This window comes from Ovis canadensis, chromosome 16 (genome assembly GCF_042477335.2).
Source record: "Ovis canadensis isolate MfBH-ARS-UI-01 breed Bighorn chromosome 16, ARS-UI_OviCan_v2, whole genome shotgun sequence".
NCBI lineage: Eukaryota > Metazoa > Chordata > Mammalia > Artiodactyla > Bovidae > Ovis > Ovis canadensis.
Window position 1 is genome coordinate 466,150 of NC_091260.1, and position 66,317 is coordinate 532,466.

Genomic DNA, 66,317 nt, shown 5'->3' on the forward strand with positions numbered 1-66,317 from the left:
AGGCGAGCCTCCTCGAGGGAAGAAGAGGAAGCCCAGCCTCGTTTGGCTCAAGCGCTATTTGGCTGGATTCGAGTGCGCCTCCAGGACGGCAGAGCTACTGCTCTGCACAGAGGCCCGAACTGGCAGAGTTGTTGGCGTGAGGCTGCTCTGCCCTGGGCGAGCCTTGCCCAGACTTGCCTTGCTGCTAGGCTTCCTGCCCAGGAAGGAGCAGGCTGCGCGAGGCTGGGAGACGCCACTGGCGCCTTCCTGGCCTCAGCTCCTCTCCTGCCTTGCCTTTGCACCAAGGCCCCAGGTGTCCTTGGGGAGGACTTAGGGGCCGGTGGCTTGCACACTGCCAAGGGCTCCAGCAGCCAGAGCTCTGTGCGAGGGAAGGGAAGGACTAGTGCAGGGCTCCTCCAGCGGTTGCTTGGCCGCCCAGACTCAGCGCCGCACGGAGTGCACCAGCCTCCCAGGGCCCCTGGCTGGCGTCTGCAGCCCCGCACACCCGGAGGCTGACTCCCTGGGCGCCCAGCAGCTGCCTCACACACGTAGCTTCCCTAGCGCTCTCCTCCCCGGCAGAGACGTGTGCAGCTGGTTGGGGCCTGCCCCTGCGTGCCTGGGCTCCCGCCCACAGCCCCAGCTCAGGGCAAGCAGCCCCTGAGCCAAGAACTGCAGGAGGCGCAGAGCGCCCCCACCTGGAAGCCGAGTGAACAGCTGGCGGGGAGGCGAGCCTCCTCGAGGGAAGAAGAGGCAGGCCAGCCTCGTTTGGCTCAAGCCCTACTTGGCTGGAGCCCAGTGCACCTCCAGGACGGCAGAGCTCCAGCTCTGCTCAGAGGCCCGATCTGGCAGAGTTGCTGGCGCGAGGCTGCTCTGCCCTGGGCGAGCCTTGCCCAGACTTGCCTCGCTGCTAGGCTTCCTGCCAAGGAAGGAGTTGGCTGCGCGAGGCTGGGAGACGCCACTGGCGCCTTCCTGGCCTCAGCTCGGCTCCTGCCTTGCCTTTGCACCTAGGCCCCAGGCGTCCTTGGGGAGGGCTTAGGGGCCGGTGGCTTGCACACTGCCCAAGGCTCCAGCAGGAAGAGCTCTGTGCGAGGGAAGGGAAGGGCTAGTGCAGGGCTCCTCCAGCGGTTGCTTGGCCGCCCAGACTCAGCGCCGCACGGAGTGCACCAGGCTCCCAGGGCCCCTGGATGGGGTATGCAGCCCCGCACACCGGGAGGCTGACTCCCTGAGCGCCAAGCAGCTGCCTCACACACGTACCTTCCCTAGCGCTCTCCTCCCCAGCAGAGACGTGTGCAGCTGGTTGGGGCCTGCCCCTGCGTTCCTGGGCTCCCGCGCACAGCCCCAGCTCAGGGCAAGCAGCCCCTGAGCCAAGACCTGCAGGAGGCGCAGAGCGCCCCCACCTGGAAGCCGAGTGAAAAGCTGGCGGGGAGGCGAGCCTCATCGAAGGAAGAAGAGGAAGCCCAGCCTCGTTTGGCTCAAGCCCTACTTGGCTGGAGCCGAGTGCGCCTCCAGGACGGCAGAGCTCCAGCTCTGCTCAGAGGCCCGATCTGGCAGAGTTGCTGGCGCGAGGCTGCTCTGCCCTGGGCGAGCCTTGCCCAGAATTGCCTCGCTGCTAGGCTTCCTGCCCAGAAAGGAGCAGGCTGCGCGAGGCTGGGAGACGCCACTGGCGCCGTCCTGGCCTCAGCTCCGCTCCTGCCTTGCCATTGCCCTTAGGCCCCAGGCGTCCTTGGGGAGGGCTTAGGGGCCGGTGGCTTGCACACTGCCAAGGGCTCCAGCAGGAAGAGCTCTGTGAGAGGGAAGGGAAGGGCTAGTGCAGGGCTCCTCCAGCGGTTGCTTGGCCGCCCAGACTCAGCTCGGCACGGAGTGCACCAGGCTCCCAGGGCCCCTGGCTGGGGTCTGCAGCCCCGCACACCCGGAGGCTGACTCCCTGGGCGCCCAGCAGCTGCCTCACACACGTAGCTTCCCTAGCGCTCTCCTCCCCAGCAGAGACGTGTGCAGCTGGTTGGGGCCTGCCCCTGCGTGCCTGGGCTCCCGCGCACAGCCCCAGCTCAGGGCAAGCAGCCCCTGAGCCAAGACCTGCAGGAGGCGAAGAGCGCCCCCACCTGGAAGCCGAGTGAACAGCTGGCGGGGAGGCGAGCCTCCTCGAGGGAAGAAGAGGCAGCTCAGCCTCGTTTGGCTCAAGCCCTACTTGGCTGGAGCCGAGTGCGCCTCCAGGACGGCAGAGCTCCAGCTCTGCTCAGAGGCCCGATCTGGCAGAGTTGCTGGCGCGAGGCTGCTCTGCCCTGGGCGAGACTTGCCCAGACTTGCCCCCCTGCTAGGCTTCCTGCCCAGGAAAGAGCAGGCTGCGCGAGGCTGGGAGACGCCACTGGCGCCTTCCTGGCCTCAGCTCCGCTCCTGCCTTGCCTTTGCACCTAGGCCCCAGGCGTCCTTGGGGAGGGCTTAGGGGCCAGTGGCTTGAACACTGCCAAGGGCTCCAGCAGGAAGAGCTCTGTGCGAGGGAAGGGAAGGGCTAGTTCAGGGCTCCTCCAGCGGTTGCTTGGCCGCCCAGACTCAGCGCTGCACGGAGTGCACCAGGCTCCCAGGGCCCCTGGCTGTGGTCTGCAGCCCCGCACACCCGGAGGCTGACTCCCTGGGCGCCCAGCAGCTGCCTCACACCCGTAGCTTCCCTAGCGCTCTCCTCCCCAGCAGAGAAGTGTGCAGCTGGTTGGGGCCTGCCCCTGCGTGCCTGGGCTCCCGCGCACAGCCCCAGTTCAGGGCAAGCAGCCCCTGAGCCAAGACCTGCAGGAGGCGCAGAGCGCCCCCACCTGGAAGCCGAGTGAACAGCTGGCGGGGAGGCGAGCCTCCTCGAGGGAAGAAGAGGAAGCCCAGCCTCGTTTGGCTCAAGCCCTATTTGGCTGGAGCCGAGTGCGCCTCCAGGACGGCAGAGCTCCAGCTCTGCTCAGAGGCCCGATCTGGCAGAGTTGCTGGCGCGAGGCTGCTCTGCCCTGGGCGAACCTTGCCCAGACTTGCCTCGCAGCTAGGCTTCCTGCCCAGGAAGGAGCAGGCTGCGCGAGGCTGGTAGAGGCCACTGGCGCCTTCCTGGCCTCAGCTCCGCTCCTGCCTTGCCTTTGCACCTAGGCCCCAGGCGTCCTTGGGGAGGGCTTAGGGGCCGGTGGCTTGCACACTGCCAAGGGCTCCAGCAGGAAGAGCTCTGTGCGAGGGAAGGGAAGGGCTAGTGCAGGGCTCCTCCAGCGGTTGCTTGGCCGCCCAGACTCAGCTCGGCACGGAGTGCACCAGGCTCCCAGGGCCCCTGGCTGGGGTCTGCAGCCCCGCACACCCGGAGGCTGACTCCCTGGGCGCCCAGCAGCTGCCTCACACACGTAGCTTCCCTAGTGCTCTCCTCCCCAGCAGAGACGTGTGCAGCTGGTTGGGGCCTGCCCCTGCGTGCCTGGGCTCCCGCGCACAGCCCCAGCTCAGGGCAAGCAGCCCCTGAGCCAAGACCTGCAGGAGGCGAACAGCGCCCCCACCTGGAAGCCGAGTGAACAGCTGGCGGGGAGGCGAGCCTCCTCGAGGGAAGAAGAGGCAGCCCAGCCTCGTTTGGCTCAAGCCCTACTTGGCTGGAGCCGAGTGCGCCTCCAGGACGGCAGAGCTAAAGCTCTGCTCAGAGGCCCGATCTGGCAGAGTTGCTGGAGCGAGGCTGCTCTGCCCTGGGCGAGCCTTGCCCAGAATTGCCTCGCTGCTAGGCTTCCTGCCCAGAAAGGAGCAGGCTGCGCGAGGCTGGGAGACGCCACTGGCGCCGTCCTGGCCTCAGCTCCGCTCCTGCCTTGCCATTGCCCTTAGGCCCCAGGCTTCCTTGGGGAGGGCTTAGGGGCCGGTGGATTGCACACTGCCAAGTGCTCCAGCAGGAAGAGCTCTGTGCGAGGGAAGGGAAGGGCTAGTGCAGGGCTCCTCCAGCGGTTGCTTGGCCGCCCAGACTCAGCTCGGCACGGAGTGCACCAGCCTCCCAGGGCCCCTGGCTGGGGTCTGCAGCCCCGCACACCCGGAGGCTGACTCCCTGGGCGCCCAGCAGCTGCCTCACACACGTAGCTTCCCTAGCGCTCTCCTCCCCAGCAGAGACGTGTGCAGCTGGTTGGGGCCTGCCCCTGCGTGCCTGGGCTCCCGCGCACAGCCCCAGCTCAGGGCAAGCAGCCCCTGAGCCAAGACCTGCAGGAGGCGAAGAGCGCCCCCACCTGGAAGCCGAGTGAACAGCTGGCGGGGAGGCGAGCCTCCTCGAGGGAAGAAGAGGCAGCCCAGCCTCGTTTGGCTCAAGCCCTACTTGGCTGGAGCCGAGTGCGCCTCCAGGACTGCAGAGCTCTAGCTCTGCTCAGAGGCCCCATCTGGCAGAGTTGCTGGCGCGAGGCTGCTCTGCCCTGGGCGAGCCTTGCCCAGACTTGCCTCGCTGCTGGGCTTCCTGCCCAGGAAGGACCAGGCTGCGCGAGGCTTGGAGACGCCACTGGTGCCTTCCTGGCCTCAGCTCCGCTCCTGCCTTATCTTTACATCTAGGACCCAGGCGTCCTTGTGGAGGGCTTAGGGGCCGGTGGCTTGCACACTGCCAAGGGCTCCAGCAGGAAGAGCTCTGTGCGAGGGAAGGGAAGGGCTAGTGCATGGCTCCTCCAGCGGTTGCTTGGCCGCCCAGACTCAGCTCGGAACGGAGTGCACCAGGCTCCCAGGGCGCCTGGCTGGGGTCTGCAGCCCCGCACACCCGGAGGCTCACTCACTGGGCGCCCAGCAGCTGCCTCACACACGTAGCTTCTCTAGCGCTCTCCTCCCCGGCAGAGACGTGTGCAGCTGGTTGGGGCCTGCCTCTGCGTGCCTGGGCTCCCGCCCACAGCCCCAGCTCAGGGCAAGCAGCCCCTGAGCCAAGACCTGCAGGAGGCGCAGAGCGCCCCCACATGGAAGCCGAGTGAACAGCTGGCGGGGAGGCGAGCCTCCTGGAGGGAAGAAGAGGCAGCCCAGCCTCGTTTGGCTCAAGCCCTACTTGGCTGGAGCCCAGTGCACCTCCAGGACGGCAGAGCTCCAGCTCTGCTCAGAGGCCCGATCTGGCAGAGTTGCTGGCGCGAGGCTGCTCTGCCCTGGGCGAGCCTTGCCCAGACTTGCCTCGCTGATAGGCTTCCTGCCAAGGAAGGAGCTGGCTGCGCGAGGCTGGGAGACGCCACTGGCGCCTTCCTGGCCTCAGCTCGGCTCCTGCATTGCCTTTGCAACTAGGCCCCAGGCGTCCTTGGGGAGGGCTTAGGGGCCGGTGGCTTGCACACTGCGCAAGGCTCCAGCAGGAAGAGCTCTGTGCGAGGGAGGGAAGGGCTAGTGCAGGGCTCCTCCAGCGGTTGCTTGGACGCCCAGACTCAGCGCTGCACGGAGTGCACCAGGCTCCCAGGGCCCCTGGATGGGGTCTGCAGCCCCGCACACCCGGAGGCTGACTCCCTGAGCGCCAAGCAGCTGCCTCACACACGTAGCTTCCCTAGCGCTCTCCTCCCCAGCAGAGACGTGTGCAGCTGGTTGGGGCCTGCCCCTGCGTGCCTGGGCTCCCGCGCACAGCCCCAGCTCAGGGCAAGCAGCCCCTGAGCCAAGACCTGCAGGAGGCGCAGAGCGCCCCCACCTGGAAGCCGAGTGAACAGCTGGCGGGGAGGCGAGCCTCCTCGAGGGAAGAAGAGGCAGCCCAGCCTCGTTTGGCTCAAGCCCTACTTGGCTGGATCCGAGTGCGCCTCCAGGACGGCAGAGCTCCTGCTCTGCTCAGAGGCCCGATCTGGCAGAGTTGCTGGCGCGAGGCTGCTCTGCCCTGGGCGAGCCTTGCCCAGAATTGCCTCGCTGCTAGGCTTCCTGCCCAGAAAGGAGCAGGCTGCGCGAGGCTGGGAGACGCCACTGGCGCCGTCCTGGCCTCAGCTCCGCTCCTGCCTTGCCATTGCCCTTAGGCCCCAGGCGTCCTTGTGGAGGGCTTAGGGGCCGGTGGCTTGCACACTGCCAAGGGCTCCAGCAGGAAGAGCTCTGTGCGAGGGAAAGGAAGGGCTAGTGCAGGGCTCCTCCAGCGGTTGCTTGGCCGCCCAGACTCAGTTCGGCACGGAGTGCACCAGGCTCCCAGGGCCCCTGGCTGGGGTCTGCAGCCCCGCACACCCGGAGGCTGACTCCCTGGGCGCCCAGCAGCTGCCTCACACACGTAGCTTCCCTAGCGCTCTCCTCCCCAGCAGAGACGTGTGCAGCTGGTTGGGGCCTGCCCCTGCGTGCCTGGGCTCCCGCGCACAGCCGCAGCTCAGGGCAAGCACACCCTGAGCCAAGACCTGCAGGAGGCGAAGAGCGCCCCCACCTGGAAGCCGAGTGAACAGCTGGCGGGGAGGCGAGCCTCCTCGAGGGAAGAAGAGGCAGCCCAGCCTCGTTTGGCTCAAGCCCTACTTGGCTGGAGCCGAGTGCGCCTCCAGGACGGCAGAGCTCCAGCTCTGCTCGGAGGCCCGATCTGGCATAGTTGCTGGCGCGAGGCTGCTCTGCCCTGGGCGAGCCTTGCCCAGACTTGCCCCCCTGCTAGGCTTCCTGCCCAGGAAAGAGCAGGCTGCGCGAGGCTGGGAGACGCCACTGGCGCCTTCCTGGCCTCAGCTCCGCTCCTGCCTTGCCTTTGCACCTAGGCCCACAGGCGTCCTTGGGGAGGGCTTAGGGGCCAGTGGCTTGCACACTGCCAAGGGCTCCAGCAGGAAGAGCTCTGTGCGAGGGAAGGGAAGGGCTAGTGCAGGGCTCCTCCAGCGGTTGCTTGGCCGCCCAGACTCAGCGCTGCACGGAGTGCACCAGGCTCCCAGGCCCCCTGGCTTTGGTCTGCAGCCCCGCACACCCGGAGGCTGACTCCCTGGGCGCCCAGCAGCTGCCTCACACACGTAGCTTCCCTAGCGCTCTCCTCCCCAGCAGAGACGTGTGCAGCTGGTTGGGGCCTGCCCCTGCGTGCTTGGGCTCCCGCGCACAGCCCCAGCTCAGGGCAAGCAGCCCCTGAGCCAAGACCTGCAGGAGGCGCAGAGCGCCCCCACCTGGAAGCCGAGTGAACAGCTGTCGGGGAGGCGAGCCTCCTCGAGGGAAGAAGAGGAAGCCCAGCCTCGTTTGGCTCAAGCCCTATTTGGCTGGAGCCGTGTGCGCCTCCAGGACGGCAGAGCTCCAGCTCTGCTCAGAGGCCCGATCTGGCAGAGTTGCTGGCGCGAGGCTGCTCTGCCCTGGGCGAGCCTTGCCCAGACTTGCCTCGCTGCTAGGCTTCCTGCCCAGGAAGGACCAGGCTGCGCGAGGCTTGGAGACGCCACTGGTGCCTTCCTGGCCTCAGCTCCGCTCCTGCCTTATCTTTACACCTAGGACCCAGGCGTCCTTGTGGAGGGCTTAGGGGCCGGTGGCTTGCACACTGCCAAGGGCTCCAGCAGGAAGAGCTCTGTGCGAGGGAAGGGAAGGGCTAGTGCAGGGCTCCTCCAGCGGTTGCTTGGCCGCCCAGACTCAGCTCGGAACGGAGTGCACCAGGCTCCCAGGGCGCCTGGCTGGGGTCTGCAGCCCCGCACACCCGGAGGCTCACTCACTGGGCGCCCAGCAGCTGCCTCACACACGTAGCTTCTCTAGCGCTCTCCTCCCCGGCAGAGACGTGTGCAGCTGGTTGGGGCCTGCCCCTGCGTGCCTGGGCTCCCGCCCACAGCCCCAGCTCAGGGCAAGCAGCCCCTGAGCCAAGACCTGCAGGAGGCGCAGAGCGCCCCCACATGGAAGCCGAGTGAACAGCTGGCGGGGAGGCGAGCCTCCTGGAGGGAAGAAGAGGCAGCCCAGCCTCGTTTGGCTCAAGCCCTACTTGGCTGGAGCCCAGTGCACCTCCAGGACGGCAGAGCTCCAGCTCTGCTCAGAGGCCCGATCTGGCAGAGTTGCTGGCGCGAGGCTGCTCTGCCCTGGGCGAGCCTTGCCCAGACTTGCCTCGCTGATAGGCTTCCTGCCAAGGAAGGAGCTGGCTGCGCGAGGCTGGGAGACGCCACTGGCGCCGTCCTGGCCTCAGCTCCGCTCCTGCCTTGCCATTGCCCTTAGGCCCCAGGCGTCCTTGGGGAGGGCTTAGGGGCCGGTGGCTTGCACACTGCCTAGGGCTCCAGCAGGAAGAGCTCTGTGCGAGGGAAGGGAAGGGCTAGTGCAGGGCTCCTCCAGCGGTTGCTTGGCCGCCCAGACTCAGCGCCGCACGGAGTGCACCAGGCTCCCAGGGCCCCTGGCTGGGGTCTGCAGCCCCGCACACCCGGAGGCTGACTCCCTGGGCGCCCAGCAGCTGCCTCACACACGTAGCTTCCCTAGCGGTCTCCTCCCCAGCAGAGACGTGTGCAGCTGGTTGGGGCCTGCCCCTGCGTGCCTGGGCTCCCGCGCACAGCCCCAGCTCAGGGCAAGCAGCCCCTGAGCCAAGACCTGCAGGAGGCGAAGAGCGCCCCCACCTGGAAGCCGAGTGAACAGCTGGCGGGGAGGCGAGCCTCCTCGAGGGAAGAAGAGGCAGCCCAGCCTCGTTTGGCTCAAGCCCTACTTGGCTGGAGCCGAGTGCGCCTCCAGGACGGCAGAGCTCCAGCTCTGCTCAGAGGCCCGATCTGGCAGAGTTGCTGGCGCGAGGCTGCTCTGCCCTGGGCGAACCTTGCCCAGACTTGCCCGCCGGCTAGGCTTCCTGCCCAGGAAAGATCAGGCTGCGCGAGGCTGGGAGACCCCACTGGCGCCTTCCTGGCCTCAGCTCCTCTCCTGCCTTGCCTTTGCACCTAGGCCCCAGGCGTCCTTGGGGAGGGCTTAGGGGCCAGTGGCTTGCACACTGCCAAGGGCTCCAGCAGGAAGAGCTCTGTGCGAGGGAAGGGAAGGGCTAGTGCAGGGCTCCTCCAGCGGTTGCTTGGCCGCCCAGACTCAGCGCTGCACGGAGTGCACCAGGCTCCCAGGGCCCCTGGCTGTGGTCTGCAGCCCCGCACACCCGGAGGCTGACTCCCTGGGCGCCCAGCAGCTGCCTCACACACGTAGCTTCCCTAGCGCTCTCCTCCCCAGCAGAGACGTGTGCAGCTGGTTGGGGCCTGCCCCTGCGTGCCTGGGCTCCCGCGCAGAGCCCCAGCTCAGGGCAAGCAGCCCCTGAGCCAAGACCTGCAGGAGGCGCAGAGCGCCCCCACCTGGAAGCCGAGTGAACAGCTGGCGGGGAGGCGAGCCTCCTCGAGGGAAGAAGAGGCAGCCCAGCCTCGTTTGGCTCAAGCCCTACTTGGCTGGAGCCGAGTGCGCCTCCAGGACGGCAGAGCTCCAGCTCTGCTCAGAGGCCCGTTCTGGCAGAGTTGCTGGCGCGAGGCTGGTCTGCCCTGGGCGAGCCTTGCCCAGACTTGCCTCGCTGCTAGGCTTCCTGCCCAGGAAGGAGCCGGCTGCGCGAGGCTGGGAGACGCCACTGGCGCCTTCCTGGCCTCAGCTCCGCTCCTGCCTTGCCTTTGCACCTAGGCCCCAGGCGTCCTTGGGGAGGGCTTAGTGGCCGGTGGCTTGCACAGTGCCAAGGGCTCCAGCAGGAAGAGCTCTGTGCGAGGGAAGGGAAGGGCCAGTGCAGGGCTCCTCCAGCGGTTGCTTGGCCGCCCAGGCTCAGCGCCGCTCGGAGTGCCCCAGGCTCCCAGGGCCCCTGGCTGGGGTCTGCAGCCCCGCACACCCGGAGGCTGACTCCCTGGGCGCCCAGAAGCTGCCTCACACACGTAGCTTCCCTAGCGCTCTCCTCCCCAGCAGAGACGTGTGCAGCTGGTTGGGGCCTGCCCCTGCGTGCCTGGGCTCCCGCGCACAGCCCCAGCTCAGGGCAAGCAGCCCCTGAGCCAAGACCTGCAGGGGGGGCAGAGCGCCCCCACCTGGAAGCCGAGTGAACAGCTGGCGGGGAGGCGAGCCTCCTCGAGGGAAGAAGAGGCAGCCCAGCCTCGTTTGGCTCAAGCCCTACTTGGCTGGAGCCGAGTGCGCCTCCAGGACGGCAGAGCTCCAGCTCTGCTCAGAGGCCCGTTCTGGCAGAGTTGCTGGCGCGAGGCTGCTCTGCCCTGGGCGAGCCTTGCCCAGACTTGCCTCGCTGCTAGGCTTCCTGCCCAGGAAGGAGCAGGCTGCGCGAGGCTGGGAGACGCCACTGGCGCCTTCCTGGCCTCAGCTCCGCTCCTGCCTTGCCTTTGCACTTGGCCCCAGGCGTCTTGGGGAGGGCTTAGGGGCCGGTGGCTTGCACAGTGCCAAGGGCTCCAGCAGGAAGAGCTCTGTGCGAGGGAAGGGAAGGGCCAGTGCAGGGCTTCTCCAGCGGTTGCTTGTCCGCCCAGGCTCAGCGCCGCACGGAGTGCACCAGGCTCCCAGGGCCCCTGGCTGGGGTCTGCAGCCCCGCACACCCGGAGGCTGACTCCCTGGGCGCCCAGCAGCTGCCTCACACACGTAGCTTCCCTAGCGCTCTCCTCCCCAGCAGAGACGTGTGCAGCTGGTTGGGGCCTGCCCCTGCGTGCCTGGGCTCCCGCGCACAGCCCCAGCTCAGGGCAAGCAGCCCCTGAGCCAAGACCTGCAGGAGGCGCAGAGCGCCCCCACCTGGAAGCCGAGTGAACAGCTGGCGCGGAGGCGAGCCTCCTCGAGGGAAGAAGAGGCAGCCCAGCCTCGTTTGGCTCAAGCCCTACTTGGCTGGAGCCGAGTGCGCCTCCAGGACGGCAGAGCTCCAGCTCTGCTCAGAGGCCCGATCTGGCAGAGTTGCTGGCGCGAGGCTGCTCTGCCCTGGGCGAGCCTTGCCCAGAGTTGCCTCGCTGCTAGGCTTCCTGCCCAGGAAGGAGCAGGCTGCGCGAGGCTGGGAGACGCCACTGGCGCCTTCCTGGCCTCAGCTCCGCTCCTGCCTTGCCTTTGCCCCTAGGCCCCAGGTGTCCTTGGGGAGGGCTTAGGGGCCGGTGGCTTGCACACTGCCAAGGGCTCCAGCAGGAAGAGCTCTGTGCGAGGGAAGGGAATGGCCAGTGCAGGGCTCCTCCAGCGGTTGCTTGGCCGCCCAGGCTCAGCGCCGCACGGAGTGCACCAGGCTCCCAGGGCCCCTGGCTGGGGTCTGCAGCCCCGCACACCCGGAGGCTGACTCCCTGGGCGCCCAGCAGCTGCCTCACACACGTGGCTTCCCTAGCGCTCTCCTCCACAGCAGAGACGTGTGCAGCTGGTTGGGGCCTGCCCCTGCGTGCCTGGGCTCCCGCGCACAGCCCCAGCTCAGGGCAAGCAGCCCCTGAGCCAAGACCTGCAGGAGGCGCAGAGCGCCCCCACCTGGAAGCCGAGTGAACAGCTGGCGGGGAGGCGAGCCTCCTCGAGGGAAGAAGAGGCAGCCCAGCCTCGTTTGGCTCAAGCCCTACTTGGCTGGAGCCGAGTGCGCCTCCAGGACGGCAGAGCTCCAGCTCTGCTCAGAGGCCCGATCTGGCAGAGTTGCTGGCGCGAGGCTGCTCTGCCCTGGGCGAGCCTTGCCCAGACTTGCCTCGCTGCTAGGCTTCCTGCCCAGGAAGGAGCAGGCTGCGCGAGGCTGGGAGACGCCACTGGCGCCGTCCTGGCCTCAGCTCCGCTCCTGCCTTGCCATTGCCCTTAGGCCCCAGGCGTCCTTGGGGAGGGCTTAGGGGCCGGTGGCTTGCACACTGCCAAGGGCTCCAGCAGGAAGAGCTCTGTGCGAGGGAAGAGAAGGGCTAGTGCAGGGCTCCTCCAGCGGTTGCTTGGCCGCCCAGACTCAGCTCGGCACGGAGTGCACCCGGCTCCCAGGGCCCCTGGATGGGGTCTGCAGCTCCGCACACCCGGAGGCTGACTCCCTGGGCGCCCAGCAGCTGCCTCACACACGTAGCTTCCCTAGCGCTCTCCTCCCCAGCAGAGACGTGTGCAGCTGGTTGGGGCCTGCCCCTGCGTGCCTGGGCTCCCGCGCACAGCCCCAGCTCAGGGCAAGCAGCTCCTGAGCCAAGACCTGCAGGAGGCGCAGAGCGCCCCCACCTGGAAGCCGAGTGAACAGCTGGCGGGGAGGCGAGCCTCCTCGAGGGAAGAAGAGGCAGCCCAGCCTTGTTTGGCTCAAGCCCTACTTGGCTGGAACCGAGTGCGCCTCCAGGACGGCAGAGCTCCAGCTCTGCTCAGAGGCCCGATCTGGCAGAGTTGCTGGCGCGAGGCTGCTCTGCCCTGGGCGAGCCTTGCCCAGACTTGCCCCCCTGCTAGGCTTCCTGCCCAGGAAAGAGCAGGCTGCGCGAGGCTGGGAGACGCCACTGGCGCCTTCCTGGCCTCAGCTCCGCTCCTGCCTTGCCTTTGCACCTAGGCCCCAGGCGTCCTTGGGGAGGGCTTAGGGGCCAGTGGCTTGCACACTGCCAAGGGCTCCAGCAGGAAGAGCTCTGTGCTAGGGAAGGGAAGGGCTAGTGCAGGGCTCCTCCAGCGGTTGCTTGGCCGCCCAGACTCAGCGCTGCACGGAGTGCACCAGGCTCCCAGGGCCCCAGGCTGTGGCTGCAGCCCCGCACACCCGGAGGCTGACTCCCTGGGCGCCCAGCAGCTGCCTCACACACGTAGCTTCCCTAGCGCTCTCCTCCCCAGCAGAGACGTGTGCAGCTGGTTGGGGCCTGCCCCTGCGTGACTGGGCTCCCGCGCACAGCCCCAGCTCAGGGCAAGCAGCCCCTGAGCCAAGACCTGCAGGAGGCGCAGAGCGCCCCCACCTGGAAGCCGAGTGAACAGCTGGCGGGGAGGCGAGCCTCCTCGAGGGAAGAAGAGGAAGCCCAGCCTCGTTTGGCTCAAGCCCTATTTGGCTGGAGCCGAGTGCGCCTCCAGGACGGCAGAGCTCCAGCTCTGCTCACAGGCCCGATCTGGCAGAGTTGCTGGCGCGAGGCTGCTCTGCCCTGGGCGAGCCTTGCCCAGACTTGCCTCGCTGCTAGGCTTCCTGCCCAGGAAGGACCAGGCTGCGCGAGGCTTGGAAACGCCACTGGCGCCTTCCTGGCCTCAGCTCCTCTCCTGCCTTATCTTTACATCTAGGACCCAGGCGTCCTTGTGGATGGCTTAGGAGCCGGTGGCTTGCACACTGCCAAGGGCTCCAGCAGGAAGAGCTCTGTGCGAGGGAAGGGAAGGGCTAGTGCAGGGCTCCTCCAGCGGTTGCTTGGCCGCCCAGACTCAGCTCGGAACGGAGTGCACCAGGCTCCCAGGGCCCCTGGCTGCGGTCTGCAGCACGGCACACCCGGAGGCTGACTCCCTGGGCGCCCAGCAGCTGCCTCACACACGTAGCTTCCCTAGCGCTCTCCTCCCCAGCAGAGACGTGTGCAGCTGGTTGGGGCCTGCCCCTGCGTGCCTGGGCTCCCACCCACAGCCCCAGCTCAGGGCAAGCAGCCCCTGAGCCAAGACCTGCAGGAGGCGCAGAGCGCCCCCACCTGGAAGCCGAGTGAACACCTGGCGGGAAGGCGAGCCTCCTCGAGGGAAGAAGAGGCAGCCCAGCCTCGTTTGGTTCAAGCCCTACTTGGCTGGAGCCGAGTGCGCCTCCAGGACGGCAGAGCTCCAGCTCTGCTCAGACGCCCGATCTGGCAGAGTTGCTGGCGCGAGGCTGCTCTGCCCTGGGCGAGCCTTGCCCAGAATTGCCTCACTGCTAGGCTTCCTGCCCAGAAAGGAGCAGGCTGCGCGAGGCTGGGAGACGCCACTGGCGCCGTCCTGGCCTCAGCTCCGCTCCTGCCTTGCCATTGCCCTTAGGCCCCAGGCGTCCTTGGGGAGGGCTTAGGGGCCGGTGGCTTGCACACTGCCAAGGGGTCCAGCAGGAAGAGCTCTGTGCGAGGGAAGGGAAGGGCTAGTGCAGGGCTCCTCCAGCGGTTGCTTGGCCGCCCAGACTCAGCTCGGCACGGAGTGCACCAGGCTCCCAGGGCCCCTGGCTGGGGTCTGCAGCCCCGCCTACCCGGAGGCTGACTCCCTGGGCGCCCAGCAGCTGCCTCACACACGTAGCTTCCCTAGCGCTCTCCTCCCCAGCAGAGACGTGTGCAGCTGGTTGGGGACTGCCCCTGAGTGCCTGGGCTCCTGCGCACAGCCCCAGCTCAGGGCAAGCAGGCCCTGAGCCAAGACCTGCAGGAGGCGAAGAGCGCCCCCACCTGGAAGCCGAGTGAACAGCTGGCGGGGAGGCGAGCCTCCTCGAGGGAAGAAGAGGCTGCCCAGCCTCGTTTGGCTCAAGCCCTACTTGGCTGGAGCCGAGTGCGCCTCCAGGACTGCAGAGCTCTAGCTCTGCTCAGAGGCCCCATATGGCTGAGTTGCTGGCGCGAGGCTGCTCTGCCCTGGGCGAGCCTTGCCCAGACTTGCCTCGCTGCTAGGCTTCCTGCCCAGGAAGGAGCTGGCTGCGCGAGGCTGGGAAACGCCACTGATGCCTTCCTAGCCTCAGCTCCGCTCCTGCCTTGCCTTTGCACCTAGGCCCCAGGCGTCCTTGGGGAGGGCTTAGGGGCCAGTGGCTTGCACACTGCCAAGGGCTCCAGCAGGAAGAGCTCTGTGCGAGGGAAGGGAAGGGCTAGTGCAGGGCTCCTCCAGCGGTGGCTTGGCCGCCCAGACTCAGCGCTGCACGGAGTGCACCAGGCTCCCACGGCCCCTGGCTGTGATCTGCAGCCCCGCACACCCGGAGGCTGACTCCCTGGGCGCCCAGCAGCTGCCTCACACACGTAGCTTCCCTAGCGCTCACCTCCCCAGCAGAGACGTGTGCAGCTGGTTGGGGCCTGCCCCTGCGGGCCTGGGCTCACGCGCACAGCCCCAGCTCAGGGCAAGCAGCCCCTGAGCCAAGACCTGCAGGAGGCGCAGAGCGCCCCCACCTGGAAGCCGGGTGAACAGCTGGCGGGGAGGCGAGCCTCCTCGAGGGAAGAAGAGGAAGCCCAGCCTCGTTTGGCTCAAGCGCTATTTGGCTGGATTCGAGTGCGCCTCCAGGACGGCAGAGCTACTGCTCTGCACAGAGGCCCGAACTGGCAGAGTTGTTGGCGTGAGGCTGCTCTGCCCTGGGCGAGCCTTGCCCAGACTTGCCTTGCTGCTAGGCTTCCTGCCCAGGAAGGAGCAGGCTGCGCGAGGCTGGGAGACGCCACTGGCGCCTTCCTGGCCTCAGCTCCTCTCCTGCCTTGCCTTTGCACCAAGGCCCCAGGTGTCCTTGGGGAGGACTTAGGGGCCGGTGGCTTGCACACTGCCAAGGGCTCCAGCAGCCAGAGCTCTGTGCGAGGGAAGGGAAGGACTAGTGCAGGGCTCCTCCAGCGGTTGCTTGGCCGCCCAGACTCAGCGCCGCACGGAGTGCACCAGCCTCCCAGGGCCCCTGGCTGGCGTCTGCAGCCCCGCACACCCGGAGGCTGACTCCCTGGGCGCCCAGCAGCTGCCTCACACACGTAGCTTCCCTAGCGCTCTCCTCCCCGGCAGAGACGTGTGCAGCTGGTTGGGGCCTGCCCCTGCGTGCCTGGGCTCCCGCCCACAGCCCCAGCTCAGGGCAAGCAGCCCCTGAGCCAAGAACTGCAGGAGGCGCAGAGCGCCCCCACCTGGAAGCCGAGTGAACAGCTGGCGGGGAGGCGAGCCTCCTCGAGGGAAGAAGAGGCAGGCCAGCCTCGTTTGGCTCAAGCCCTACTTGGCTGGAGCCCAGTGCACCTCCAGGACGGCAGAGCTCCAGCTCTGCTCAGAGGCCCGATCTGGCAGAGTTGCTGGCGCGAGGCTGCTCTGCCCTGGGCGAGCCTTGCCCAGACTTGCCTCGCTGCTAGGCTTCCTGCCAAGGAAGGAGTTGGCTGCGCGAGGCTGGGAGACGCCACTGGCGCCTTCCTGGCCTCAGCTCGGCTCCTGCCTTGCCTTTGCACCTAGGCCCCAGGCGTCCTTGGGGAGGGCTTAGGGGCCGGTGGCTTGCACACTGCCCAAGGCTCCAGCAGGAAGAGCTCTGTGCGAGGGAAGGGAAGGGCTAGTGCAGGGCTCCTCCAGCGGTTGCTTGGCCGCCCAGACTCAGCGCCGCACGGAGTGCACCAGGCTCCCAGGGCCCCTGGATGGGGTATGCAGCCCCGCACACCGGGAGGCTGACTCCCTGAGCGCCAAGCAGCTGCCTCACACACGTACCTTCCCTAGCGCTCTCCTCCCCAGCAGAGACGTGTGCAGCTGGTTGGGGCCTGCCCCTGCGTTCCTGGGCTCCCGCGCACAGCCCCAGCTCAGGGCAAGCAGCCCCTGAGCCAAGACCTGCAGGAGGCGCAGAGCGCCCCCACCTGGAAGCCGAGTGAAAAGCTGGCGGGGAGGCGAGCCTCATCGAAGGAAGAAGAGGCAGCCCAGCCTCGTTTGGCTCAAGCCCTACTTGGCTGGAGCCGAGTGCGCCTCCAGGACGGCAGAGCTCCAGCTCTGCTCAGAGGCCCGATCTGGCAGAGTTGCTGGCGCGAGGCTGCTCTGCCCTGGGCGAGCCTTGCCCAGAATTGCCTCGCTGCTAGGCTTCCTGCCCAGAAAGGAGCAGGCTGCGCGAGGCTGGGAGACGCCACTGGCGCCGTCCTGGCCTCAGCTCCGCTCCTGCCTTGCCATTGCCCTTAGGCCCCAGGCGTCCTTGGGGAGGGCTTAGGGGCCGGTGGCTTGCACACTGCCAAGGGCTCCAGCAGGAAGAGCTCTGTGAGAGGGAAGGGAAGGGCTAGTGCAGGGCTCCTCCAGCGGTTGCTTGGCCGCCCAGACTCAGCTCGGCACGGAGTGCACCAGGCTCCCAGGGCCCCTGGCTGGGGTCTGCAGCCCCGCACACCCGGAGGCTGACTCCCTGGGCGCCCAGCAGCTGCCTCACACACGTAGCTTCCCTAGCGCTCTCCTCCCCAGCAGAGACGTGTGCAGCTGGTTGGGGCCTGCCCCTGCGTGCCTGGGCTCCCGCGCACAGCCCCAGCTCAGGGCAAGCAGCCCCTGAGCCAAGACCTGCAGGAGGCGAAGAGCGCCCCCACCTGGAAGCCGAGTGAACAGCTGGCGGGGAGGCGAGCCTCCTCGAGGGAAGAAGAGGCAGCTCAGCCTCGTTTGGCTCAAGCCCTACTTGGCTGGAGCCGAGTGCGCCTCCAGGACGGCAGAGCTCCAGCTCTGCTCAGAGGCCCGATCTGGCAGAGTTGCTGGCGCGAGGCTGCTCTGCCCTGGGCGAGACTTGCCCAGACTTGCCCCCCTGCTAGGCTTCCTGCCCAGGAAAGAGCAGGCTGCGCGAGGCTGGGAGACGCCACTGGCGCCTTCCTGGCCTCAGCTCCGCTCCTGCCTTGCCTTTGCACCTAGGCCCCAGGCGTCCTTGGGGAGGGCTTAGGGGCCAGTGGCTTGAACACTGCCAAGGGCTCCAGCAGGAAGAGCTCTGTGCGAGGGAAGGGAAGGGCTAGTTCAGGGCTCCTCCAGCGGTTGCTTGGCCGCCCAGACTCAGCGCTGCACGGAGTGCACCAGGCTCCCAGGGCCCCTGGCTGTGGTCTGCAGCCCCGCACACCCGGAGGCTGACTCCCTGGGCGCCCAGCAGCTGCCTCACACCCGTAGCTTCCCTAGCGCTCTCCTCCCCAGCAGAGAAGTGTGCAGCTGGTTGGGGCCTGCCCCTGCGTGCCTGGGCTCCCGCGCACAGCCCCAGTTCAGGGCAAGCAGCCCCTGAGCCAAGACCTGCAGGAGGCGCAGAGCGCCCCCACCTGGAAGCCGAGTGAACAGCTGGCGGGGAGGCGAGCCTCCTCGAGGGAAGAAGAGGAAGCCCAGCCTCGTTTGGCTCAAGCCCTATTTGGCTGGAGCCGAGTGCGCCTCCAGGACGGCAGAGCTCCAGCTCTGCTCAGAGGCCCGATCTGGCAGAGTTGCTGGCGCGAGGCTGCTCTGCCCTGGGCGAACCTTGCCCAGACTTGCCTCGCAGCTAGGCTTCCTGCCCAGGAAGGAGCAGGCTGCGCGAGGCTGGTAGAGGCCACTGGCGCCTTCCTGGCCTCAGCTCCGCTCCTGCCTTGCCTTTGCACCTAGGCCCCAGGCGTCCTTGGGGAGGGCTTAGGGGCCGGTGGCTTGCACACTGCCAAGGGCTCCAGCAGGAAGAGCTCTGTGCGAGGGAAGGGAAGGGCTAGTGCAGGGCTCCTCCAGCGGTTGCTTGGCCGCCCAGACTCAGCTCGGCACGGAGTGCACCAGGCTCCCAGGGCCCCTGGCTGGGGTCTGCAGCCCCGCACACCCGGAGGCTGACTCCCTGGGCGCCCAGCAGCTGCCTCACACACGTAGCTTCCCTAGTGCTCTCCTCCCCAGCAGAGACGTGTGCAGCTGGTTGGGGCCTGCCCCTGCGTGCCTGGGCTCCCGCGCACAGCCCCAGCTCAGGGCAAGCAGCCCCTGAGCCAAGACCTGCAGGAGGCGAACAGCGCCCCCACCTGGAAGCCGAGTGAACAGCTGGCGGGGAGGCGAGCCTCCTCGAGGGAAGAAGAGGCAGCCCAGCCTCGTTTGGCTCAAGCCCTACTTGGCTGGAGCCGAGTGCGCCTCCAGGACGGCAGAGCTAAAGCTCTGCTCAGAGGCCCGATCTGGCAGAGTTGCTGGAGCGAGGCTGCTCTGCCCTGGGCGAGCCTTGCCCAGAATTGCCTCGCTGCTAGGCTTCCTGCCCAGAAAGGAGCAGGCTGCGCGAGGCTGGGAGACGCCACTGGCGCCGTCCTGGCCTCAGCTCCGCTCCTGCCTTGCCATTGCCCTTAGGCCCCAGGCTTCCTTGGGGAGGGCTTAGGGGCCGGTGGATTGCACACTGCCAAGTGCTCCAGCAGGAAGAGCTCTGTGCGAGGGAAGGGAAGGGCTAGTGCAGGGCTCCTCCAGCGGTTGCTTGGCCGCCCAGACTCAGCTCGGCACGGAGTGCACCAGCCTCCCAGGGCCCCTGGCTGGGGTCTGCAGCCCCGCACACCCGGAGGCTGACTCCCTGGGCGCCCAGCAGCTGCCTCACACACGTAGCTTCCCTAGCGCTCTCCTCCCCAGCAGAGACGTGTGCAGCTGGTTGGGGCCTGCCCCTGCGTGCCTGGGCTCCCGCGCACAGCCCCAGCTCAGGGCAAGCAGCCCCTGAGCCAAGACCTGCAGGAGGCGAAGAGCGCCCCCACCTGGAAGCCGAGTGAACAGCTGGCGGGGAGGCGAGCCTCCTCGAGGGAAGAAGAGGCAGCCCAGCCTCGTTTGGCTCAAGCCCTACTTGGCTGGAGCCGAGTGCGCCTCCAGGACTGCAGAGCTCTAGCTCTGCTCAGAGGCCCCATCTGGCAGAGTTGCTGGCGCGAGGCTGCTCTGCCCTGGGCGAGCCTTGCCCAGACTTGCCTCGCTGCTGGGCTTCCTGCCCAGGAAGGACCAGGCTGCGCGAGGCTTGGAGACGCCACTGGTGCCTTCCTGGCCTCAGCTCCGCTCCTGCCTTATCTTTACATCTAGGACCCAGGCGTCCTTGTGGAGGGCTTAGGGGCCGGTGGCTTGCACACTGCCAAGGGCTCCAGCAGGAAGAGCTCTGTGCGAGGGAAGGGAAGGGCTAGTGCATGGCTCCTCCAGCGGTTGCTTGGCCGCCCAGACTCAGCTCGGAACGGAGTGCACCAGGCTCCCAGGGCGCCTGGCTGGGGTCTGCAGCCCCGCACACCCGGAGGCTCACTCACTGGGCGCCCAGCAGCTGCCTCACACACGTAGCTTCTCTAGCGCTCTCCTCCCCGGCAGAGACGTGTGCAGCTGGTTGGGGCCTGCCTCTGCGTGCCTGGGCTCCCGCCCACAGCCCCAGCTCAGGGCAAGCAGCCCCTGAGCCAAGACCTGCAGGAGGCGCAGAGCGCCCCCACATGGAAGCCGAGTGAACAGCTGGCGGGGAGGCGAGCCTCCTGGAGGGAAGAAGAGGCAGCCCAGCCTCGTTTGGCTCAAGCCCTACTTGGCTGGAGCCCAGTGCACCTCCAGGACGGCAGAGCTCCAGCTCTGCTCAGAGGCCCGATCTGGCAGAGTTGCTGGCGCGAGGCTGCTCTGCCCTGGGCGAGCCTTGCCCAGACTTGCCTCGCTGATAGGCTTCCTGCCAAGGAAGGAGCTGGCTGCGCGAGGCTGGGAGACGCCACTGGCGCCTTCCTGGCCTCAGCTCGGCTCCTGCATTGCCTTTGCAACTAGGCCCCAGGCGTCCTTGGGGAGGGCTTAGGGGCCGGTGGCTTGCACACTGCGCAAGGCTCCAGCAGGAAGAGCTCTGTGCGAGGGAGGGAAGGGCTAGTGCAGGGCTCCTCCAGCGGTTGCTTGGACGCCCAGACTCAGCGCTGCACGGAGTGCACCAGGCTCCCAGGGCCCCTGGATGGGGTCTGCAGCCCCGCACACCCGGAGGCTGACTCCCTGAGCGCCAAGCAGCTGCCTCACACACGTAGCTTCCCTAGCGCTCTCCTCCCCAGCAGAGACGTGTGCAGCTGGTTGGGGCCTGCCCCTGCGTGCCTGGGCTCCCGCGCACAGCCCCAGCTCAGGGCAAGCAGCCCCTGAGCCAAGACCTGCAGGAGGCGCAGAGCGCCCCCACCTGGAAGCCGAGTGAACAGCTGGCGGGGAGGCGAGCCTCCTCGAGGGAAGAAGAGGCAGCCCAGCCTCGTTTGGCTCAAGCCCTACTTGGCTGGATCCGAGTGCGCCTCCAGGACGGCAGAGCTCCTGCTCTGCTCAGAGGCCCGATCTGGCAGAGTTGCTGGCGCGAGGCTGCTCTGCCCTGGGCGAGCCTTGCCCAGAATTGCCTCGCTGCTAGGCTTCCTGCCCAGAAAGGAGCAGGCTGCGCGAGGCTGGGAGACGCCACTGGCGCCGTCCTGGCCTCAGCTCCGCTCCTGCCTTGCCATTGCCCTTAGGCCCCAGGCGTCCTTGTGGAGGGCTTAGGGGCCGGTGGCTTGCACACTGCCAAGGGCTCCAGCAGGAAGAGCTCTGTGCGAGGGAAAGGAAGGGCTAGTGCAGGGCTCCTCCAGCGGTTGCTTGGCCGCCCAGACTCAGTTCGGCACGGAGTGCACCAGGCTCCCAGGGCCCCTGGCTGGGGTCTGCAGCCCCGCACACCCGGAGGCTGACTCCCTGGGCGCCCAGCAGCTGCCTCACACACGTAGCTTCCCTAGCGCTCTCCTCCCCAGCAGAGACGTGTGCAGCTGGTTGGGGCCTGCCCCTGCGTGCCTGGGCTCCCGCGCACAGCCGCAGCTCAGGGCAAGCACACCCTGAGCCAAGACCTGCAGGAGGCGAAGAGCGCCCCCACCTGGAAGCCGAGTGAACAGCTGGCGGGGAGGCGAGCCTCCTCGAGGGAAGAAGAGGCAGCCCAGCCTCGTTTGGCTCAAGCCCTACTTGGCTGGAGCCGAGTGCGCCTCCAGGACGGCAGAGCTCCAGCTCTGCTCAGAGGCCCGATCTGGCATAGTTGCTGGCGCGAGGCTGCTCTGCCCTGGGCGAGCCTTGCCCAGACTTGCCCCCCTGCTAGGCTTCCTGCCCAGGAAAGAGCAGGCTGCGCGAGGCTGGGAGACGCCACTGGCGCCTTCCTGGCCTCAGCTCCGCTCCTGCCTTGCCTTTGCACCTAGGCCCACAGGCGTCCTTGGGGAGGGCTTAGGGGCCAGTGGCTTGCACACTGCCAAGGGCTCCAGCAGGAAGAGCTCTGTGCGAGGGAAGGGAAGGGCTAGTGCAGGGCTCCTCCAGCGGTTGCTTGGCCGCCCAGACTCAGCGCTGCACGGAGTGCACCAGGCTCCCAGGCCCCCTGGCTTTGGTCTGCAGCCCCGCACACCCGGAGGCTGACTCCCTGGGCGCCCAGCAGCTGCCTCACACACGTAGCTTCCCTAGCGCTCTCCTCCCCAGCAGAGACGTGTGCAGCTGGTTGGGGCCTGCCCCTGCGTGCTTGGGCTCCCGCGCACAGCCCCAGCTCAGGGCAAGCAGCCCCTGAGCCAAGACCTGCAGGAGGCGCAGAGCGACCCCACCTGGAAGCCGAGTGAACAGCTGTCGGGGAGGCGAGCCTCCTCGAGGGAAGAAGAGGAAGCCCAGCCTCGTTTGGCTCAAGCCCTATTTGGCTGGAGCCGTGTGCGCCTCCAGGACGGCAGAGCTCCAGCTCTGCTCAGAGGCCCGATCTGGCAGAGTTGCTGGCGCGAGGCTGCTCTGCCCTGGGCGAGCCTTGCCCAGACTTGCCTCGCTGCTAGGCTTCCTGCCCAGGAAGGACCAGGCTGCGCGAGGCTTGGAGACGCCACTGGTGCCTTCCTGGCCTCAGCTCCGCTCCTGCCTTATCTTTACACCTAGGACCCAGGCGTCCTTGTGGAGGGCTTAGGGGCCGGTGGCTTGCACACTGCCAAGGGCTCCAGCAGGAAGAGCTCTGTGCGAGGGAAGGGAAGGGCTAGTGCAGGGCTCCTCCAGCGGTTGCTTGGCCGCCCAGACTCAGCTCGGAACGGAGTGCACCAGGCTCCCAGGGCGCCTGGCTGGGGTCTGCAGCCCCGCACACCCGGAGGCTCACTCACTGGGCGCCCAGCAGCTGCCTCACACACGTAGCTTCTCTAGCGCTCTCCTCCCCGGCAGAGACGTGTGCAGCTGGTTGGGGCCTGCCCCTGCGTGCCTGGGCTCCCGCCCACAGCCCCAGCTCAGGGCAAGCAGCCCCTGAGCCAAGACCTGCAGGAGGCGCAGAGCGCCCCCACATGGAAGCCGAGTGAACAGCTGGCGGGGAGGCGAGCCTCCTGGAGGGAAGAAGAGGCAGCCCAGCCTCGTTTGGCTCAAGCCCTACTTGGCTGGAGCCCAGTGCACCTCCAGGACGGCAGAGCTCCAGCTCTGCTCAGAGGCCCGATCTGGCAGAGTTGCTGGCGCGAGGCTGCTCTGCCCTGGGCGAGCCTTGCCCAGACTTGCCTCGCTGATAGGCTTCCTGCCAAGGAAGGAGCTGGCTGCGCGAGGCTGGGAGACGCCACTGGCGCCGTCCTGGCCTCAGCTCCGCTCCTGCCTTGCCATTGCCCTTAGGCCCCAGGCGTCCTTGGGGAGGGCTTAGGGGCCGGTGGCTTGCACACTGCCTAGGGCTCCAGCAGGAAGAGCTCTGTGCGAGGGAAGGGAAGGGCTAGTGCAGGGCTCCTCCAGCGGTTGCTTGGCCGCCCAGACTCAGCGCCGCACGGAGTGCACCAGGCTCCCAGGGCCCCTGGCTGGGGTCTGCAGCCCCGCACACCCGGAGGCTGACTCCCTGGGCGCCCAGCAGCTGCCTCACACACGTAGCTTCCCTAGCGGTCTCCTCCCCAGCAGAGACGTGTGCAGCTGGTTGGGGCCTGCCCCTGCGTGCCTGGGCTCCCGCGCACAGCCCCAGCTCAGGGCAAGCAGCCCCTGAGCCAAGACCTGCAGGAGGCGAAGAGCGCCCCCACCTGGAAGCCGAGTGAACAGCTGGCGGGGAGGCGAGCCTCCTCGAGGGAAGAAGAGGCAGCCCAGCCTCGTTTGGCTCAAGCCCTACTTGGCTGGAGCCGAGTGCGCCTCCAGGACGGCAGAGCTCCAGCTCTGCTCAGAGGCCCGATCTGGCAGAGTTGCTGGCGCGAGGCTGCTCTGCCCTGGGCGAACCTTGCCCAGACTTGCCCCCCGGCTAGGCTTCCTGCCCAGGAAAGATCAGGCTGCGCGAGGCTGGGAGACCCCACTGGCGCCTTCCTGGCCTCAGCTCCTCTCCTGCCTTGCCTTTGCACCTAGGCCCCAGGCGTCCTTGGGGAGGGCTTAGGGGCCAGTGGCTTGCACACTGCCAAGGGCTCCAGCAGGAAGAGCTCTGTGCGAGGGAAGGGAAGGGCTAGTGCAGGGCTCCTCCAGCGGTTGCTTGGCCGCCCAGACTCAGCGCTGCACGGAGTGCACCAGGCTCCCAGGGCCCCTGGCTGTGGTCTGCAGCCCCGCACACCCGGAGGCTGACTCCCTGGGCGCCCAGCAGCTGCCTCACACACGTAGCTTCCCTAGCGCTCTCCTCCCCAGCAGAGACGTGTGCAGCTGGTTGGGGCCTGCCCCTGCGTGCCTGGGCTCCCGCGCAGAGCCCCAGCTCAGGGCAAGCAGCCCCTGAGCCAAGACCTGCAGGAGGCGCAGAGCGCCCCCACCTGGAAGCCGAGTGAACAGCTGGCGGGGAGGCGAGCCTCCTCGAGGGAAGAAGAGGCAGCCCAGCCTCGTTTGGCTCAAGCCCTACTTGGCTGGAGCCGAGTGCGCCTCCAGGACGGCAGAGCTCCAGCTCTGCTCAGAGGCCCGTTCTGGCAGAGTTGCTGGCGCGAGGCTGGTCTGCCCTGGGCGAGCCTTGCCCAGACTTGCCTCGCTGCTAGGCTTCCTGCCCAGGAAGGAGCCGGCTGCGCGAGGCTGGGAGACGCCACTGGCGCCTTCCTGGCCTCAGCTCCGCTCCTGCCTTGCCTTTGCACCTAGGCCCCAGGCGTCCTTGGGGAGGGCTTAGTGGCCGGTGGCTTGCACAGTGCCAAGGGCTCCAGCAGGAAGAGCTCTGTGCGAGGGAAGGGAAGGGCCAGTGCAGGGCTCCTCCAGCGGTTGCTTGGCCGCCCAGGCTCAGCGCCGCTCGGAGTGCCCCAGGCTCCCAGGGCCCCTGGCTGGGGTCTGCAGCCCCGCACACCCGGAGGCTGACTCCCTGGGCGCCCAGAAGCTGCCTCACACACGTAGCTTCCCTAGCGCTCTCCTCCCCAGCAGAGACGTGTGCAGCTGGTTGGGGCCTGCCCCTGCGTGCCTGGGCTCCCGCGCACAGCCCCAGCTCAGGGCAAGCAGCCCCTGAGCCAAGACCTGCAGGGGGGGCAGAGCGCCCCCACCTGGAAGCCGAGTGAACAGCTGGCGGGGAGGCGAGCCTCCTCGAGGGAAGAAGAGGCAGCCCAGCCTCGTTTGGCTCAAGCCCTACTTGGCTGGAGCCGAGTGCGCCTCCAGGACGGCAGAGCTCCAGCTCTGCTCAGAGGCCCGTTCTGGCAGAGTTGCTGGCGCGAGGCTGCTCTGCCCTGGGCGAGCCTTGCCCAGACTTGCCTCGCTGCTAGGCTTCCTGCCCAGGAAGGAGCAGGCTGCGCGAGGCTGGGAGACGCCACTGGCGCCTTCCTGGCCTCAGCTCCGCTCCTGCCTTGCCTTTGCACTTGGCCCCAGGCGTCTTGGGGAGGGCTTAGGGGCCGGTGGCTTGCACAGTGCCAAGGGCTCCAGCAGGAAGAGCTCTGTGCGAGGGAAGGGAAGGGCCAGTGCAGGGCTTCTCCAGCGGTTGCTTGTCCGCCCAGGCTCAGCGCCGCACGGAGTGCACCAGGCTCCCAGGGCCCCTGGCTGGGGTCTGCAGCCCCGCACACCCGGAGGCTGACTCCCTGGGCGCCCAGCAGCTGCCTCACACACGTAGCTTCCCTAGCGCTCTCCTCCCCAGCAGAGACGTGTGCAGCTGGTTGGGGCCTGCCCCTGCGTGCCTGGGCTCCCGCGCACAGCCCCAGCTCAGGGCAAGCAGCCCCTGAGCCAAGACCTGCAGGAGGCGCAGAGCGCCCCCACCTGGAAGCCGAGTGAACAGCTGGCGCGGAGGCGAGCCTCCTCGAGGGAAGAAGAGGCAGCCCAGCCTCGTTTGGCTCAAGCCCTACTTGGCTGGAGCCGAGTGCGCCTCCAGGACGGCAGAGCTCCAGCTCTGCTCAGAGGCCCGATCTGGCAGAGTTGCTGGCGCGAGGCTGCTCTGCCCTGGGCGAGCCTTGCCCAGACTTGCCTCGCTGCTAGGCTTCCTGCCCAGGAAGGAGCAGGCTGCGCGAGGCTGGGAGACGCCACTGGCGCCTTCCTGGCCTCAGCTCCGCTCCTGCCTTGCCTTTGCCCCTAGGCCCCAGGTGTCCTTGGGGAGGGCTTAGGGGCCGGTGGCTTGCACACTGCCAAGGGCTCCAGCAGGAAGAGCTCTGTGCGAGGGAAGGGAATGGCCAGTGCAGGGCTCCTCCAGCGGTTGCTTGGCCGCCCAGGCTCAGCGCCGCACGGAGTGCACCAGGCTCCCAGGGCCCCTGGCTGGGGTCTGCAGCCCCGCACACCCGGAGGCTGACTCCCTGGGCGCCCAGCAGCTGCCTCACACACGTGGCTTCCCTAGCGCTCTCCTCCACAGCAGAGACGTGTGCAGCTGGTTGGGGCCTGCCCCTGCGTGCCTGGGCTCCCGCGCACAGCCCCAGCTCAGGGCAAGCAGCCCCTGAGCCAAGACCTGCAGGAGGCGCAGAGCGCCCCCACCTGGAAGCCGAGTGAACAGCTGGCGGGGAGGCGAGCCTCCTCGAGGGAAGAAGAGGCAGCCCAGCCTCGTTTGGCTCAAGCCCTACTTGGCTGGAGCCGAGTGCGCCTCCAGGACGGCAGAGCTCCAGCTCTGCTCAGAGGCCCGTTCTGGCAGAGTTGCTGGCGCGAGGCTGCTCTGCCCTGGGCGAGCCTTGCCCAGACTTGCCTCGCTGCTAGGCTTCCTGCCCAGGAAGGAGCAGGCTGCGCGAGGCTGGGAGACGCCACTGGCGCCTTCCTGGCCTCAGCTCCGCTCCTGCCTTGCCTTTGCACCTAGGCCCCAGGCGTCCTTGGGGAGGGCTTAGTGGCCGGTGGCTTGCACAGTGCCAAGGGCTCCAGTAGGAAGAGCTCTGTGCGAGGGAAGGGAAGGGCCAGTGCAGGGCTCCTCCAGCGGTTGCTTGGCCGCCCAGGCTCAGCGCCGCACGGAGTGCACCAGGCTCCCAGGGCCCCTGGCTGAGGTCTGCAGCCCCGCACACCCGGAGGCTGACTCCCTGGGCGCCCAGAAGCTGCCTCACACACGTAGCTTCCCTAGCGCTCTCCTCCCCAGCAGAGACGTGTGCAGCTGGTTGGGGCCTGCCCCTGCGTGCCTGGGCTCCCGCCCACAGCCCCAGCTCAGGGCAAGCAGCCTCTGAGCCAAGACCTGCAGGAGGCGCAGAGCGCCCCCACCTGGAAGCCGAGTGAACAGCTGGCGGGGAGGCGAGCCTCCTCGAGGGAAGAAGAGGCAGCCCAGCCTCGTTTGGCTCAAGCCCTACTTGGCTGGAGCCGAGTGCGCCTCCAGGACGGCAGAGCTCCAGCTCTGCTCAGAGGCCCGTTCTGGCAGAGTTGCTGGCGCGAGGCTGCTCTGCCCTGGGCGAGCCTTGCCCAGACTTGCCTCGCTGCTAGGCTTCCTGCCCAGGAAGGAGCAGGCTGCGCGAGGCTGGGAGACGCCACTGGCGCCTTCCTGGCCTCAGCTCCGCTCCTGCCTTGCCTTTGCACTTGGCCCCAGGCGTCTTGGGGAGGGCTTAGGGGCCGGTGGCTTGCACAGTGCCAAGGGCTCCAGCAGGAAGAGCTCTGTGCGAGGGAAGGGAAGGGCCAGTGCAGGGCTTCTCCAGCGGTTGCTTGTCCGCCCAGGCTCAGCGCCGCACGGAGTGCACCAGGCTCCCAGGGCCCCTGGCTGGGGTCTGCAGCCCCGCACACCCGGAGGCTGACTCCCTGGGCGCCCAGCAGCTGCCTCACACACGTAGCTTCCCTAGCGCTCTCCTCCCCAGCAGAGACGTGTGCAGCTGGTTGGGGCCTGCCCCTGCGTGCCTGGGCTCCCGCGCACAGCCCCAGCTCAGGGCAAGCAGCCCCTGAGCCAAGACCTGCAGGAGGCGCAGAGCGCCCCCACCTGGAAGCCGAGTGAACAGCTGGCGCGGAGGCGAGCCTCCTCGAGGGAAGAAGAGGCAGCCCAGCCTCGTTTGGCTCAAGCCCTACTTGGCTGGAGCCGAGTGCGCCTCCAGGACGGCAGAGCTCCAGCTCTGCTCAGAGGCCCGATCTGGCAGAGTTGCTGGCGCGAGGCTGCTCTGCCCTGGGCGAGCCTTGCCCAGAGTTGCCTCGCTGCTAGGCTTCCTGCCCAGGAAGGAGCAGGCTGCGCGAGGCTGGGAGACGCCACTGGCGCCTTCCTGGCCTCAGCTCCGCTCCTGCCTTGCCTTTGCCCCTAGGCCCCAGGTGTCCTTGGGGAGGGCTTAGGGGCCGGTGGCTTGCACACTGCCAAGGGCTCCAGCAGGAAGAGCTCTGTGCGAGGGAAGGGAATGGCCAGTGCAGGGCTCCTCCAGCGGTTGCTTGGCCGCCCAGGCTCAGCGCCGCACGGAGTGCACCAGGCTCCCAGGGCCCCTGGCTGGGGTCTGCAGCCCCGCACACCCGGAGGCTGACTCCCTGGGCGCCCAGCAGCTGCCTCACACACGTGGCTTCCCTAGCGCTCTCCTCCACAGCAGAGACGTGTGCAGCTGGTTGGGGCCTGCCCCTGCGTGCCTGGGCTCCCGCGCACAGCCCCAGCTCAGGGCAAGCAGCCCCTGAGCCAAGACCTGCAGGAGGCGCAGAGCGCCCCCACCTGGAAGCCGAGTGAACAGCTGGCGGGGAGGCGAGCCTCCTCGAGGGAAGAAGAGGCAGCCCAGCCTCGTTTGGCTCAAGCCCTACTTGGCTGGAGCCGAGTGCGCCTCCAGGACGGCAGAGCTCCAGCTCTGCTCAGAGGCCCGTTCTGGCAGAGTTGCTGGCGCGAGGCTGCTCTGCCCTGGGCGAGCCTTGCCCAGACTTGCCTCGCTGCTAGGCTTCCTGCCCAGGAAGGAGCAGGCTGCGCGAGGCTGGGAGACGCCACTGGCGCCTTCCTGGCCTCAGCTCCGCTCCTGCCTTGCCTTTGCACCTAGGCCCCAGGCGTCCTTGGGGAGGGCTTAGTGGCCGGTGGCTTGCACAGTGCCAAGGGCTCCAGTAGGAAGAGCTCTGTGCGAGGGAAGGGAAGGGCCAGTGCAGGGCTCCTCCAGCGGTTGCTTGGCCGCCCAGGCTCAGCGCCGCACGGAGTGCACCAGGCTCCCAGGGCCCCTGGCTGAGGTCTGCAGCCCCGCACACCCGGAGGCTGACTCCCTGGGCGCCCAGAAGCTGCCTCACACACGTAGCTTCCCTAGCGCTCTCCTCCCCAGCAGAGACGTGTGCAGCTGGTTGGGGCCTGCCCCTGCGTGCCTGGGCTCCCGCCCACAGCCCCAGCTCAGGGCAAGCAGCCTCTGAGCCAAGACCTGCAGGAGGCGCAGAGCGCCCCCACCTGGAAGCCGAGTGAACAGCTGGCGGGGAGGCGAGCCTCCTCGAGGGAAGAAGAGGCAGCCCAGCCTCGTTTGGCTCAAGCCCTACTTGGCTGGAGCCGAGTGCGCCTCCAGGACGGCAGAGCTCCAGCTCTGCTCAGAGGCCCGTTCTGGCAGAGTTGCTGGCGCGAGGCTGCTCTGCCCTGGGCGAGCCTTGCCCAGACTTGCCTCACTGCTAGGCTTCCTGCCCAGGAAGGAGCAGGCTGCGCGAGGCTGGGAGACGCCACTGGCGCCTTCCTGGCCTCAGCTCCGCCCTGCCTTGCCTTTGCACCTAGGCCCCAGGCGTCCTTGGGGAGGGCTTAGGGGCCGGTGGCTTGCACACTGCCAAGGGCTCCAGCAGGAAGAGCTCTGTGCGAGGGAAGGGAAGGGCCAGTGCAGGGCTCCTCCAGCGGTTGCTTGGCCGCCCAGGCTCAGTGCCGCACGGAGTGCACCAGGCTCCCAGGGCCCCTGGCTGGGGTCTGCAGCCCCGCACACCCGGAGGCTGACTCCCTGGGCGCCCAGCAGCTGCCTCACACACGTAGCTACCCTAGCGCTCTCCTCCACAGCAGAGACGTGTGCAGCTGGTTGGGGCCTGCCCCGGCGTGCCTGGGCTCCCGCGCACAGCCCCAGCTCAGGGCAAGCAGCCCCTGAGCCAAGACCTGCAGGAGGCGCAGAGCGCCCCCACCTGGAAGCCGAGTGAACAGCTGGCGGGGAGGCGAGCCTCCTCGAATGAAGAACAGGCAGCCCAGCCTCGTTTGGCTCAAGCCCTACTTGGCTGGAGCCGAGTGCGCCTCCAGGACGGCAGAGCTCCAGCTCTGCTCAGAGGCCCGTTCTGGCAGAGTTGCTGGCGCGAGGCTGGTCTGCCCTGGGCGAGCCTTGCCCAGACTTGCCTCGCTGCTAGGCTTCCTGCCCAGGAAGGAGCCGGCTGCGCGAGGCTGGGAGACGCCACTGGCGCCTTCCTGGCCTCAGCTCCGCTCCTGCCTTGCCTTTGCACCTAGGCCCCAGGCGTCCTTGGGGAGGGCTTAGTGGCCGGTGGCTTGCACAGTGCCAAGGGCTCCAGCAGGAAGAGCTCTGTGCGAGGGAAGGGAAGGGCCAGTGCAGGGCTCCTCCAGCGGTTGCTTGGCCGCCCATGCTCAGCGCCGCTCGGAGTGCCCCAGGCTCCCAGGGCCCCTGGCTGGGGTCTGCAGCCCCGCACACCCGGAGGCTGACTCCCTGGGCGCCCAGAAGCTGCCTCACACACGTAGCTTCCCTAGCGCTCTCCTCCCCAGCAGAGACGTGTGCAGCTGGTTGGGGCCTGCCCCTGCGTGCCTGGGCTCCCGCGCACAGCCCCAGCTCAGGGCAAGCAGCCCCTGAGCCAAGACCTGCAGGAGGCGCAGAGCGCCCCCACCTTGAAGCCGAGTGAACAGCTCGAGGGGAGGCGAGCCTCCTCGAGGGAAGAAGAGGCAGCCCAGCCTCGTTTGGCTCAAGCCCTACTTGGCTGGAGCCGAGTGCGCCTCCAGGACGGCAGAGCTCCAGCTCTGCTCAGAGGCCCGTTCTGGCAGAGTTGCTGGCGCGAGGCTGCTCTGCCCTGGGCGAGCCTTGCCCAGACTTGCCTCGCTGCTAGGCTTCCTGCCCAGGAAGGAGCAGGCTGCGCGAGAATGGGAGACGCCACTGGCGCCTTCCTGGCCTCAGCTCCGCTCCTGCCTTGCCTTTGCACTTGGCCCCAGGCTTCTTGGGGAGGGCTTAGGGGCCGGTGGCTTGCACAGTGCCAAGGGCTCCAGCAGGAAGAGCTCTGTGCGAGGGAAGGGAAGGGCCAGTGCAGGGCTTCTCCAGCGGTTGCTTGGCCGCCCAGGCTCAGCGCCGCACGGAGTGCACCAGGCTCCCAGGGCCCCTGGCTGGGGTCTGCAGCCCCGCACACCCGGAGGCTGACTCCCTGGGCGCCCAGCAGCTGCCTCACACACGTAGCTTCCCTAGCGCTCTCCTCCCCAGCAGAGACGTGTGCAGCTGGTTGGGGCCTGCCCCTGCGTGCCTGGGCTCCCGCGCACAGCCCCAGCTCAGGGCAAGCAGCCCCTGAGCCAAGACCTGCAGGAGGCGCAGAGCGCCCCCACCTGGAAGCCGAGTGAACAGCTGGCGGGGAGGCGAGCCTCCTCGAGGGAAGAAGAGGCAGGCCAGCCTCGTTTGGCTCAAGCCCTACTTGGCTGGAGCCGAGTGCGCCTCCAGGACGGCAGAGCTCCAGCTCTGCTCAGAGGCCCGATCTGGCAGAGTTGCTGGCGCGAGGCTGCTCTGCCCTGGGCGAGCCTTGCCCAGAGTTGCCTCGCTGCTAGGCTTCCTGCCCAGGAAGGAGCAGGCTGCGCGAGGCTGGGAGACGCCACTGGCGCCTTCCTGGCCTCAGCTCCGCTCCTGCCTTGCCTTTGCCCCTAGGCCCCAGGTGTCCTTGGGGAGGGCTTAGGGGCCGGTGGCTTGCACACTGCCAAGGGCTCCAGCAGGAAGAGCTCTGTGCGAGGGAAGGGAATGGCCAGTGCAGGGCTCCTCCAGCGGTTGCTTGGCCGCCCAGGCTCAGCGCCGCACGGAGTGCACCAGGCTCCCAGGGCCCCTGGCTGGGGTCTGCAGCCCCGCACACCCGGAGGCTGACTCCCTGGGCGCCCAGCAGCTGCCTCACACACGTGGCTTCCCTAGCGCTCTCCTCCACAGCAGAGACGTGTGCAGCTGGTTGGGGCCTGCCCCTGCGTGCCTGGGCTCCCGCCCACAGCCCCAGCTCAGGGCAAGCAGCCCCTGAGCCAAGACCTGCAGGAGGCGCAGAGCGCCCCCACCTGGAAGCCGAGTGAACAGCTGGCGGGGAGGCGAGCCTCCTCGAGGGAAGAAGAGGCAGCCCAGCCTCGTTTGGCTCAAGCCCTACTTGGCTGGAGCCGAGTGCGCCTCCAGGACGGCAGAGCTCCAGCTCTGCTCAGAGGCCCGTTCTGGCAGAGTTGCTGGCGCGAGGCTGCTCTGCCCTGGGCGAGCCTTGCCCAGACTTGCCTCGCTGCTAGGCTTCCTGCCCAGGAAGGAGCAGGCTGCGCGAGGCTGGGAGACGCCACTGGCGCCTTCCTGGCCTCAGCTCCGCTCCTGCCTTGCCTTTGCACCTAGGCCCCAGGCGTCCTTGGGGAGGGCTTAGTGGCCGGTTGCTTGCACAGTGCCAAGGGCTCCAGTAGGAAGAGCTCTGTGCGAGGGAAGGGAAGGGCCAGTGCAGGGCTCCTCCAGCGGTTGCTTGGCCGCCCAGGCTCAGCGCCGCACGGAGTGCACCAGGCTCCCAGGGCCCCTGGCTGAGGTCTGCAGCCCCGCACACCCGGAGGCTGACTCCCTGGGCGCCCAGAAGCTGCCTCACACACGTAGCTTCCCTAGCGCTCTCCTCCCCAGCAGAGACGTGTGCAGCTGGTTGGGGCCTGCCCCTGCGTGCCTGGGCTCCCGCGCACAGCCCCAGCTCAGGGCAAGCAGCCTCTGAGCCAAGACCTGCAGGAGGCGCAGAGCGCCCCCACCTGGAAGCCGAGTGAACAGCTGGCGGGGAGGCGAGCCTCCTCGAGGGAAGAAGAGGCAGCCCAGCCTCGTTTGGCTCAAGCCCTACTTGGCTGGAGCCGAGTGCGCCTCCAGGACGGCAGAGCTCCAGCTCTGCTCAGAGGCCCGTTCTGGCAGAGTTGCTGGCGCGAGGCTGCTCTGCCCTGGGCGAGCCTTGCCCAGACTTGCCTCACTGCTAGGCTTCCTGCCCAGGAAGGAGCAGGCTGCGCGAGGCTGGGAGACGCCACTGGCGCCTTCCTGGCCTCAGCTCCGCCCTGCCTTGCCTTTGCACCTAGGCCCCAGGCGTCCTTGGGGAGGGCTTAGGGGCCGGTGGCTTGCACACTGCCATGGGCTCCAGCAGGAAGAGCTCTGTGCGAGGGAAGGGAAGGGCCAGTGCAGGGCTCCTCCAGCGGTTGCTTGGCCGCCCAGGCTCAGTGCCGCACGGAGTGCACCAGGCTCCCAGGGCCCCTGGCTGGGGTCTGCAGCCCCGCACACCCGGAGGCTGACTCCCTGGGCGCCCAGCAGCTGCCTCACACACGTAGCTACCCTAGCGCTCTCCTCCACAGCAGAGACGTGTGCAGCTGGTTGGGGCCTGCCCCGGCGTGCCTGGGCTCCCGCGCACAGCCCCAGCTCAGGGCAAGCAGCCCCTGAGCCAAGACCTGCAGGAGGCGCAGAGCGCCCCCACCTGGAAGCCGAGTGAACAGCTGGCGGGGAGGCGAGCCTCCTCGAATGAAGAACAGGCAGCCCAGCCTCGTTTGGCTGAAGCCCTACTTGGCTGGAGCCGAGTGCGCCTCCAGGACGGCAGAGCTCCAGCTCTGCTCAGAGGCCCGTTCTGGCAGAGTTGCTGGCGCGAGGCTGCTCTGCCCTGGGCGAGCCTTGCCCAGACTTGCCTCGCTGCTAGGCTTCCTGCCCAGGAAGGTGCAGGCTGCGCGAGGCTGGGAGATGCCACTGGCGCCTTCCTGGCCTCAGCTCCGCTCCTACCTTGCCTTTGCACCTAGGCCCCAGGCGTCCTTGGGAAGGGCTTAGGGGCCGGTGGCTTGCACACTGCCAAGGGCTCCAGCAGGAAGAGCTCTGTGCGAGGGAAGGGAAGGTCTAGTGCAGGGCTCCTCCAGCGGTTGCTTGGCCGCCCAGACTCAGCTCGGCACGGAGTGCACCAGGCTCCCAGGGCCCCTGGCCGGGGTCTGCAGCCCCGCACACCCGGAGGCTGACTCCCTGGGCGCCCAGCAGCTGCCTCACACACGTAGCTACCCTAGCGCTCTCCTCCCCAGCAGAGACGTGTGCAGCTGGTTGGGGCCTGCCCCTGCGTGCCTGGGCTCCTATGCACAGCCCCAGCTCAGGGCAAGCAGCCCCTGAGCCAAGACCTGCAGGAGGCGCAGAGCGCCCCCACCTGGAAGCCGAGTGAACAGCTGGCGGGGAGGCGAGCCTCCTCGAGGGAAGAAGAGGCAGCCCAGCCTCGTTTGGCTCAAGCCCTACTTGGCTGGAGCCGAGTGCGCCTCCAGGACGGCAGAGCTCCAGCTCTGCTCAGAGGCCCGATCTGGCAGAGTTGCTGGCGCGAGGCTGCTCTGCCCTGGGCGAGCCTTGCCCAGACTTGCCTCGCTGCTAGGCTTCCTGCCCAGGAAGGAGCAGGCTGCGCGAGGCTGGGAGACGCCACTGGCGCCTTCCTGGCCTCAGCTCCGCTCCTGCCTTGCCTTTGCACCTAGGCCCCAGGCGTCCTTGGGGAGGGCTTAGGGGCCGGTGGCTTGCACACTGCCAAGGGCTCCAGCAGGAAGAGCTCTGTGCGAGGGAAGGGAAGGGCTAGTGCAGGGCTCCTCCAGCGGTTGCTTGGCTGCCCAGACTCAGCTCGGCACGGAGTGCACCAGGCTCCTAGGGCCCCTGGCTTGTGTCTGCAGCCCCGCCTACCCGGAGGCTGACTCCCTGGGCGCCCAGCAGCTGCCTCACACACGTAGCTTCCCTAGCGCTCTCCTCCCCAGCAGAGAGGTGTGCAGCTGGTTGGGGCCTGCCCCTGCGTGCCTGGGCTCCTGTGCACAGCCCCAGCTCAGGGCAAGCAGCCCCTGAGCCAAGACCTGCAGGAGGCGAAGAGCGCCCCCACCTGGAAGCCGAGTGAACAGCTGGCGGGGAGGCGAGCCTCCTCGAGGGAAGAAGAGGCAGCCCAGCCTCGTTTGGCTCAAGCCCTACTTGGCTGGAGCCGAGTGCGCCTCCAGGACGGCAGAGCTCCAGCTCAGCTCAGAGGCCCGATCTGGCAGAGTTGCTGGCGCGAGGCTGCTCTGCCCTGGGCGAGCCTTGCCCAGACTTGCCTCGCTGCTAGGCTTCCTGCCCAGGAAGGAGCAGGCTGCGCGAGGCTGGGTGACGCCACTGGCGCCTTCCTGGCCTCAGCTCCGCTCCTGCCTTGCCTTTGCACCTAGGCCCCAGGCGTCCTTGGGGAGGGCTTAGGGGCCGGTGGCTTGCACACTGCCAAGGGCTCCAGCAGGAAGAGCTCTGTACGAGGGAAGGGAAGGGCTATTGCAGGGCTCCTCCAGCGGTTGCTTGGCCGAACAGACTCAGGGCCGCACGGAGTTCACCAGGCTCCCACGGCACCTGGCTGGGGTCTGCAGCCCCGCACACCCGGAGGCTGACTCCCTGGGCGCCCAGCAGCTGCCTCACACACGTAGCTTCCCTAGCGCTCTCCTCCCCAGCAGAGAGATGTGCAGCTGGTTGCTGCCTGCCCCTGCGTGCCTGGGTTCCTGTGCACACCCCAGCTCAGGGCAAGCAGCCCCTGAGCCAAGACCTGCAGGAGGCGCAGAGCGCCCCCACCTGGAAGCCGAGTGAACAGCTGGCGGGGAGGCGAGCCTCCTCGAGGGAAGAAGAGGCAGCCCAGCCTCGTTTGGCTCAAGCCCTACTTGGCTGGAGCCGAGTGCGCCTCCAGGACGGCAGAGCTCCAGCTCTGCTCAGAGGCCCGATCTGGCAGAGTTGCTGGCGCGAGGCTGCTCTGCCCTGGGCGTGCCTTGCCCAGACTTGCCTCGCTGCTAGGTTTCCTGCCCAGGAAGGAGCAGGCTGCGCGAGGCTGGGAGACGCCACTGGCGCCTTCCTGGCCTCAGCTCCGCTCCTGCCTTGCCTTTGCACCTAGTCCCCAGGCGTCCTTGGGGAGGGCTTAGGGGCCGGTGGCTTGCACACTGCCAAGGGCTCCAGCAGGAAGAGCTCTGTGCGAGGGAAGGGAAGGGCTAGTGCAGGGCTCCTCCAGCGGTTGCTTGACCGCCCAGACTCAGCTCGGCACGGAGTGCACCAGGCTCCCAGGGCCCCTGGCTGGGGTTTGCAGCCCCGCACACCCGGAGGCTGACTCCCTGGGCGCCCAGAAGCTGCCTCACACACGTAGCTTCCCTAGCGCTCTCCTCCCCAGCAGAGACGTGTGCAGCTGGTTGGGGCCTGCCCCTGCGTGCCTGGGCTCCCGCGCACAGCCCCAGCCCAGGGCAAGCAGCCCCTGAGCCAAGACCTGCAGGAGGCGCAGAGCGCCCCCACCTGGAAGCCGAGTGAACAGCTCGAGGGGAGGCGAGCCTCCTCGAGGGAAGAAGAGGCAGCCCAGCCTCGTTTGGCTCAAGCCCTACTTGGCTGGAGCCGAGTGCGCCTCCAGGACGGCAGAGCTCCAGCTCTGCTCAGAGGCCCGTTCTGGCAGAGTTGCTGGCGCGAGGCTGCTCTGCCCTGGGCGAGCCTTGCCCAGACTTGCCTCGCTGCTAGGCTTCCTGCCCAGGAAGGAGCAGGCTGCGCGAGGCTGGGAGACGCCACTGGCGCCTTCCTGGCCTCAGCTCCGCTCCTGCCTTGCCTTTGCACTTGGCCCCAGGCGTCTTGGGGAGGGCTTAGGGGCCGGTGGCTTGCACAGTGCCAAGGGCCCAGCAGGAAGAGCTCTGTGCGAGGGAAGGGAAGGGCCAGTGCAGGGCTTCTCCAGCGGTTGCTTGGCCGCCCAGGCTCAGCGCCGCACGGAGTGCACCAGGCTCCCAGGGCCCCTGTCTGGGGTCTGCAGCCCCGCACACCCGGAGGCTGACTCCCTGGGCGCCCAGCAGCTGCCTCACACACGTAGCTTCCCTAGCGCTCTCCTCCCCAGCAGAGACGTGTGCAGCTGGTTGGGGCCTGCCCCTGCGTGCCTGGGCTCCCGCGCACAGCCCCAGCTCAGGGCAAGCAACCCCTGAGCCAAGACCTGCAGGAGGCGCAGAGCGCCCCCACCTGGAAGCCGAGTGAACAGCTGGCGGGGAGGCGAGCCTCCTCGAGGGAAGAAGAGGCAGCCCAGCCTCGTTTGGCTCAAGCCCTACTTGGCTGGAGCCGAGTGCGCCTCCAGGACGGCAGAGCTCCAGCTCTGCTCAGAGGCCCGTTCTGGCAGGGTTGCTGGCGCGAGGCTGCTCTGCCCTGGGCGAGCCTTGCCCAGAGTTGCCTCGCTGCTAGGCTTCCTGCCCAGGAAGGAAAAGGCTGCGCGAGGCTGGGAGACGCCACTGGCGCCTTCCTGGCCTCAGCTCCGCTCCTGCCTTGCCTTTGCACCTAGGCCCCAGGAGTCCTTGGGGAGGGCTTAGTGGCCGGTGGCTTACACAGTGCCAAGGGCTCCAGCAGGAAGAGCTCTGTGCGAGGGAAGGGAAGGGCCAGTGCAGGGCTCCTCCAGCGGTTGCTTGGCCGCCCAGGCGCAGCGCCGCTCGGAGTGCCCCAGGCTCCCGGGCCCCTGGCTGGGGCCTGCAGCCCCGCACACCCGGAAGCTGACTCCCTGGGCGCCCAGAAGCTGCCTCACACACGTAGCTTCCCTAGCGCTCTCCTCCCCAGCAGAGACGTGTGCAGCTGGCTGGGGCCTGCCCCTGCGTGCCTGGGCTCCCGCGCACAGCCCCAGCTCAGGGCAAGCAGCCCCTGAGCCAAGACCTGCAGGAGGCGCAGAGCGCCCCCACCTGGAAGCCGAGTGAACAGCTGGCGGGGAGGCGAGCCTCCTCGAGGGAAGAAGAGGCAGCCCAGCCTCGTTTGGCTCAAGCCCTACTTGGCTGGAGCCGAGTGCGCCTCCAGGACGGCAGAGCTCCAGCTCTGCTCAGAGGCCCGTTCTGGCAGAGTTGCTGGCGCGAGGCTGCTCTGCCCTGGGCGAGCCTTGCCCAGACTTGCCTCGCTGCTAGGCTTCCTGCCCAGGAAGGAGCAGGCTGCGCGAGGCTGGGAGACGCCACTGGCGCCTTCCTGGCCTCAGCTCCGCTCCTGCCTTGCCTTTGCACCTAGGCCCCAGGCGTCCTTGGGGAGGGCTTAGTGGCCGGTGGCTTGCACAGTGCCAAGGGCTCCAGCAGGAAGAGCTCTGTGCGAGGGAAGGGAAGGGCCAGTGCAGGGCTCCTCCAGCGGTTGCTTGGCCGCCCAGGCTCAGCGCCGCACGGAGTGCACCAGGCTCCCAGGGCCCCTGGCTGGGGTCTGCAGCCCCGCACACCCGGAGGCTGACTCCCTGGGCGCCCAGAAGCTGCCTCACACACGTAGCTTCCCTAGCGCTCTCCTCCCCAGCAGAGACGGGTGCAGCTGGTTGGGGCCTGCCCCTGCGTGCCTGGGCTCCCGCGCACAGCCCCAGCTCAGGGCAAGCAGCCCCTGAGCCAAGACCAGCAGGAGGCGCAGAGCGCCCCCACCTGGAAGCCGAGTGAACAGCTGGCGGGGAGGCGAGCCTCCTCGAGGGAAGAAGAGGCAGCCCAGCCTCGTTTGGCTCAAGCCCTACTTGGCTGGAGCCGAGTGCACCTCCAGGACGGCAGAGCTCCAGCTCTGCTCAGAGGCCCGTTCTGGCAGAGTTGCTGGAGCGAGGCTGGTCTGCCCTGGGCGAGCCTTGCCCAGACTTGCCTCGCTGCTAGGCTTCCTGCCCAGGAAGGAGCAGGCTGCGCGAGGCTGGGAGACGCCACTGGCGCCTTCCTGGCCTCAGCTCCGCTCCTGCCTTGCCTTTGAACTTGGCCCCAGGCGTCTTGGGGAGGGCTTAGGGGCCGGTGGCTTGCACAGTGCCAAGGGCTCCAGCAGGAAGAGCTCTGTGCGAGGGAAGGGAAGGGCCAGTGCAGGGCTTCTCCAGCGGTTGCTTGGCCGCCCAGGCTCAGCGCCGCACGGAGTGCACCAGGCTCCCAGGGCCCCTGTCTGGGGTCTGCAGCCCCGCACAACCGGAGGCTGACTCCCTGGGCGCCCAGTAGCTGCCTCACACACGTAGCTTCCCTAGCGCTCTCCTCCCCAGCAGAGACGTGTGCAGCTGGTTGGGGCCTGCCCCTGCGTGCCTGGGCTCCCGCCCACAGCCCCAGCTCAGGGCAAGCAGCCCCTGAGCCAAGACCTGCAGGAGGCGCAGAGCGCCCCCACCTGGAAGCCGAGTGAACAGCTGGCGGGGAGGCGAGCCTCCTCGAGGGAAGAAGAGGCAGCCCAGCCTCGTTTGGCTCAAGCCCTACTTGGCTGGAGCCGAGTGCGCCTCCAGGACGGCAGAGCTCCAGCTCTGCTCAGAGGCCCGTTCTGGCAGAGTTGCTGGCGCGAGGCTGCTCTGCCCTGGGCGAGCCTTGCCCAGACTTGCCTCGCTGCTAGGCTTCCTGCCCAGGAAGGAGCAGGCTGCGCGAGGCTGGGAGACGCCACTGGCGCCTTCCTGGCCTCAGCTCCGCTCCTGCCTTGCCTTTGCACCTAGGCCCCAGGCGTCCTTGGGGAGGGCTTAGGGGCCGGTGGCTTGCACACTGCCAAGGGCTCCAGCAGGAAGAGCTCTGTGCGAGGGAAGGGAAGGGCCAGTGCAGGGCTCCTCCAGCGGTTGCTTGGCCGCCCAGGCTCAGTGCCGCACGGAGTGCACCAGGCTCCCAGGGCCCCTGGCTGGGGTCTGCAGCCCCGCACACCCGGAGGCTGACTCCCTGGGCGCCCAGCAGCTGCCTCACACACGTAGCTTCCCTAGCGCTCTCCTCCCCAGCAGAGACGTGTGCAGCTGGTTGGGGCCTGCCCCTGCGTGCCTGGGCTCCCGCGCACAGCCCCAGCTCAGGGCAAGCAGCCCCTGAGCCAAGACCTGCAGGAGGCGCAGAGCGCCCCCACCTGGAAGCCGAGTGAACAGCTGGCGGGGAGGCGAGCCTCCTCGAGGGAAGAAGAGGCAGCCCAGCCTCGTTTGGCTCAAGCCCTACTTGGCTGGAGCCGAGTGCGCCTCCAGGACGGCAGAGCTCCAGCTCTGCTCAGAGGCCCGTTCTGGCAGAGTTGCTGGCGCGAGGCTGGTCTGCCCTGGGCGAGCCTTGCCCAGACTTGCCTCGCTGCTAGGCTTCCTGCCCAGGAAGGAGCCGGCTGCGCGAGGCTGGGAGACGCCACTGGCGCCTTCCTGGCCTCAGCTCCGCTCCTGCCTTGCCTTTGCACCTAGGCCCCAGGCGTCCTTGGGGAGGGCTTAGTGGCCGGTGGCTTGCACAGTGCCAAGGGCTCCAGCAGGAAGAGCTCTGTGCGAGGGAAGGGAAGGGCCAGTGCAGGGCTCCTCCAGCGGTTGCTTGGCCGCCCAGGCTCAGCGCCGCTCGGAGTGCCCCAGGCTCCCAGGGCCCCTGGCTGGGGTCTGCAGCCCCGCACACCCGGAGGCTGACTCCCTGGGCGCCCAGAAGCTGCCTCACACACGTAGATTCCCTAGCGCTCTCCTCCCCAGCAGAGACGTGTGCAGCTGGCTGGGGCCTGCCCCTGCGTACCTGGGCTCCCGCGCACAGCCCCAGCTCAGGGCAAGCAGCCCCTGAGCCAAGACCTGCAGGAGGCGCAGAGCGCCCCCACCTGGAAGCCGAGTGAACAGCTGGCGGGGAGGCGAGCCTCCTCGAGGGAAGAAGAGGCAGCCCAGCCTCGTTTGGCTCAAGCCCTACTTGGCTGGAGCCGAGTGCGCCTCCAGGACGGCAGAGCTCCAGCTCTGCTCAGAGGCCCGTTCTGGCAGAGTTGCTGGCGCGAGACTGCTCTGCCCTGGGCGAGCCTTGCCCAGACTTGCCTCGCTGCTAGGCTTCCTGCCCAGGAAGGAGCAGGCTGCGCGAGGCTGGGAGACGCCACTGGCGCCTTCCTGGCCTCAGCTCCGCTCCTGCCTTGCCTTTGCACCTAGGCCCCAGGCGTCCTTGGGGAGGGCCTAGGGGCCGGTGGCTTGCACACTGCCAAGGGCTCCAGCAGGAAGAGCTCTGTGCGAGGGAAGGGAAGGGCTAGTGCAGGGCTCCTCCAGCGGTTGCTTGACCGCCCAGACTCAGCGCCGCACGGAGTGCACCAGGCTCCCAGGGCCCCTGGCTGGGGTTTGCAGCCCCGCACACCCGGAGGCTGACTCCCTGGGCGCCCAGAAGCTGCCTCACACACGTAGCTTCCCTAGCGCTCTCCTCCCCAGCAGAGACGTGTGCAGCTGGTTGGGGCCTGCCCCTGCGTGCCTTGGCTCCCGCGCACAGCCCCAGCTCAGGGCAAGCAGCCCCTGAGCCAAGACCTGCAGGAGGCGCAGAGCGCCCCCACCTGGAAGCCGAGTGAACAGCTGGCGGGGAGGCGAGCCTCCTCGAGGGAAGAAGAGGCAGCCCAGCCTCGTTTGGCTCAAGCCCTACTTGGCTGGAGCCGAGTGCGCCTCCAGGACGGCAGAGCTCCAGCTCTGCTCAGAGGCCCGTTCTGGCAGAGTTGCTGGCGCGAGGCTGCTCTGCCCTGGGCGAGCCTTGCCCAGACTTGCCTCACTGCTAGGCTTCCTGCCCAGGAAGGAGCAGGCTGCGCGAGGCTGGGAGACGCCACTGGCGCCTTCCTGGCCTCAGCTCCGCCCTGCCTTGCCTTTGCACCTAGGCCCCAGGCGTCCTTGGGGAGGGCTTAGGGGCCGGTGGCTTGCACACTGCCAAGGGCTCCAGCAGGAAGAGCTCTGTGCGAGGGAAGGGAAGGGCCAGTGCAGGGCTCCTCCAGCGGTTGCTTGGCCGCCCAGGCTCAGTGCCGCACGGAGTGCACCAGGCTCCCAGGGCCCCTGGCTGGAGTCTGCAGCCCCGCACACCCGGAGGCTGACTCCCTGGGCGCCCAGCAGCTGCCTCACACACGTAGCTTCCCTAGCGCTCTCCTCCACAGCAGAGACGTGTGCAGCTGGTTGGGGCCTGCCCCGGCGTGCCTGGGCTCCCGCGCACAGCCCCAGCTCAGGGCAAGCAGCCCCTGAGCCAAGACCTGCAGGAGGCGCAGAGCGCCCCCACCTGGAAGCCGAGTGAACAGCTGGCGGGGAGGCGAGCCTCCTCGAATGAAGAACAGGCAGCCCAGTCTCGTTTGGCTCAAGCCCTACTTGGCTGGAGCCGAGTGCGCCTCCAGGACGGCAGAGCTCCAGCTCTGCTCAGAGGCCCGTTCTGGCAGAGTTGCTGGCGCGAGGCTGCTCTGCCCTGGGCGAGCCTTGCCCAGACTTGCCTCGCTGCTAGGCTTCCTGCCCAGGAAGGAGCAGGCTGCGCGAGGCTGGGAGATGCCACTGGCGCCTTCCTGGCCTCAGCTCCGCTCCTACCTTGCCTTGGCACCTAGGCCCCAGGCGTCCTTGGGAAGGGCTTAGGTGCCGGTGGCTTGCACAGTGCCAAGGGCTCCAGCAGGAAGAGCTCTGTGCGAGGGAAGGGAAGGTCTAGTGCAGGGCTCCTCCAGCGGTTGCTTGGCCGCCCAGACTCAGCTCGGCACGGAGTGCACCAGGCTCCCAGGGCCCCTGGCTGGGGTCTGCAGCCCCGCACACCCGGAGGCTGACTCCCTGGGCGCCCAGCAGCTGCCTCACACACGTAGCTTCCCTAGCGCTCTCCTCCCCAGCAGAGAAGTGTGCAGCTGGTTGGGGCCTTCCCCTGCGTGCCTGGGCTCCCGCCCACAGCCCCAGCTCAGGGCAAGCAGCCCCTGAGCCTAGACCTGCAGGAGGCGCAGAGCGCCCCCACCTGGAAGCCGAGTGAACAGTTGGTGGGGAGGCGAGCATCCTCGAGGGAAGAAGAGGCAGCCCAGCCTCGTTTGGCTCAAGCCCTACTTGGCTGGAGCCGAGTGCGCCTCCAGGACGGCAGAGCTCCAGCTCTGCTCAGAGGCCCGTTCTGGCAGAGTTGCTGGCGCGAGGCTGCTCTGCCCTGGGCGAGCCTTGCCCAGACTTGCCTCGCTGCTAGGCTTCCTGCCCAGGAAGGAGCAGGCTGCGCGAGGCTGGGAGATGCCACTGGCGCCTTCCTGGCCTCAGCTCCGCTCCTACATTGCCTTTGCACCTAGGCCCCAGGCGTCCTTGGGAAGGGCTTAGGGGCCGGTGGCTTGCACACTGCCAAGGGCTCCAGCAGGAAGAGCTCTGTGCGAGGGAAGGGAAGGTCTAGTGCAGGGCTCCTCCAGCGGTTGCTTGGCCGCCCAGACTCAGCTCGGCACGGAGTGCACCAGGCTCCCAGGGCCCCTGGCTGGGGTCTGCAGCCCCGCACACCCGGAGGCTGACTCCCTGGGCGACCAGCAGCTGCCTCACACACGGAGCGTCCCTAGCGCTCTCCTCCCCAGCAGAGAAGTGTGCAGCTGGTTGGGGCCTTCCCCTGCGTGCCTGGGCTCCCGCCCACAGCCCCAGCTCAGGGCAAGCAGCCCCTGAGCCTAGACCTGCAGGAGGCGCAGAGCGCCCCCACCTGGAAGCCGAGTGAACAGTTGGTGGGGAGGCGAGCATCCTCGAGGGAAGAAGAGGCAGCCCAGCCTCGTTTGGCTCAAGCCCTACTTGGCTGGAGCCGAGTGCGCCTCCAGGACGGCAGAGCTCCAGCTCTGCTCAGAGGCCCGATCTGGCAGAGTTGCTGGCGCGAGGCTGCTCTGCCCTGGGCGAGCCTTGCCCAGACTTGCCTCGCTGCTAGGCTTCCTGCTCAGGATGGAGCAGGCTGCGCGAGGCTGGGAGACGCCAGTGGTGCCTTCCTGGCCTCAGCTCCGCTCCTGCCTTGCCTTTGCACCTAGGCCCCAGGCGTCCTTGGGGAGGGCTTAGGGGCCGGTGGCTTGCACACTGCCAAGGGCTCCATCAGGAAGAGCTCTGTGCGAGGGAAGGGAAGGGCTAGTGCAGGGCTCCTCCAGCGGTTGCTTGGCCGCCCAGACTCAGCTCGGCACGGAGTGCACCAGGCTCCCAGGGCCCCTGGCTGGGGTCTGCAGCCCCGCACACCCGGAGGCTGACTCCCTGGGCGCCCAGCAGCTGCCTCACACACGTAGCTTCCCTAGCGCTCTCCTCCCCAGCAGAGACGTGTGCAGCTGGTTGGGGCCTGCCCCTGCGTGCCTGGGTTCCTGTGCACAGCCCCAGCTTAAGGCAAGCAGCCCCTGAGCCAAGACCTGCAGGAGGCGAAGAGCGCCCCCACCTGGAAGCCGAGTGAACAGCTGGCGGGGAGGCGAGCCTCCTCGAGGGAAGAAGAGGCAGCCCAGCCTCGTTTGGCTCAAGCCCTACTTGGCTGGAGCCGAGTGCGCCTCCAGGACGGCAGAGCTCCTGCTCTGCTCAGAGGCCCGATCTGGCAGAGTTGCTGGCGCGAGGCTGCTCTGCCCTGGGCGAGCCTTGCCCAGTCTTGCCTCGCTGCTAGGCTTCCTGCCAAGGAAGGAGCAGGCTGCGCGAGGCTGGGAGACGCCACTGGCGCCTTCCTGGCCTCAGCTCCGCTCCTGCCCTGCCTTTGAACCTAGGCCCCAGACGTCCTTGGGGAGGGCTTACGGGCCGGTGGCTTGCACACTGCCAAGGGCTCCAGCAGGAAGAGCTCTGTGCGAGGGAAGGGAAGGGCTAGTGCAGGGCTCCTCCAGCGGTTGCTTGGCCGGCCAGACTCAGAGCCGCACGGAGTTCACCAGGCTCCCAGGGCCCCTGGCTGGGGTCTGCAGCCCCGCACACCCGGAGGCTGACTCCCTGGGCGCCCAGCAGCTGCCTCACACACGTAGCTTCCCTAGTGCTCTCCTCGCCAGCAGAGACGTGTGCAGCTGGTTGGGGCCTTCCCCTGCGTGCCTGGGCTCCCGCCCACAGCCCCAGCTCAGGGCAAGCAGCCCCTGAGCCAAGACCTGCAGGAGGCGCAGAGCGCCCCCACCTGGAAGCCGAGTGAACAGCTGGCGGGGAGGCGAGCCTCCTCGAGGGAAGAAGAGGCAGCCCAGCCTCGTTTGGCTCAAGCCCTACTTGGCTGGAGCCGAGTGCGCCTCCAGGACGGCAGAGCTCCAGCTCTGCTCAGAGGCCCGATCTGGCAGAGTTGCTGGCGCGAGGCTGCTGTGCCCTGGGCGAGCCTTGCCCAGACTTGCCTCGCTGCTAGGCTTCCTGCCCAGGAAGGAGCAGGCTGCGCGAGGCTGGGAGACGCCACTGGCGCCTTCCTGGCCTCAGCTCCGCTCCTGCCTTGCCTTTGCACTAGGCCCCAGGCGTCTTGGTGAGGGCTTAGGGGCCGGTGGCTTGCACAGTGCCAAGGGCTCCAGCAGGAAGAGCTCTGTGCGAGGGAAGGGAAGGGCCAGTGCAGGGCTTCTCCAGCGGTTGCTTGGCCGCCCAGGCTCAGCGCCGCACGGAGTGCACCAGGCTCCCAGGGCCCCTGGCTGGGGTCTGCAGCCCCGCACACCCGGAGGCTGACTCCCTGGGCGCCCAGCAGCTGCCTCACACACGTAGCTTCCCTAGCGCTCTCCTCCCCAGCAGAGACGTGTGCAGCTGGTTGGGGCCTGCCCCTGCGTGCCTGGGCTCCCGCGCACAGCCCCAGCTCAGGGCAAGCAGCCCCTGAGCCAAGACCTGCAGGAGGCGCAGAGCGCCCCCACCTGGAAGCCGAGTGAACAGCTGGCGGGGAGGCGAGCCTCCTCGAGGGAAGAAGAGGCAGCCCAGCCTCGTTTGGCTCAAGCCCTACTTGGCTGGAGCCGAGTGCGCCTCCAGGACGGCAGAGCTCCAGCTCTGCTCAGAGGCCCGTTCTGGCAGAGTTGCTGGCGCGAGGCTGCTCTGCCCTGGGCGAGCCTTGCCCAGACTTGCCTCGCTGCTAGGCTTCCTGCCCAGGAAGGAGCAGGCTGCGCGAGGCTGGGAGACGCCACTGGCGCCTTCCTGGCCTCAGCTCCGCTCCTGCCTTGCCTTTGCACCTAGGCCCCAGGCGTCCTTGGGGAGGGCTTAGTGGCTGGTGGCTTGCACAGTGCCAAGGGCTCCAGCAGGAAGAGCTCTGTGCGAGGGAAGGGAAGGGCCAGTGCAGGGCTCCTCCAGCGGTTGCTTGGCCGCCCAGGCTCAGCGCCGCACGGAGTGCACCAGGCTCCCAGGGCCCCTGGCTGAGGTCTGCAGCCCCGCACACCCGGAGGCTGACTCCCTGGGCGCCCAGAAGCTGCCTCACACACGTAGCTTCCCTAGCGCTCTCCTCCCCAGCAGAGACGTGTGCAGCTGGTTGGGGCCTGCCCCTGCGTGCCTGGGCTCCCGCGCACAGCCCCAGCTCAGGGCAAGCAGCCTCTGAGCCAAGACCTGCAGGAGGCGCAGAGCGCCCCCACCTGGAAGCCGAGTGAACAGCTGGCGGGGAGGCGAGCCTCCTCGAGGGAAGAAGAGGCAGCCCAGCCTCGTTTGGCTCAAGCCCTACTTGGCTGGAGCCGAGTGCGCCTCCAGGACGGCAGAGCTCCAGCTCTGCTCAGAGGCCCGTTCTGGCAGAGTTGCTGGCGCGAGGCTGCTCTGCCCTGGGCGAGCCTTGCCCAGACTTGCCTCACTGCTAGGCTTCCTGCCCAGGAAGGAGCAGGCTGCGCGAGGCTGGGAGACGCCACTGGCGCCTTCCTGGCCTCAGCTCCGCCCTGCCTTGCCTTTGCACCTAGGCCCCAGGCGTCCTTGGGGAGGGCTTAGGGGCCGGTGGCTTGCACACTGCCAAGGGCTCCAGCAGGAAGAGCTCTGTGCGAGGGAAGGGAAGGGCCAGTGCAGGGCTCCTCCAGCGGTTGCTTGGCCGCCCAGGCTCAGTGCCGCACGGAGTGCACCAGGCTCCCAGGGCCCCTGGCTGGGGTCTGCAGCCCCGCACACCCGGAGGCTGACTCCCTGGGCGCCCAGCAGCTGCCTCACACACGTAGCTTCCCTAGCGCTCTCCTCCACAGCAGAGACGTGTGCAGCTGGTTGGGGCCTGCCCCGGCGTGCCTGGGCTCCCGCGCACAGCCCCAGCTCAGGGCAAGCAGCCCCTGAGCCAAGACCTGCAGGAGGCGCAGAGCGCCCCCACCTGGAAGCCGAGTGAACAGCTGGCGGGGAGGCGAGCCTCCTCGAATGAAGAACAGGCAGCTCAGCCTCCTTTGGCTCAAGCCCTACTTGGCTGGAGCCGAGTGCGCCTCCAGGACGGCAGAGCTCCAGCTCTGCTCAGAGGCCCGTTCTGGCAGAGTTGCTGGCGCGAGGCTGCTCTGCCCTGGGCGAGCCTTGCCCAGACTTGCCTCGCTGCTAGGCTTCCTGCCCAGGAAGGAGCAGGCTGCGCGAGGCTGGGAGATGCCACTGGCGCCTTCCTGGCCTCAGCTCCGCTCCTACTTTGCCTTTGCACCTAGGCCCCAGGCGTCCTTGGGAAGGGCTTAGGGGCCGGTGGCTTGCACACTGCCAAGGGCTCCAGCAGGAAGAGCTCTGTGCGAGGGAAGGGAAGGGCTAGTGCAGGGCTCCTCCAGCGGTTGCTTGGCCGGCCAGACTCAGAGCCGCACGGAGTTCACCAGGCTCCCAGGGCCCCTGGCTGGGGTCTGCAGCCCCGCACACCCGGAGGCTGACTCCCTGGGCGCCCAGCAGCTGCCTCACACACGTAGCTTCCCTAGCGCTCTCCTCGCCAGCAGAGACGTGTGCAGCTGGTTGGGGCCTTCCCCTGCGTGCCTGGGCTCCCGCCCACAGCCCCAGCTCAGGGCAAGCAGCCCCTGAGCCAAGACCTGCAGGAGGCGCAGAGCGCCCCCACCTGGAAGCCGAGTGAACAGCTGGCGGGGAGGCGAGCCTCCTCGAGGGAAGAAGAGGCAGCCCAGCCTCGTTTGGCTCAAGCCCTACTTGGCTGGAGCCGAGTGCGCCTCCAGGACGGCAGAGCTCCAGCTCTGCTCAGAGGCCCGTTCTGGCAGAGTTGCTGGCGCGAGGCTGCTCTGCCCTGGGCGAGCCTTGCCCAGACTTGCCTCGCTGCTAGGCTTCCTGCCCAGGAAGGAGCAGGCTGCGCGAGGCTGGGAGACGCCACTGGTGCCTTCCTGGCCTCAGCTCCGCTCCTGCCTTGCCTTTGCACCTAGGCCCCAGGCTTCCTTGGGGAGGGCTTAGGGGCCGGTGGCTTGCACACTGCCAAGGGCTCCAGCAGGAAGAGCTCTGTGCGAGGGAAGGGAAGGTCTAGTGCAGGGCTCCTCCAGCGGTTGCTTGGCCGCCCAGACTCAGCTCGGCACGGAGTGCACCAGGCTCCCAGGGCCCCTGGCTGTGGTCTGCAGCCCCGCCTACCCGGAGGCTGACTCCCTGGGCGCCCAGCAGCTGCCTCACACACGTAGCTTCCCTAGCGCTCTCCTCCCCAGCAGAGACGTGTGCAGCTGGGTGGGGCCCTCCCCTGCGTGCCTGGGCTCCCGCCCACAGCCCCAGCTCAGGGCAAGCAGCCCCTGAGCCAAGACCTGCAGGAGGCGCAGAGCGCCCCCACCTGGAAGCCGAGTGAACAGCTGGCGGGGAGGCGAGCCTCCTCGAGGGAAGAAGAGGCAGCCCAGCCTCGTTTGGCTCAAGCCCTACTTGGCTGGAGCCGAGTGCGCCTCCAGGACGGCAGAGCTCCAGCTCTGCTCAGAGGCCCGTTCTGGCAGAGTTGCTGGCGCGAGGCTGCTCTGCCCTGGGCGAGCCTTGCCCAGACTTGCCTCGCTGCTAGGCTTCCTGCCCAGGAAGGAGCAGGCTGCGCGAGGCTGGGAGATGCCACTGGCGCCTTCCTGGCCTCAGCTCCGCTCCTACCTTGCCTTTGCACCTAGGCCCCAGGCGTCCTTGGGAAGGGCTTAGGGGCCGGTGGCTTGCACACTGCCAAGGGCTCCAGCAGGAAGAGCTCTGTGCGAGGGAAGGGAAGGGCTAGTGCAGGGCTCCTCCAGGGGTTGCTTGGCCGCCCAGACTCAGCTCGGCACGGAGTGCACCAGGCTCCCAGGGCCCCTGGCTGGGGTCTGCAGCCCCGCACACCCGGAGGCTGACTCCCTGGGCGCCCAGCAGCTGCCTCACACACGTAGCTTCCCTAGCGCTCTCCTCCCCAGCAGAGAAGTGTGCAGCTGGTTGGGACCTTCCCCTGCGTGCCTGGGCTCCCGCCCACAGCCCCAGCTCAGGGCAAGCAGCCCCTGAGCCTAGACCTGCAGGAGGCGCAGAGCGCCCCCACCTGGAAGCCGAGTGAACAGTTGGTGGGGAGGCGAGCATCCTCGAGGGAAGAAGAGGCAGCCCAGCCTCGTTTGGCTCAAGCCCTACTTGGCTGGAGCCGAGTGCGCCTCCAGGACGGCAGAGCTCCAGCTCTGCTCAGAGGCCCGTTCTGGCAGAGTTGCTGGCGCGAGGCTGCTCTGCCCTGGGCGAGCCTTGCCCAGACTTGCCTCGCTGCTAGGCTTCCTGCCCAGGAAGGAGCAGGCTGCGCGAGGCTGGGAGATGCCACTGGCGCCTTCCTGGCCTCAGCTCCGCTCCTGCCTTGCCTTTGCACCTAGGCCCCAGGCGTCCTTGGGGAGGGCTTAGGGGCCGGTGGCTTGCACACTGCCAAGGGCTCCATCAGGAAGAGCTCTGTGCGAGGGAAGGGAAGGGCTAGTGCAGGGCTCCTCCAGCGGTTGCTTGGCCGCCCAGACTCAGCTCGGCACGGAGTGCACCAGGCTCCCAGGGCCCCTGGCTGGGGTCTGCAGCCCCGCACACCCGGAGGCTGACTCCCTGGGCGCCCAGCAGCTGCCTCACACACGTAGCTTCCCTAGCGCTCTCCTCCCCTGCAGAGACGTGTGCAGCTGTTTGGGGCCTGCCCCTGCGTGCCTGGGTTCCTGTGCACAGCCCCAGCTTAAGGCAAGCAGCCCCTGAGCCAAGACCTGCAGGAGGCGAAGAGCGCCCCCACCTGGAAGCCGAGTGAACAGCTGGCGGGGAGGCGAGCCTCCTCGAGGGAAGAAGAGGCAGCCCAGCCTCGTTTGGCTGAAGCCCTACTTGGCTGGAGCCGAGTGCGCCTCCAGGACGGCAGAGCTCCAGCTCTGCTCAGAGGCCCGTTCTGGCAGAGTTGCTGGCGCGAGGCTGCTCTGCCCTGGGCGAGCCTTGCCCAGACTTGCCTCGCTGCTAGGCTTCCTGCCCAGGAAGGAGCAGGCTGCGCGAGGCTGGGAGATGCCACTGGCGCCTTCCTGGCCTCAGCTCCGCTCCTACCTTGCCTTTGCACCTAGGCCCCAGGCGTCCTTGGGAAGGGCTTAGGGGCCGGTGGCTTGCACACTGCCAAGGGCTCCAGCAGGAAGAGCTCTCTGCGAGGGAAGGGAAGGTCTAGTGCAGGGCTCCTCCAGCGGTTGCTTGGCCGCCCAGACTCAGCTCGGCACGGAGTGCACCAGGCTCCCAGGGCCCCTGGCTGGGGTCTGCAGCCCCGCACACCCGGAGGCTGACTCCCTGGGCGCCCAGCAGCTGCCTCACACACGTAGCTTCCCTAGCGCTCTCCTCCCCAGCAGAGAAGTGTGCAGCTGGTTGGGGCCTTCCCCTGCGTGCCTGGGCTCCCGCCCACAGCCCCAGCTCAGGGCAAGCAGCCCCTGAGCCTAGACCTGCAGGAGGCGCAGAGCGCCCCCACCTGGAAGCCGAGTGAACAGTTGGTGGGGAGGCGAGCATCCTCGAGGGAAGAAGAGGCAGCCCATCCTCGTTTGGCTCAAGCCCTACTTGGCTGGAGCCGAGTGCGCCTCCAGGACGGCAGAGCTCCAGCTCTGCTCAGAGGCCCGATCTGGCAGAGTTGCTGGCGCGAGGCTGCTCTGCCCTGGGCGAGCCTTGCCCAGACTTGCCTCGCTGCTAGGCTTCCTGCCCAGGATGGAGCAGGCCGCGCGAGGCTGGGAGACGCCAGTGGTGCCTTCCTGGCCTCAGCTCCGCTCCTGCCTTGCCTTTGCACCTAGGCCCCAGGCGTCCTTGGGGAGGGCTTAGGGGCCGGTGGCTTGCACACTGCCAAGGGCTCCATCAGGAAGAGCTCTGTGCGAGGGAAGGGAAGGGCTAGTGCAGGGCTCCTCCAGCGGTTGCTTGGCCGCCCAGACTCAGCTCGGCACGGAGTGCACCAGGCTCCCAGGGCCCCTGGCTGGGGTCTGCAGCCCCGCACACCCGGAGGCTGACTCCCTGGGCGCCCAGCAGCTGCCTCACACACGTAGCTTCCCTAGCGCTCTCCTCCCCAGCAGAGACGTGTGCAGCTGGTTGGGGCCTGCCCCTGCGTGCCTGGGCTCCCGCGCACAACCCCAGCTCAGGGCAAGCAGCCCCTGAGCCAAGACCTGCAGGAGGCGCAGAGCGCCCCCACCTGGAAGCCGAGTGAACAGCTGGCGGGGAGGCGAGCCTCCTCGAGGGAAGAAGAGGAAGCCCAGCCTCGTTTGGCTCAAGCCCTATTTGGCTGGAGCCGAGTGCGCCTCCAGGACGGCAGAGCTCCAGCTCTGCTCAGAGGCCCGATCTGGCAGAGTTGCTGGCGCGAGGCTGCTCTGCCCTGGGCGAGCCTTGCCCAGACTTGCCTCGCTGCTAGGCTTCCTGCCCAGGAAGGAGCAGGCTGCGCGAGGCTGGGAGACGCCACTGGCGCCTTCCTGGCCTCAGCTCCGCTCCTGCCTTGCCTTTGCACCTAGGCCCCAGGCGTCCTTGGGAGGGCTTAGTGGCCGGTGGCTTGCACAGTGCCAAGGGCTCCAGCAGGAAGAGCTCTGTGCGAGGGAAGGGAAGGGCCAGTGCAGGGCTCCTCCAGCGGTTGCTTGGCCGCCCAGGCTCAGCGCCGCACGGAGTGCACCAGGCTCCCAGGGCCCCTGGCTGGGGTCTGCAGCCCCGCACACCCGGAGGCTGACTCCCTGGGCGCCCAGAAGCTGCCTCACACACGTAGCTTCCCTAGCGCTCTCCTCCCCAGCAGAGACGGGTGCAGCTGGTTGGGGCCTGCCCCTGCGTGCCTGGGCTCCCGCGCACAGCCCCAGCTCAGGGCAAGCAGCCCCTGAGCCAAGACCTGCAGGAGGCGCAGAGCGCCCCCACCTGGAAGCCGAGTGAACAGCTGGCGGGGAGGCGAGCCTCCTCGAGGGAAGAAGAGGCAGCCCAGCCTCGTTTGGCTCAAGCCCTACTTGGCTGGAGCCGAGTGCGCCTCCAGGACGGCAGAGCTCCAGCTCTGCTCAGAGGCCCGTTCTGGCAGAGTTGCTGGAGCGAGGCTGGTCTGCCCTGGGCGAGCATTGCCCAGACTTGCCTCGCTGCTAGGCTTCCTGCCCAGGAAGGAGCAGGCTGCGCGAGGCTGGGAGACGCCACTGGCGCCTTCCTGGCCTCAGCTGCGCTCCTGCCTTGCCTTTGCACTTGGCCCCAGGCGTCTTGGGGAGGGCTTAGGGGCCGGTGGCTTGCACAGTGCCAAGGGCTCCAGCAGGAAGAGCTCTGTGCGAGGGAAGGGAAGGGCCAGTGCAGGGCTTCTCCAGCGGTTGCTTGGCCGCCCATGCTCAGCGCCGCACGGAGTGCACCAGGCTCCCAGGGCCCCTGTCTGGGGTCTGCAGCCCCGCACACCCGGAGGCTGACTCCCTGGGCGCCCAGCAGCTGCCTCACACACGTAGCTTCCCTAGCGCTCTCCTCCCCAGCAGAGACGTGTGCAGCTGGTTGGGGCCTGCCCCTGCGTGCCTGGGCTCCCGCCCACAGCCCCAGCTCAGGGCAAGCAGCCCCTGAGCCAAGACCTGCAGGAGGCGCAGAGCGCCCCCACCTGGAATCCGAGTGAACAGCTGGCGGGGAGGCGAGCCTCCTCGAGGGAAGAAGAGGCAGCCCAGCCTCGTTTGGCTCAAGCCCTACTTGGCTGGAGCCGAGTGCGCCTCCAGGACGGCAGAGCTCCAGCTCTGCTCAGAGGCCCGTTCTGGCAGAGTTGCTGGCGCGAGGCTGCTCTGCCCTGGGCGAGCGTTGCCCAGACTTGCCTCGCTGCTAGGCTTCCTGCCCAGGAAGGAGCAGGCTGCGCGAGGCTGGGAGACGCCACTGGCGCCTTCCTGGCCTCAGCTCCGCTCCTGCCTTGCCTTTGCACCTAGGCCCCAGGCGTCCTTGGGGAGGGCTTAGGGGCCGGTGGCTTGCACACTGCCAAGGGCTCCAGCAGGAAGAGCTCTGTGCGAGGGAAGGGAAGGGCCAGTGCAGGGCTCCTCCAGCGGTTGCTTGGCCGCCCAGGCTCAGTGCCGCACGGAGTGCACCAGGCTCCCAGGGCCCCTGGCTGGGGTCTGCAGCCCCGCACACCCGGAGGCTGACTCCCTGGGCGCCCAGCAGCTGCCTCACACACGTAGCTTCCCTAGCGCTCTCCTCCCCAGCAGAGACGTGTGCAGCTGGTTGGGGCCTGCCCCTGCGTGCCTGGGCTCCCGCGCACAGCCCCAGCTCAGGGCAAGCAGCCCCTGAGCCAAGACCTGCAGGAGGCGCAGAGCGCCCCCACCTGGAAGCCGAGTGAACAGCTGGCGGGGAGGCGAGCCTCCTCGAGGGAAGAAGAGGCAGCCCAGCCTCGTTTGGCTCAAGCCCTACTTGGCTGGAGCCGAGTGCGCCTCCAGGACGGCAGAGCTCCAGCTCTGCTCAGAGGCCCGTTCTGGCAGAGTTGCTGGCGCGAGGCTGGTCTGCCCTGGGCGAGCCTTGCCCAGACTTGCCTCGCTGCTAGGCTTCCTGCCCAGGAAGGAGCCGGCTGCGCGAGGCTGGGAGACGCCACTGGCGCCTTCCTGGCCTCAGCTCCGCTCCTGCCTTGCCTTTGCACCTAGGCCCCAGGCGTCCTTGGGGAGGGCTTAGTGGCCGGTGGCTTGCACAGTGCCAAGGGCTCCAGCAGGAAGAGCTCTGTGCGAGGGAAGGGAAGGGCCAGTGCAGGGCTCCTCCAGCGGTTGCTTGGCCGCCCAGGCTCAGCGCCGCTCGGAGTGCCCCAGGCTCCCAGGGCCCCTGGCTGGGGTCTGCAGCCCCGCACACCCGGAGGCTGACTCCCTGGGCGCCCAGAAGATGCCTCACACACGTAGCTTCCCTAGCGCTCTCCTCCCCAGCAGAGACGTGTGCAGCTGGTTGGGGCCTGCCCCTGCGTGCCTGGGCTCCCGCGCACAGCCCCAGCTCAGGGCAAGCAGCCCCTGAGCCAAGACCTGCAGGAGGCGCAGAGCGCCCCCACCTTGAAGCCGAGTGAACAGCTCGAGGGGAGGCGAGCCTCCTCGAGGGAAGAAGAGGCAGCCCAGCCTCGTTTGGCTCAAGCCCTACTTGGCTGGAGCCGAGTGCGCCTCCAGGACGGCAGAGCTCCAGCTCTGCTCAGAGGCCTGTTCTGGCAGAGTTGCTGGCGCGAGGCTGCTCTGCCCTGGGCGAGCCTTGCCCAGACTTGCCTCGCTGTTAGGCTTCCTGCCCAGGAAGGAGCAGGCTGCGCGAGGCTGGGAGACGCCACTGGCGCCTTCCTGGCCTCAGCTCCGCTCCTGCCTTGCCTTTGCACTTGGCCCCAGGCGTCTTGGGGAGGGCTTAGGGGCCGGTGGCTTGCACAGTGCCAAGGGCTCCAGCAGGAAGAGCTCTGTGCGAGGGAAGGGAAGGGCCAGTGCAGGGCTTCTCCAGCGGTTGCTTGGCCGCCCAGGCTCAGCGCCGCACGGAGTGCACCAGGCTCCCAGGGCCCCTGGCTGGGGTCTGCAGCCCCGCACACCCGGAGGCTGACTCCCTGGGCGCCCAGCAGCTGCCTCACACACGTAGCTTCCCTAGCGCTCTCCTCCCCAGCAGAGACGTGTGCAGCTGGTTGGGGCCTGCCCCTGCGTGCCTGGGCTCCCGCGCACAGCCCCAGCTCAGGGCAAGCAGCCCCTGAGCCAAGACCTGCAGGAGGCGCAGAGCGCCCCCACCTGGAAGCCGAGTGAACAGCTGGCGGGGAGGCGAGCCTCCTCGAGGGAAGAAGAGGCAGCCCAGCCTCGTTTGGCTCAAGCCCTACTTGGCTGGAGCCGAGTGCGCCTCCAGGACGGCAGAGCTCCAGCTCTGCTCAGAGGCCCGATCTGGCAGAGTTGCTGGCGCGAGGCTGCTCTGCCCTGGGCGAGCCTTGCCCAGAGTTGCCTCGCTGCTAGGCTTCCTGCCCAGGAAGGAGCAGGCTGCGCGAGGCTGGGAGACGCCACTGGCGCCTTCCTGGCCTCAGCTCCGCTCCTGCCTTGCCTTTGCCCCTAGGCCCCAGGTGTCCTTGGGGAGGGCTTAGGGGCCGGTGGCTTGCACACTGCCAAGGGCTCCAGCAGGAAGAGCTCTGTGCGAGGGAAGGGAATGGCCAGTGCAGGGCTCCTCCAGCGGTTGCTTGGCCGCCCAGGCTCAGCGCCGCACGGAGTGCACCAGGCTCCCAGGGCCCCTGGCTGGGGTCTGCAGCCCCGCACACCCGGAGGCTGACTCCCTGGGCGCCCAGCAGCTGCCTCACACACGTGGCTTCCCTAGCGCTCTCCTCCACAGCAGAGACGTGTGCAGCTGGTTGGGGCCTGCCCCTGCGTGCCTGGGCTCCCGCGCACAGCCCCAGCTCAGGGCAAGCAGCCCCTGAGCCAAGACCTGCAGGAGGCGCAGAGCGCCCCCACCTGGAAGCCGAGTGAACAGCTGGCGGGGAGGCGAGCCTCCTCGAGGGAAGAAGAGGCAGCCCAGCCTCGTTTGGCTCAAGCCCTACTTGGCTGGAGCCGAGTGCGCCTCCAGGACGGCAGAGCTCCAGCTCTGCTCAGAGGCCCGTTCTGGCAGAGTTGCTGGCGCGAGGCTGCTCTGCCCTGGGCGAGCCTTGCACAGACTTGCCTCGCTGCTAGGCTTCCTGCCCAGGAAGGAGCAGGCTGCGCGAGGCTGGGAGACGCCACTGGCGCCTTCCTGGCCTCAGCTCCGCTCCTGCCTTGCCTTTGCACCTAGGCCCCAGGCGTCCTTGGGGAAGGCTTAGTGGCCGGTGGCTTGCACAGTGCCAAGGGCTCCAGTAGGAAGAGCTCTGTGCGAGGGAAGGGAAGGGCCAGTGCAGGGCTCCTCCAGCGGTTGCTTGGCCGCCCAGGCTCAGCGCCGCACGGAGTGCACCAGGCTCCCAGGGCCCCTGGCTGAGGTCTGCAGCCCCGCACACCCGGAGGCTGACTCCCTGGGCGCCCAGAAGCTGCCTCACACACGTAGCTTCCCTAGCGCTCTCCTCCCCAGCAGAGACGTGTGCAGCTGGTTGGGGCCTGCCCCTGCGTGCCTGGGCTCCCGCCCACAGCCCCAGCTCAGGGCAAGCAGCCTCTGAGCCAAGACCTGCAGGAGGCGCAGAGCGCCCCCACCTGGAAGCCGAGTGAACAGCTGGCGGGGAGGCGAGCCTCCTCGAGGGAAGAAGAGGCAGCCCAGCCTCGTTTGGCTCAAGCCCTACTTGGCTGGAGCCGAGTGCGCCTCCAGGACGGCAGAGCTCCAGCTCTGCTCAGAGGCCCGTTCTGGCAGAGTTGCTGGCGCGAGGCTGCTCTGCCCTGGGCGAGCCTTGCCCAGACTTGCCTCACTGCTAGGCTTCCTGCCCAGGAAGGAGCAGGCTGCGCGAGGCTGGGAGACGCCACTGGCGCCTTCCTGGCCTCAGCTCCGCCCTGCCTTGCCTTTGCACCTAGGCCCCAGGCGTCCTTGGGGAGGGCTTAGGGGCCGGTGGCTTGCACACTGCCAAGGGCTCCAGCAGGAAGAGCTCTGTGCGAGGGAAGGGAAGGGCCAGTGCATGGCTCCTCCAGCGGTTGCTTGGCCGCCCAGGCTCAGTGCCGCACGGAGTGCACCAGGCTCCCAGGGCCCCTGGCTGGGGTCTGCAGCCCCGCACACCCGGAGGCTGACTCCCTGGGCGCCCAGCAGCTGCCTCACACACGTAGCTACCCTAGCGCTCTCCTCCACAGCAGAGACGTGTGCAGCTGGTTGGGGCCTGCCCCGGCGTGCCTGGGCTCCCGCGCACAGCCCCAGCTCAGGGCAAGCAGCCCCTGAGCCAAGACCTGCAGGAGGCGCAGAGCGCCCCCACCTGGAAGCCGAGTGAACAGCTGGCGGGGAGGCGAGCCTCCTCGAATGAAGAACAGGCAGCCCAGCCTCGTTTGGCTCAAGCCCTACTTGGCTGGAGCCGAGTGCGCCTCCAGGACGGCAGAGCTCCAGCTCTGCTCAGAGGCCCGTTCTGGCAGAGTTGCTGGCGCGAGGCTGCTCTGCCCTGGGCGAGCCTTGCCCAGACTTGCCTCGCTGCTAGGCTTCCTGCCCAGGAAGGTGCAGGCTGCGCGAGGCTGGGAGATGCCACTGGCGCCTTCCTGGCCTCAGCTCCGCTCCTACCTTGCCTTTGCACCTAGGCCCCAGGCGTCCTTGGGAAGGGCTTAGGGGCCGGTGGCTTGCACACTGCCAAGGGCTCCAGCAGGAAGAGCTCTGTGCGAGGGAAGGGAAGGGCCAGTGCAGGGCTCCTCCAGCGGTTGCTTGGCCGCCCAGGCTCAGTGCCGCACGGAGTGCACCAGGCTCCCAGGGCCCCTGGCTGGGGTCTGCAGCCCCGCACACCCGGAGGCTGACTCCCTGGGCGCCCAGCAGCTGCCTCACACACGTAGCTTCCCTAGCGCTCTCCTCCCCAGCAGAGACGTGTGCAGCTGGTTGGGGCCTGCCCCTGCGTGCCTGGGCTTCCGCGCACAGCCCCAGCTCAGGGCAAGCAGCCCCTGAGCCAAGACCTGCAGGAGGCGCAGAGCGCCCCCACCTGGAAGCCGAGTGAACAGCTGGCGGGGAGGCGAGCCTCCTCGAGGGAAGAAGAGGCAGCCCAGCCTCGTTTGGCTCAAGCCCTACTTGGCTGGAGCCGAGTGCGCCTCCAGGACGGCAGAGCTCCAGCTCTGCTCAGAGGCCCGTTCTGCCAGAGTTGCTGGCGCGAGGCTGGTCTGCCCTGGGCGAGCCTTGCCCAGACTTGCCTCGCTGCTAGGCTTCCTGCCCAGGAAGGAGCCGGCTGCGCGAGGCTGGGAGACGCCACTGGCGCCTTCCTGGCCTCAGCTCCGCTCCTGCCTTGCCTTTGCACCTAGGCCCCAGGCGTCCTTGGGGAGGGCTTAGTGGCCGGTGGCTTGTACAGTGCCAAGGGCTCCAGCAGGAAGAGCTCTGTGCGAGGGAAGGGAAGGGCCAGTGCAGGGCTCCTCCAGCGGTTGCTTGGCCGCCCAGGCTCAGCGCCGCTCGGAGTGCCCCAGGCTCCCAGGGCCCCTGGCTGGGGTCTGCAGCCCCGCACACCCGGAGGCTGACTCCCTGGGCGCCCAGAAGCTGCCTCACACACGTAGCTTCCCTAGCGCTCTCCTCCCCAGAAGAGACGTGTGCAGCTGGTTGGGGCCTGCCCCTGCGTGCCTGGGCTCCCGCGCACAGCCCCAGCTCAGGGCAAGCAGCCCCTGAGCCAAGACCTGCAGGAGGCGCAGAGCGCCCCCACCTTGAAGCCGAGTGAACAGCTCGAGGGGAGGCGAGCCTCCTCGAGGGAAGAAGAGGCAGCCCAGCCTCGTTTGGCTCAAGCCCTACTTGGCTGGAGCCGAGTGCGCCTCCAGGACGGCAGAGCTCCAGCTCTGCTCAGAGGCCCGTTCTGGCAGAGTTGCTGGCGCGAGGCTGCTCTGCCCTGGGCGAGCCTTGCCCAGACTTGCCTCGCTGCTAGGCTTCCTGCCCAGGAAGGAGCAGGCTGCGCGAGGCTGGGAGACGCCACTGGCGCCTTCCTGGCCTCAGCTCCGCTCCTGCCTTGCCTTTGCACTTGGCCCCAGGCTTCTTGGGGAGGGCTTAGGGGCCGGTGGCTTGCACAGTGCCAAGGGCTCCAGCAGGAAGAGCTCTGTGCGAGGGAAGGGAAGGGCCAGTGCAGGGCTTCTCCAGCGGTTGCTTGGCCGCCCAGGCTCAGCGCCGCACGGAGTGCACCAGGCTCCCAGGGCCCCTGGCTGGGGTCTGCAGCCCCGCACACCCGGAGGCTGACTCCCTGGGCGCCCAGCAGCTGCCTCACACACGTAGCTTCCCTAGCGCTCTCCTCCCCAGCAGAGACGTGTGCAGCTGGTTGGGGCCTGCCCCTGCGTGCCTGGGCTCCCGCGCACAGCCCCAGCTCAGGGCAAGCAGCCCCTGAGCCAAGACCTGCAGGAGGCGCAGAGCGCCCCCACCTGGAAGCCGAGTGAACAGCTGGCGGGGAGGCGAGCCTCCTCGAGGGAAGAAGAGGCAGCCCAGCCTCGTTTGGCTCAAGCCCTACTTGGCTGGAGCCGAGTGCGCCTCCAGGACGGCAGAGCTCCAGCTCTGCTCAGAGGCCCGATCTGGCAGAGTTGCTGGCGCGAGGCTGCTCTGCCCTGGGCGAGCCTTGCCCAGAGTTGCCTCGCTGCTAGGCTTCCTGCCCAGGAAGGAGCAGGCTGCGCGAGGCTGGGAGACGCCACTGGCGCCTTCCTGGCCTCAGCTCCGCTCCTGCCTTGCCTTTGCCCCTAGGCCCCAGGTGTCCTTGGGGAGGGCTTAGGGGCCGGTGGCTTGCACACTGCCAAGGGCTCCAGCAGGAAGAGCTCTGTGCGAGGGAAGGGAATGGCCAGTGCAGGGCTCCTCCAGCGGTTGCTTGGCCGCCCAGGCTCAGCGCCGCACGGAGTGCACCAGGCTCCCAGGGCCCCTGGCTGGGGTCTGCAGCCCCGCACACCCGGAGGCTGACTCCCTGGGCGCCCAGCAGCTGCCTCACACACGTGGCTTCCCTAGCGCTCTCCTCCACAGCAGAGACGTGTGCAGCTGGTTGGGGCCTGCCCCTGCGTGCCTGGGCTCCCGCGCACAGCCCCAGCTCAGGGCAAGCAGCCCCTGAGCCAAGACCTGCAGGAGGCGCAGAGCGCCCCCACCTGGAAGCCGAGTGAACAGCTGGCGGGGAGGCGAGCCTCCTCGAGGGAAGAAGAGGCAGCCCAGCCTCGTTTGGCTCAAGCCCTACTTGGCTGGAGCCGAGTGCGCCTCCAGGACGGCAGAGCTCCAGCTCTGCTCAGAGGCCCGTTCTGGCAGAGTTGCTGGCGCGAGGCTGCTCTGCCCTGGGCGAGCCTTGCCCAGACTTGCCTCGCTGCTAGGCTTCCTGCCCAGGAAGGAGCAGGCTGCGCGAGGCTGGGAGACGCCACTGGCGCCTTCCTGGCCTCAGCTCCGCTCCTGCCTTGCCTTTGCACCTAGGCCCCAGGCGTCCTTGGGGAGGGCTTAGTGGCCGGTGGCTTGCACAGTGCCAAGGGCTCCAGTAGGAAGAGCTCTGTGCGAGGGAAGGGAAGGGCCAGTGCAGGGCTCCTCCAGCGGTTGCTTGGCCGCCCAGGCTCAGCGCCGCACGGAGTGCACCAGGCTCCCAGGGCCCCTGGCTGTGGTCTGCAGCCCCGCACACCCGGAGGCTGACTCCCTGGGCGCCCAGAAGCTGCCTCACACACGTAGCTTCCCTAGCGCTCTCCTCCCCAGCAGAGACGTGTGCAGCTGGTTGGGGCCTGCCCCTGCGTGCCTGGGCTCCCGCGCACAGCCCCAGCTCAGGGCAAGCAGCCTCTGAGCCAAGACCTGCAGGAGGCGCAGAGCGCCCCCACCTGGAAGCCGAGTGAACAGCTGGCGGGGAGGCGAGCCTCCTCGAGGGAAGAAGAGGCAGCCCAGCCTCGTTTGGCTCAAGCCCTACTTGGCTGGAGCCGAGTGCGCCTCCAGGACGGCAGAGCTCCAGCTCTGCTCAGAGGCCCGTTCTGGCAGAGTTGCTGGCGCGAGGCTGCTCTGTCCTGGGCGAGACTTGCCCAGACTTGCCTCACTGCTAGGCTTCCTGCCCAGGAAGGAGCAGGCTGCGCGAGGCTGGGAGACGCCACTGGCGCCTTCCTGGCCTCAGCTCCGCCCTGCCTTGCCTTTGCACCTAGGCCCCAGGCGTCCTTGGGGAGGGCTTAGGGGCCGGTGGCTTGCACACTGCCAAGGGCTCCAGCAGGAAGAGCTCTGTGCGAGGGAAGGGAAGGGCCAGTGCAGGGCTCCTCCAGCGGTTGCTTGGCCGCCCAGGCTCAGTGCCGCACGGAGTGCACCAGGCTCCCAGGGCCCCTGGCTGGGGTCTGCAGCCCCGCACACCCGGAGGCTGACTCCCTGGGCGCCCAGCAGCTGCCTCACACACGTAGCTACCCTGGCGCTCTCCTCCACAGCAGAGACGTGTGCAGCTGGTTGGGGCCTGCCCCGGCGTGCCTGGGCTCCCGCGCACAGCCCCAGCTCAGGGCAAGCAGCCCCTGAGCCAAGACCTGCAGGAGGCGCAGAGCGCCCCCACCTGGAAGCCGAGTGAACAGCTGGCGGGGAGGCGAGCCTCCTCGAATGAAGAACAGGCAGCCCAGCCTCGTTTGGCTCAAGCCCTACTTGGCTGGAGCCGAGTGCGCCTCCAGGACGGCAGAGCTCCAGCTCTGCTCAGAGGCCCGTTCTGGCAGAGTTGCTGGCGCGAGGCTGCTATGCCCTGGGCGAGCCTTGCCCAGACTTGCCTCGCTGCTAGGCTTCCTGCCCAGGAAGGTGCAGGCTGCGCGAGGCTGGGAGATGCCACTGGCGCCTTCCTGGCCTCAGCTCCGCTCCTACCTTGCCTTTGCACCTAGGCCCCAGGCGTCCTTGGGAAGGGCTTAGGGGCCGGTGGCTTGCACACTGCCAAGGGCTCCAGCAGGAAGAGCTCTGTGCGAGGGAAGGGAAGGTCTAGTGCAGGGCTCCTCCAGCGGTTGCTTGGCCGCCCAGACTCAGCTCGGCACGGAGTGCACCAGGCTCCCAGGGCCCCTGGCTGGGGTCTGCAGCCCCGCACACCCGGAGGCTGACTCCCTGGGCGCCCAGCAGCTGCCTCACACACGTAGCTACCCTAGCGCTCTTCTCCCCAGCAGAGACGTGTGCAGCTGGTTGGGGCCTGCCCCTGCGTGCCTGGGCTCCTATGCACAGCCCCAGCTCAGGGCAAGCAGCCCCTGAGCCAAGACCTGCAGGAGGCGCAGAGCGCCCCCACCTGGAAGCCGAGTGAACAGCTGGCGGGGAGGCGAGCCTCCTCGAGGGAAGAAGAGGCAGCCCAGCCTCGTTTGGCTCAAGCCCTACTTGGCTGGAGCCGAGTGCGCCTCCAGGACGGCAGAGCTCCAGCTCTGCTCAGAGGCCCGATCTGGCAGAGTTGCTGGCGCGAGGCTGCTCTGCCCTGGGCGAGCCTTGCCCAGACTTGCCTCGCTGCTAGGCTTCCTGCCCAGGAAGGAGCAGGCTGCGCGAGGCTGGGAGACGCCACTGGCGCCTTCCTGGCCTCAGTTCCGCTCCTGCCTTGCCTTTGCACCTAGGCCCCAGGCGTCCTTGGGGAGGGCTTAGGGGCCGGTGGCTTGCACACTGCCAAGGGCTCCAGCAGGAAGAGCTCTGTGCGAGGGAAGGGAAGGGCTAGTGCAGGGCTCCTCCAGCGGTTGCTTGGCTGCCCAGACTCAGCTCGGCACGGAGTGCACCAGGCTCCTAGGGCCCCTGGCTTGGGTCTGCAGCCCCGCACACCCGGAGGCTGACTCCCTGGGCGCCCAGCAGCTGCCTCACACACGTAGCTTCCCTAGCGCTCTCCTCCCCAGCAGAGAGGTGTGCAGCTGGTTGGGGCCTGCCCCTGCGTGCCTGGGCTCCTGTGCAAAGCCCCAGCTCAGGGCAAGCAGCCCCTGAGCCAAGACCTGCAGGAGGCGAAGAGCGCCCCCACCTGGAAGCCGAGTGAACAGCTGGCGGGGAGGCGAGCCTCCTCGAGGGAAGAAGAGGCAGCCCAGCCTCGTTTGGCTCAAGCCCTACTTGGCTGGAGCCGAGTGCGCCTCCAGGACGGCAGAGCTCCAGCTCAGCTCAGAGGCCCGATCTGGCAGAGTTGCTGGCGCGAGGCTGCTCTGCCCTGGGCGAGCCTTGCCCAGACTTGCCTCGCTGCTAGGCTTCCTGCCCAGGAAGGAGCAGGCTGCGCGAGGCTGGGTGACGCCACTGGCGCCTTCCTGGCCTCAGCTCCGCTCCTGCCTTGCCTTTGCACCTAGGCCCCAGGCGTCCTTGGGGAGGGCTTAGGGGCCGGTGGCTTGCACACTGCCAAGGGCTCCAGCAGGAAGAGCTCTGTACGAGGGAAGGGAAGGGCTATTGCAGGGCTCCTCCAGCGGTTGCTTGGCCGCCCAGACTCAGGGCCGCACGGAGTTCACCAGGCTCCCACGGCACCTGGCTGGGGTCTGCAGCCCCGCACACCCGGAGGCTGACTCCCTGGGCGCCCAGCAGCTGCCTCACACACGTAGCTTCCCTAGCGCTCTCCTCCCCAGCAGAGAGATGTGCAGCTGGTTGCTGCCTGCCCCTGCGTGCCTGGGTTCCTGTGCACACCCCAGCTCAGCGCAAGCAGCCCCTGAGCCAAGACCTGCAGGAGGCGCAGAGCGCCCCCACCTGGAAGCCGAGTGAACAGCTGGCGGGGAGTCGAGCCTCCTCGAGGGAAGAAGAGGCAGCCCAGCCTCGTTTGGCTCAAGCCCTACTTGGCTGGAGCCGAGTGCGCCTCCAGGACGGCAGAGCTCCAGCTCTGCTCAGAGGCCCGATCTGGCAGAGTTGCTGGCGCGAGGCTGCTCTGCCCTGGGCGAGCCTTGCCCAGACTTGCCTCGCTGCTAGGCTTCCTGCCCAGGAAGGAGCAGGCTGCGCGAGGCTGGGAGACGCCACTGGCGCCTTCCTGGCCTCAGCTCCGCTCCTGCCTTGCCTTTGCACCTAGTCCCCAGGCGTCCTTGGGGAGGGCTTAGGGGCCGGTGGCTTGCACACTGCCAAGGGCTCCAGCAGGAAGAGCTCTGTGCGAGGGAAGGGAAGGGCTAGTGCAGGGCTCCTCCAGCGATTGCTTGGCCGCCCAGGCTCAGTGCCGCACGGAGTGCACCAGGCTCCCAGGGCCCCTGGCTGGGGTCTGCAGCCCTGCACACCCGGAGGCTGACTCCCTGGGCGCCCAGCACCTGCCTCACACACGTAGCTTCCCTAGCACTCTCCTCCCCAGCAGAGACGTGTGCAGCTGGCTGGGGCCTGCCCCTGCGTGCCTGGGCTCCCGCGCACAGCCCCAGCTCAGGGCAAGCAGCCCCTGAGCCAAGACCTGCAGGAGGCGCAGAGCGCCCCCACCTGGAAGCCGAGTGAACAGCTGGCGGGGAGGCGAGCCTCCTCGAGGGAAGAAGAGGCAGCCCAGCCTCGTTTGGCTCAAGCCCTACTTGGCTGGAGCCGAGTGCGCCTCCAGGACGGCAGAGCTCCAGCTCTGCTCAGAGGCCCGTTCTGGCAGAGTTGCTGGCGCGAGGCTGCTCTGCCCTGGGCGAGCCTTGCCCAGACTTGCCTCGCTGCTAGGCTTCCTGCCCAGGAAGGACCAGGCTGCGCGAGGCTGGGAGACGCCACTGGCGCCTTCCTGGCCTCAGCTCCGCTCCTGCCTTGCCTTTGCACCTAGGCCCCAGGCGTCCTTGGGGAGGGCTTAGGGGCCGGTGGCTTGCACACTGCCAAGGACTCCAGCAGGAAGAGCTCTGTGCGAGGGAAGGGAAGGGCTAGTGCAGGGCTCCTCCAGCGGTTGCTTGACCGCCCAGACTCAGCTCGGCACGGAGTGCACCAGGCTCCCAGGGCCCCTGGCTGGGGTTTGCAGCCCCGCACACCCGGAGGCTGACTCCCTGGGCGCCCAGAAGCTGCCTCACACACGTAGCTTCCCTAGCGCTCTCCTCCCCAGCAGAGACGTGTGCAGCTGGTTGGGGCCTGCCCCTGCGTGCCTGGGCTCCCGCGCACAGCCCCAGCTCAGGGCAAGCAGCCCCTGAGCCAAGACCTGCAGGAGGCGCAGAGCGCCCCCACCTGGAAGCCGAGTGAACAGCTCGAGGGGAGGCGAGCCTCCTCGAGGGAAGAAGAGGCAGCCCAGCCTCGTTTGGCTCAAGCCCTACTTGGCTGGAGCCGAGTGCGCCTCCAGGACGGCAGAGCTCCAGCTCTGCTCAGAGGCCCGTTCTGGCAGAGTTGCTGGCGCGAGGCTGCTCTGCCCTGGGCGAGCCTTGCCCAGACTTGCCTCGCTGCTAGGCTTCCTGCCCAGGAAGGAGCAGGCTGCGCGAGGCTGGGAGACGCCACTGGCGCCTTCCTGGCCTCAGCTCCGCTCCTGCCTTGCCTTTGCACTTGGCCCCAGGCGTCTTGGGGAGGGCTTAGGGGCCGGTGGCTTGCACAGTGCCAAGGGCTCCAGCAGGAAGAGCTCTGTGCGAGGGAAGGGAAGGGCCAGTGCAGGGCTTCTCCAGCGGTTGCTTGGCCGCCCAGGCTCAGCGCCGCACGGAGTGCACCAGGCTCCCAGGGCCCCTGGCTGGGGTCTGCAGCCCCGCACACCCAGAGGCTGACTCCCTGGGCGCCCAGCAGCTGCCTCACACACGTAGCTTCCCTAGCGCTCTCCTCCCCAGCAGAGACGTGTGCAGCTGGTTGGGGCCTGCCCCTGCGTGCCTGGGCTCCCGCGCACAGCCCCAGCTCAGGGCAAGCAACCCCTGAGCCAAGACCTGCAGGAGGCGCAGAGCGCCCCCACCTGGAAGCCGAGTGAACAGCTGGCGGGGAGGCGAGCCTCCTCGAGGGAAGAAGAGGCAGCCCAGCCTCGTTTGGCTCAAGCCCTACTTGGCTGGAGCCGAGTGCGCCTCCAGGACGGCAGAGCTCCAGCTCTGCTCAGAGGCCCGTTCTGGCAGGGTTGCTGGCGCGAGGCTGCTCTGCCCTGGGCGAGCCTTGCCCAGAGTTGCCTCGCTGCTAGGCTTCCTGCCCAGGAAGGAAAAGGCTGCGCGAGGCTGGGAGACGCCACTGGCGCCTTCCTGGCCTCAGCTCCGCTCCTGCCTTGCCTTTGCACCTAGGCCACAGGCGTCCTTGGGGAGGGCTTAGTGGCCGGTGGCTTACACAGTGCCAAGGGCTCCAGCAGGAAGAGCTCTGTGCGAGGGAAGGGAAGGGCCAGTGCAGGGCTCCTCCAGCGGTTGCTTGGCCGCCCAGGCTCAGTGCCGCACGGAGTGCACCAGGCTCCCAGGGCCCCTGGCTGGGGTCTGCAGCCCCGCACACCCGGAGGCTGACTCCCTGGGCGCCCAGCAGCTGCCTCACACACGTAGCTTCCCTAGCGCTCTCCTCCCCAGCAGAGACGTGTGCAGCTGGTTGGGGCCTGCCCCTGCCTGCCTGGGCTCCCGCGCACAGCCCCAGCTCAGGGCAAGCAGCCCCTGAGCCAAGACCTGCAGGAGGCGCAGAGCGCCCCCACCTGGAAGCCGAGTGAACAGCTGGCGGGGAGGCGAGCCTCCTCGAGGGAAGAAGAGGCAGCCCAGCCTCGTTTGGCTCAAGCCCTTCTTGGCTGGAGCCGAGTGCGCCTCCAGGACGGCAGAGCTCCAGCTCTGCTCAGAGGCCCGTTCTGGCAGAGTTGCTGGCGCGAGGCTGGTCTGCCCTGGGCGAGCCTTGCCCAGACTTGCCTCGCTGCTAGGCTTCCTGCCCAGGAAGGAGCCGGCTGCGCGAGGCTGGGAGACGCCACTGGCGCCTTCCTGGCCTCAGCTCCGCTCCTGCCTTGCCTTTGCACCTAGGCCCCAGGCGTCCTTGGGGAGGGCTTAGTGGCCGGTGGCTTGCACAGTGCCAAGGGCTCCAGCAGGAAGAGCTCTGTGCGAGGGAAGGGAAGGGCCAGTGCAGGGCTCCTCCAGCGGTTGCTTGGCCGCCCAGGCTCAGCACCGCACGGAGTGCACCAGGCTCCCAGGGCCCCTGGCTGAGGTCTGCAGCCCCGCACACCCGGAGGCTGACTCCCTGGGCGCCCAGAAGCTGCCTCACACACGTAGCTTCCCTAGCGCTCTCCTCCCCAGCAGAGACGTGTGCAGCTGGTTGGGGCCTGCCCCTGCGTGCCTGGGCTCCCGCGCACAGCCCCAGCTCAGGGCAAGCAGCCCCTGAGCCAAGACCTGCAGGAGGCGCAGAGCGCCCCCACCTGGAAGCCGAGTGAACAGCTGGCGGGGAGGCGAGCCTCCTCGAGGGAAGAAGAGGCAGCCCAGCCTCGTTTGGCTCAAGCCCTACTTGGCTGGAGCCGAGTGCGCCTCCAGGACGGCAGAGCTCCAGCTCTGCTCAGAGGCCCGTTCTGGCAGAGTTGCTGGCGCGAGGCTGCTCTGCCCTGGGCGAGCCTTGCCCAGACTTGCCTCACTGCTAGGCTTCCTGCCCAGGAAGGAGCAGGCTGCGCGAGGCTGGGAGACGCCACTGGCGCCTTCCTGGCCTCAGCTCCGCCCTGCCTTGCCTTTGCACCTAGGCCCCAGGCGTCCTTGGGGAGGGCTTAGGGGCCGGTGGCTTGCACACTGCCAAGGGCTCCAGCAGGAAGAGCTCTGTGC